Source organism: Megalops cyprinoides, chromosome 1 (assembly GCF_013368585.1).
Source record: "Megalops cyprinoides isolate fMegCyp1 chromosome 1, fMegCyp1.pri, whole genome shotgun sequence".
NCBI lineage: Eukaryota > Metazoa > Chordata > Actinopteri > Elopiformes > Megalopidae > Megalops > Megalops cyprinoides.
Genome location: NC_050583.1, coordinates 66823014 through 66892938, shown reverse-complemented (window position 1 = coordinate 66892938; position 69925 = coordinate 66823014). Strand labels below are relative to the sequence as shown.

General features: G+C 42.7%; 5 protein-coding genes across 7 annotated transcripts in view; 2 read left to right on the top strand and 3 right to left on the bottom strand.

The window, feature by feature from the left end:
• The window catches only part of LOC118793587 (son of sevenless homolog 1), a 50955-nt gene extending 27924 nt beyond the window's left edge, over positions 1 to 23031 (top strand). Inside the window, exons 9-23 of one of the 2 annotated variants that reach the window (XM_036551815.1) lie at positions 1108 to 1235; positions 2931 to 3586; positions 9656 to 9737; positions 9915 to 10037; positions 10500 to 10603; positions 10898 to 11120; positions 12168 to 12287; positions 13232 to 13394; positions 13638 to 13755; positions 14238 to 14410; positions 14670 to 14786; positions 15343 to 15613; positions 16447 to 16491; positions 18914 to 19035; positions 19381 to 23031. In XM_036551815.1, coding sequence (XP_036407708.1) covers positions 1108 to 1235; positions 2931 to 3586; positions 9656 to 9737; positions 9915 to 10037; positions 10500 to 10603; positions 10898 to 11120; positions 12168 to 12287; positions 13232 to 13394; positions 13638 to 13755; positions 14238 to 14410; positions 14670 to 14786; positions 15343 to 15613; positions 16447 to 16491; positions 18914 to 19035; positions 19381 to 19869 — 2934 coding nt within the window. In that variant the 3' untranslated portion in view covers positions 19870 to 23031. The remainder of the gene's footprint in view (positions 1 to 1107; positions 1236 to 2930; positions 3587 to 9655; positions 9738 to 9914; positions 10038 to 10499; positions 10604 to 10897; positions 11121 to 12167; positions 12288 to 13231; positions 13395 to 13637; positions 13756 to 14237; positions 14411 to 14669; positions 14787 to 15342; positions 15614 to 16446; positions 16492 to 18913; positions 19036 to 19380) is intronic. The other variant, XM_036551823.1, reaches the window with a different exon arrangement.
• A 2266-nt stretch (positions 23032 to 25297) lies between these two features.
• On the bottom strand, positions 25298 to 35001 carry LOC118794822 (rho guanine nucleotide exchange factor 33-like). The gene is made up of 13 exons (XM_036553136.1): positions 34980 to 35001; positions 33667 to 33710; positions 32747 to 32911; positions 32198 to 32319; positions 31950 to 32083; positions 31048 to 31174; positions 28699 to 28831; positions 28234 to 28341; positions 27636 to 27728; positions 27200 to 27348; positions 26013 to 26835; positions 25720 to 25865; positions 25298 to 25424 (listed from the first exon to the last, which is right to left on the bottom strand). The coding sequence occupies exons 1-13, from the start codon at positions 34999 to 35001 to the stop codon at positions 25298 to 25300; spliced, it is 2193 nt and encodes a 730-aa protein (XP_036409029.1).
• A 2192-nt stretch (positions 35002 to 37193) lies between these two features.
• Positions 37194 to 39275, bottom strand: morn2 (MORN repeat containing 2). The gene is made up of 6 exons (XM_036520623.1): positions 39144 to 39275; positions 38295 to 38330; positions 38135 to 38185; positions 37934 to 38040; positions 37514 to 37650; positions 37194 to 37407 (listed from the first exon to the last, which is right to left on the bottom strand). The coding sequence occupies exons 1-6, from the start codon at positions 39148 to 39150 to the stop codon at positions 37305 to 37307; spliced, it is 441 nt and encodes a 146-aa protein (XP_036376516.1). The 5' UTR covers positions 39151 to 39275; the 3' UTR covers positions 37194 to 37304.
• Positions 39276 to 43499: 4224 nt separating this feature from the next.
• On the bottom strand, positions 43500 to 44831 carry gemin6 (gem (nuclear organelle) associated protein 6). The gene is made up of 2 exons (XM_036550934.1): positions 44581 to 44831; positions 43500 to 44031 (listed from the first exon to the last, which is right to left on the bottom strand). Exons 1-2 carry the CDS (start codon positions 44706 to 44708, stop codon positions 43659 to 43661), a joined length of 501 nt encoding a protein of 166 aa, XP_036406827.1. The 5' UTR covers positions 44709 to 44831; the 3' UTR covers positions 43500 to 43658.
• Positions 44832 to 45078: 247 nt separating this feature from the next.
• LOC118788200 (serine/arginine-rich splicing factor 7-like) lies at positions 45079 to 60400 on the top strand. 2 transcript variants are annotated; one of them, XM_036544150.1, is made up of 9 exons: positions 45080 to 45210; positions 52015 to 52195; positions 56559 to 56735; positions 57757 to 57831; positions 58208 to 58285; positions 58389 to 58442; positions 58965 to 59009; positions 59849 to 59884; positions 59995 to 60400. In XM_036544150.1, the coding sequence occupies exons 1-9, from the start codon at positions 45183 to 45185 to the stop codon at positions 60047 to 60049; spliced, it is 729 nt and encodes a 242-aa protein (XP_036400043.1). In that variant the 5' UTR covers positions 45080 to 45182; the 3' UTR covers positions 60050 to 60400. The 2 variants fall into 2 exon arrangements, with proteins under 2 accessions (XP_036400032.1, XP_036400043.1); XM_036544139.1 differs by lacking the exons at positions 59849 to 59884; positions 59995 to 60400 and adding an exon at positions 59136 to 59235 and having other exon boundaries at positions 45079 to 45210.
• The last annotated feature ends 9525 nt before the right edge of the window (positions 60401 to 69925 follow it).

Sequence of the window (69925 nt, the reverse complement as noted above, 5' to 3'; positions counted from 1 at the left end):
TCAGCAATTTTTTTTAATATTGTGGTGGGGTGCAGATTATCAGTGTAGTGCATTTGGGTCGATGTGACAGCACTGCTGCACAACTGCGTATTGGTCTGGAGTACAAAGCCGTATTTTCGACACAAATAATTTTCCCTAATGGGAACTTTAATGGTCCATAGTGCAGTTATGCATGTAAATGAGGACGGATTACATTTATCTACTTATATGTGCATGGTTTGTGCCAGAAAATATGGATTTCAGTCCTTTTTGAGGGTAAAACTATCCTATTTATTGCCCTCTTGCTCACAGAAGAAATATGGCAGAAATATTGCTGGTATTGGACCGGTATGCCTACCGCTGTGAATAGAATCGCTAACATCTTAGTGGTATAAAGTTTAGCAGAATTCAGCCACCGTACAGTATGATGGCAGTCTCATACTCATTCCAGTGTGAAGGGGTATGCTGATACAATAGCATTTTTCAGCAGCTCCACATGCCTGTGGCACCAAGTACACATTTAACCTTTAGTTCCTGGCATGGTAGTGACATTTCTTCCACGTGGACCAGTCAGGTGAAGTACTACAATTATTGAAAATGTGGGTTTTGTCTCTTGTCGTGGGGACTTTAGCTGGCATTTTAACGCAATAATTCCATCTTGATGAAAACACCTAAATATGTTTTTTTCCAAACATTTCCCAACAAAGGTAAACAAATTCTGGCACTAAAATTATTTCATATATGTTGTGTGTGTCTGTTGTTACCCTCATAATTCAATTGTTTGACATGTTTAATGCTGTTGCTATAATAGCTTTTTAATTTTACGAGTATTGGTGCAGGGATCTTGATTAGATACTGGTTTTATGCTGGTATCAGTATGTGTAAAAGTGGTAGAGAGAGATTATGGAGAGGTGGAGAAAGAGAGGGAGAGTGTGAATGAGGGGGATGGAAAGAGAGAGAGAGAGTGAGAGAACATGCTCTCTGTTCTTGCCTTAATCTCCTTCATGAGGACGGCCTTATGCAGTGAGCCTGTGGCCGCCTCCTCCCGATACCCACCTGACTGCTGCTTTCTCCTCTACTGTTCTCCCCTCTCTCTTGTTTTTCACCCCGCCCCTTTTCCTTCCATAGCAACTAGAGGAGAAGAGCCAGGATGAGGAGGACAAGGAGTGTCTGAAGCAGGCCATCACCGCCCTGCTCAATCTGCAGAGCAGCATGGAGAGGATCTGCTCTAGGAGCCTGGCCAAGAGGAGGCTAAGGTAGGGGTCGCTGGCTGGGCCCTTCCTCTCCCCTTCCCAACCCCAACCCCAACCCAACCCAACCCATCCCGGACCTCCCTCCCCCACCTCTGACCCCCCCCCCCCCCATCCCCCATCCCTGTCCCCCTCCCGTCCTCCCTCCCTCCTACTGGCCAGTCCTGAGTTTCCCTCTGTTCCCATTGGGGGGGGGGGGGGTTGTTGGCAGTCCCGCTGTGTTGACGGAGGGAAGTTGCGTCAGGATGCAGACCGCTGTTGCCCGACGTTATTGTTCCCAGGTTTAGAATAGGGAAAAAAGAGAGAGAGAGAGAGATCGAGAGGAAAAACAGAGACGCCCTCGAGTGGCACTTTGGGAACCCATTTTCGCAGACCTGTTTTTGCTCCTCATCACCCTTTTTCTGGTTTTCTCTCCTTTTTTACATTTTTTTTTTTCTTCCTTCGGTCTTGTTCAGTTGCAGCGGTTAAAGAAGCAGAGCACCAAGCATGAGGACGTAGGGTTAAGCTCCGGTTTTCTCTTGCTGTTATTTTTTGCTATTAGTGGTATTTTTATGGGGAAAGGATGGCTTATCTTACGGTATGTTTTTGTTCCTGCGCTGGGAGGGGAAGGGGTTGACGGATGGTTCGAGTGGAGTATGCGTTGAATTGGTGTGCGTTTGGGTACCTCGGCAGGCTTAGCCGTGCGCAGTGCCTTTCCTGTGCTTCTGAAGTTCTTTGTGTGCTAGCGAGAACAATGAGCTGACCGGGAATGCTGTTGTGACCTGGCTGCTCAGCATCGATACACATACGACAGACAAGCACAACTGTTCTGCCATTCCCATTTTATTTAAGGGCATTTTTGCTCGTTAGTAATGGGAGCCTGGTAGTTTAGGGTTGTGATCATCAACGGATGAATTTGACTAATATGTGTATATATATATATATATATATATATATATATATATATACATACTGTATATGTACACAAATACTCACACAGGAAAAAAAAACATCTTGTTTAATTTGAATAGTCTTAAGAATGAGGATGTATTCCTGTGTTCAGCGATTTTTAGGTTATTTACCTGAAATGTAATTATTAAGATAGAGTTTTAGATTTGAATTCTTTTATGCAATGTTAATTGGATGCATATCCTGTACAGAGCTCAAGTTCAGTCTGTTTTACATACACAGTCCTCCTCTGTCTATGAGCAGAGATAAGTCTTGGAGATTGACAATCACGCTGTACTTTGAGGTGCTGGTATGAAGAGAAAAACGCACAAATCGGGCTTGCCTGCTGGTAGTGATCTGGAATTCTGACGAGAATTGTGTCCAAAAAGTAAGCTACTTTCCTGGTGTTTCCAAGTAGTAATGTAGAGCCTTTTTGATGTCCTTCTCTGTTAAATCCTCTGTGATTCCTTTCACTTGATCGATTGTATAACCAAAACAAATCTGGAAACTGACTGGATCTGGGAAATAGCAAACCAGTGTGGCACAGTGCTTTTCATCCTTTAGTCAGCGTTTGAAAATGAAATCATTAAACAAATAAACTACTAGCGCATACTGATCATCAGCTTGCTGTGTAATCTTCCTCAAAATCTTGATGTCAGCTTTCTCACGTGTACATTGCATCGTGATCATCCGACCCATGTCTCCCTCTTTTCTTCTCTCCCTCCCTCCTTCCCTCTCTCCCTTTCTCCCCTCCCCCCCCCGGGGGGCGTTCAGCGAGTCGGCCTGCCGCTTCTACAGCCAGCAGATGAAGGGCAAGCACCTGGCCATCAAGAAGATGAACGAGATCCAGAAGAACATCGACGGGTGGGAGGGCAAGGACATCGGCCAGTGCTGCAACGAGTTCATCATGGAGGGCACGCTGACGCGGGTGGGCGCCAAGCACGAGCGCCACATTTTCCTCTTCGACGGCCTGATGATCTGCTGCAAGTCCAACCACGGGCAGCCGCGGCTGCCGGGCGCCAGCGCCGCCGAGTACCGCCTCAAGGAGAAGTTCCTGATGCGCAAGGTGCAGATCAACGACAAGGACGACACGGGCGAGTACCGGCACGCCTTCGAGATCATCCTGAAGGACGGCAACAGCGTGGTGTTCGCCGCCAAGTCGGCGGAGGAGAAGAGCAGCTGGATGGCGGCGTTGATCTCGCTGCAGTACCGCTCCACGCTGGAGCGCATGCTGGACCTCACCATGCTGCAGGAGGAGAAGGAGGAGCAGATGCGCCTGCCTGGCCCCGAGGTCTACCGCTTCGCCGAGCCCGACTCCGAGGAGAACGTGGTCTTCGAGGAGAACGTGCAGTCCAAGTCGGGCATCCCCATCATCAAGGCCGGCACCGTGCTCAAGCTCATCGAGAGGCTCACTTACCACATGTATGCAGGTGAGAGGGGCGAAGTCGCCCGGTCGGTCGGGGGACCGGTTCGCTGTGGCTCCAAGGTTTGTTTGTGTCGGTTACGCTTTGAGGCAGCTGTTTCGGAACGTTTTGGCTTTGATTGGCTCTGGGTGGACAGAAGGGACTCTGCCAGGGCGAGTGGGTACAGAGGGGTGTGTCGCTGCGGGACGGGATGCGGTGAGAACAGGAAGTCCCCCTCGGACTCTGGGGAAGCAGCTCTCCGAGGGTGTGTCACGTTCATACCGTCTCTGTGGCGCTTAGTGCCAGAATAACACTCCCACCCAGCAACACACACACACACACAACCTGGATCATCAGCACCACTAAGGACAGAATATTCCGTCAATCCAGTGCTCGAACAAAGCACATTAACTCTATGTGATGTGAGCGTCACCTTTGATACACAAATATTCAGATATTTTGGCAAGTATAAACACTGAATGAGCATTGGCATTTAGTGCATGTCAATGCATATACAGTGTAATTCCACCAGAACTGCTGTCAGAACAGAGCGATGGAGAGCTGTAACTAAATCAGCACAAGCAGAGAGGGGATTATTCATTTTTGTACCACTGGCATGGTGGGTAAGTCAAGGGCAAACAAATGCGATGAACTAAATAGGAAGAAGCTGGGTAATGTTTCATGGTAGAAGTTGCAAAATAAAACCCAGGGAAAACCCCCTTTTGGCATACAAATACAAACCAGTCTAGTAAGTGTTATTGACTCGGTGTGTGCTTGGGACATCCACTATTTTTTCTTAAGGTCAAATAAACCTGGGGCTTCTCAAGTAGTTGCTTCCTTTTTCCATAAAACTGAAAGACTAGCTTTCAGTGCCCAGGTAGATATGCGTGATAAATGATGATTGTAAGGTAAACCACTGCAAATGTTATGGGCAGCAGGCCCCTTCCATGCCTCCGATGAGGCATTTGACCTGTTGACTCAAACATTCAAAAAGATGTTCATACACCATTTGAAAAGGTGGTACAATGTTCTGCAGTTGTCTGGATGTACCCAGAATTGCTATTTGTTATGGTCCTCGACCAAAAATATGTGTACCCCAGGAACACGGCAGCCGCAGATTGAAGAACGAGTGAAAAAAAATGTTTACTTCCTCCTGCCTCTTTGGCACGTTCGTCACTGCGGGGCTATTTAAAGCCGCTCTCGCGTACTTCGTAAATATTTGGGAAGCGTCTGAACGTCAGCACCCAGAATACGATGACCCCCTTTTGTTTTTGTGTCAGTTCGAAGACGATAGTGTGGCGGAGCGCCGATAACCCAGGCCTCGGCTAACAAAACACGCGTTCGGCACCGTCGATGGCCTGGGCCTTTCCTGCCCTCCTTTTAACTGGCTTTTCAGATGGTGACGCAGCTCTTCTATTGAAGCGAGGCAGGTTCTCATGAAACGTTAGCAGCTGGTGTAATCGCTCTGTTGCTTTGTGGACCACAGCCCTGCGCTAAACTCTTTAAACAAGGCTTAATGATCTGGCCTAAATACCAGGGCAAAGAAAGAGGGTCACTGTACAATATGCCTTAGCAGTAGAAACATTTTACCCAATCAGCTTGCTCTTGAATCCATAAGCCCTTAACAAAATAGTTAAGCTAACTTTGGGTGTAAATCACAATTCTGAAGGACCAGTTTATGTGAGCATAGAAGTCATTTTGTTAGGAAGCATAATGTTACAGATTTGGTTAAATAGCTAAGGCTTTCACGCTATGAATTCAGTACATTTTTGTGGGGGAGAAAGTAACAACCGAACCCCGTTACAGATCCATCTAAAACATGGAAAACCTGTCATCAGTTTGAAGGTTTGAAAAGATAGTCAAGCTCACTAATCCTATTTTTTTTTCCATTTTTAGTTGGTAGAATCCTAGTTTATCTAAGGGCGGAAGGTTATCCAAGACTCTTAAATGTAAATAAGTAAATGGGTGGCACAGTTGAGATTATTTTTAACACAAAGCTAGTCAATGAACTGTGCAAACACCTGTGAGGAGATCAGAAAGTTTTTGCCTCACTTTGGGACCTGTTTAAATAAACTGCATTTAACGTTTACTTTTACTCGCATAATTAGGCGCTTCCTGGACCACAGGGGGTGTTTGGGTAACTGGCCAGTTTAAAATTCTGGTGTTCATATCTCTAGATCTTCGGTATTAGGGTATCTCTCTCTCTTTCTCTCTCTCTCTCTCTCTCTCTGCAAAACAAACGAAAGGCCTACAATGTAAAACCATAAGAGCTGGAATTCCTATAGTGGGTGGCGCTGTGAGTTCCCTGCGCTCACACCCCTAAATAAACTTCCTCAAAAAATGCTGGGAATAAATATAGGCCTGTATTTTCCTTTTTAGTTTCCAGTTGCCCGTCTGTTACAGATTCCTAATAAGCCAAGGAAGCGTCCCTTTTCAGGAAAATGAATTGTGCAGTTATTTTAATTGGAAGGGGAAAAAGGTGCTTCCTGCTCGTAGCACCTCAGACGTGGACCCCCTCCAAGCAACAGTGTAGAAAGGGCAGTGTCCTCTCCCCCCCACCCAGTCAACTCCCAGTGTCCCCTTCCTGGGACGCTAATGTTAAGAACACAGAATCTATCCGTTCAGCTTTTATTCAGTTCTCTTTTTTTAAGTTTTGATTGAGATGTGTGTGTGTGTGTGTGTGTGTGTGTGTGTGAGTGTGTGTGTGTGTGAGTGAGAGTGAGAAAAATGTATGTGTATGCACATATGTGAGTATGTGCATGTGTTGATAGTTTCTCAGTCCCCAATATGAACACACAGACAGATATGGAGTGTGTGTGTGTATGTAGGCACACACATCTGTTTGTGTGGGACTTCAGAATCAGTATGTCTGCCCCTGTCTGATTGTGCTGATGAAGTGGGGAGGAAGATCTATTTTGGGCATGTGTGTGAAGTGTTGAACTGGCTGCGTGCGTCAGAACAGCGTCTGTTTCCTCCCTGAAATAATTCCAGGCTGATTGTTTGTAAATCCGCACTGAGGCGGCTATTGTTCCCCATCAGGCCCGGCAAAAGACCCCGCACAGATCCATCATGTGAACAAACAGCCCTGTTCGACCCTGCCTGCCGTACAGCCACAGCCCCTGCCCTCATGTACCCGCACACACTCTCGCACACACACTCACACACACGCGCACACGTTCGCACGCATGCATATTTCTCTCTCTCCCACATACACAGCTTCTTGCTGAGTTAGTGAATGATAGTGATAATAGTATAGGATAATGAAAATTCCATGGGCAGAGAGTTCCATCCACACTTACTTCAGTAGTGAGGAGTCGCAGGCTGAAAAGCCCTCCCCTTCATAGGCAACCTTTGTGTCACCCTGAGGAAGTTCTGGAAACAACACTCTTGCCCACATCGCTCTAGCTTCTGGATTTGCTCACCGTTGCTTCAGGATGCTTAATCTCTGAATATTAGATGTGTTTAATGGAGGGCAGACTGCTGACTACTCGTTGCTGTCCTCTGAAATATAAGCTGTAGCTCCCTTTCTAAACAGGTTTTAACATTTTCGCTCTTAATTTGAACCTTTCTGGGGGATATCGCAAAAATTAAACCCAGGATAAATGTCTAATTGCCCATCAAGCACCCACCAAGTGAAATAGCCATGCATGGCAGGGTGATGTTTCTGCTTTGTAGGTCCAGTGTACAGCTCTCCAGCTAATAAAGTTTTCACTGCTCCATGCCAAGCATCTTTTAACCGTGAAAAATGCATTTGGGCACAGAAATAGTCTGTGAGGGTACCAAAGTCCAGCGATGAAAAGTACCATTTGCTCAGATTGCTGCAGTTTCAGCCAGGCAGCCAGAATTTTCTTTCTCTGGCGTCCCCCATGCGGGTTCTCTTTATATACCACTTGCTTATGTGTCACTTAGTTCATTTTGTTTGCTTCAGAGTTCTAGGTAATATTGTATCAGAATGTTGAAAAACAAGGGGACTATGGGAAGAGGCAGTGAACCCCGGGGGCTTGAACAAGATTGTGTTGTGACTTTTTTGCTTTGTTTTTGTTTTTTAACGGGACCCCTCTTATGATGTTGAAGTGCACCATTTCTGTGATGTAGTGGTCCAGGCACTGGATGTAACCAGTCTTACCCTGCATTCATTGGAATCTCAGATTTCAGCAAGGCGCGTGTATGAGCCGTATGAGGGACCCCCAGGTTCAGTTGACCCCGGTGTGAGAGAGACCCCAGAGATGGGTGAAGCACTGGTGAGTGGGGCACCCTGGGATGGGAGAAGTACGGCAAGAGAATGCGTGAGGGACGCCATGGTGCGTGAAGCGCATGGGCGCGCTTCCCAAAGGGGAGGGCAGTGTGACGGAGTGCCGTCACTACGGTTGAGTCTGCGCTCTGACTGCCATACCAACGAGCCTGGCTCTTTGGCGTCACGGTCAAAGTCGTATGGTTGGTACCCTGTAAACCCGGGTTCGAGGCCGGGTGGGGTGACTGCTCTCGCCCTTCGCTACAGCTTTCCAAATAGATTTGGACTGGATTTTTTATTTCAGCTCTCTTTTTCAATCCAGATATTTATTCAAATTTCTGGATTGGTTGTATATATTCACTACACTTCTAAATAGTTCTGTTTGCCTATAACATCTATCTCAACAACTAAACAGTCGTGGAACATGCTTTCACTTTATTGCCATTGGCATCAGGATAGAAGTATGTGGCGACTGAACAAGCACCAAAGTGGCGGTTTTTGGGCCCCCGTGACTGTAAATATTACATTGTCCATTCATTGTTTAGCAAATTAATTTGATTTGTGGCCAAGAAGAAATTAAATAAAGATCAAATCACAGCATAGCAGTTAAAAGGCTAAGAAGTCAAAATGCTTACATGAAGAAAAGGCAGTGGAACTGTAGATCCCCATTAAAGGGTGCATGGTGCTGGTGTATGGTATGGTATCAGGGTACGGCACTGTCAAAACACAGTACCATACACTGATCTTGGAATGGTTACAGTTTCAGCATGTCAGAGGACTTGTGGCCATGGAAAAGTGCTCACTGACATCATATAGCAAAATATAGGCAATCGGAGAAAAACCTGCTGAGGACCTGGAAGCTTTTACTGTAAAAAATACATTGTCGGCCTTATCTGTTCTCTGGAACAACACCAAAACAAACTTTAGAAAATTGTGTGTAGACCAAAGCTTTGAACCCTCTTAATTCAGCCGATAACCTCAAACACAACCCACACATTTCCAAAACAACACAATTTACAAACTATTTCCTCTGCAGTACTGTGGAAAAATCTGTGTTTAATTCTATTAAACATTTGTTTAGACTTTTATTTGATGAAACAAGACGAGTAAATAACAGCATTGCTATCTGCATCGTATTATTCTGAAGATACAGGTAATTTATACTGTTGCATTCAGTTACACCAAAGATTTATGACATTGAGGTCCAAAGCCATGCAAATTATCATTTTTGATTTTTCTTTCTGTAGTACTGTACACAACTGGGAGTTGCCTTTCTGGTCATGTTTCTTCAGTAGATAAAAAGATGTTCTGATTACTGTTCAGTGGTTTAACCAAAAGTAGATGGGTTTGTAGCTATTTTGTTTTCGATAGACTGCAATACTGTTTTCTTGATTTAGTATAAACACCACAAAGAGAAAGTCACTATACATTTGTGTGTAGAACTTCAGAAGCTGAAGCGAGACAAACCTCATCAAAAATTGCTTTTTTTGACGTTAGCATTTACTGCGCAGCATCTCCATAGATGACTCTCCAGCAATGGGGAATCTCAGTGGTGTGTGTGTATCTCAGAATTTCCTAGATAATGCAAATACAGCTCTCCACTGCACTGCCAAGCAGTAAGGGCTGTAAGACTTTCAGTAATGTGAACCAATTAGACATGTTTCAGCTGTCGTCTGGATGCCTTATGCATAAGCATGTATCAAGGTGAAAAGACCTCTAAATTTAAACTTTAGGCTTCTCCCTTTTCTAAATTGTGGTTGTTTCTCCTGTGAAAAAGAAAAACTTGTACGACGGGCCCACAGCCTTGGAATTCTCCGTTGGCCTTAATTACCAGCTTGAATGAGTCTCCTGCTTGTCTTTTACAGATCCGAATTTTGTGAGGACGTTTCTGACAACATATCGGTCTTTTTGCAAGCCCCAGGAGCTGCTGGGCCTCTTGGTGGAACGGTAAGTGGCGTACTGTAGTACACTGCATTCTGGGTAACATAAAAGGGATGACATGGGATACAGAGGACAAAGGGTTGCAGGGTGTGCTTTATCCTAGAGCGTGGCAAAACAGACCCCCGGCCCCCCCAACGTCATGGAGACACAGGAGATTGTAACCCCGGTGTCATTCCCTTCCAGGTTCGAGATCCCAGAACCCAAGCCCACGGAAGCTGATCAGATGGCCATTGAGAATGGGGACCAGCCACTCAGCGCTGAGCTCAAGCGCTTCCGGAAGGAGTACGTCCAGCCGGTCCAGCTCAGGTACCGCCCCTCGCCTCCCACTTAAACTGGGGTACATCGCAGATCCCATGTGATTAATCCACACCTACATGTTTAAAACAGACAGCCTCCCCTTAGCTGTGGGCACAAGAACTGTTTTATAGACCTGTTGAAAATTAGAAGATCAAAAAACAGTGTTGCTCTACTTCAGCACGTTTTCCAGCATGCTTGAAACCACTTATACAGATCACAGAATGGGGAGTAGGTCCCATTCAGCCGCGATAAATTAGTTTAAACCAGTGGTTAAGGGCATGAATGAAAAAAGCAGCATTTTCAGAATAAAGAGGGAGTACGCTTTCTTTAGGGGGTCACTGTCCTTGTTCTAAAGTCAGGGCCATGCTGGCCTTAGTCTGCGTGCTGCCACTTATATGTCCTCCTCTGTATTCAGTAATGATCACTAGTTTACCACCGCCTCATTTCCTGACCTTCCCTGCCTCTCTGCAGAGTTCTGAACGTGTGTCGCCATTGGGTAGAGCACCACTTCTACGACTTCGAGAGAGACGCGGAGCTGCTAAGGCGGCTGGAGGAGTTCATCGGCATGGTCCGAGGTACGGCCAGCGTGTCGCCAGGATCTCAGCGGCGTGGCAGTGTTCGATGCTGCTCACCGTGCTGTTTGTGTAAAACATGTGGCAGACGCCCAAGCTGCACCAAAAACCACTGCTGAAATAGAGGTCGTATTTTCCCCGGGCGTCTGGTCAAACAGCCACAAAAAAGTATTTTTTTGTGGCTGTATCTGACAGCTCTCTGCTTTGGTTTTGCGAATACCGAGAGGTGAATGTTTGGTACGTGCCGAACTAAAAATGGCTGGCTGGTGTCCAAACTCTGTCTTTGCGCCTCCCCAGGCAAGGCCATGAGGAAGTGGGTGGAGTCCATCACCAAGATCATCCAGAGGAAGAAGCAGGTCCAGGCCAACGGGCCCAGCCACAACATCACCTTCGGGAGTTCGCCACCCCCCTTTGAGTGGCACATCAGCAAGCCGGGTCAGACTGACCAGTTTGACCTCATGACCCTTCACCCTATCGAGATTGCCCGCCAGCTAACGCTGTTGGAGTCCGATTTCTATAGGTGCGCTTGGCTGGTCCTGCCACTCTTTTCTGCCTCCAAATTTAGCTCCTTTCTTAAACTGGATTTAATCAATTGATCGATTTAGGCCCTTCTGCTTGCATCACAGCTTAGTGTTGCGTTCGGCCTCCAGTAACTATCAGTACGTTTTCACAAACCATTTTCTCAAATCTCAAAAGCGTGCATATGGAATCACAAACACTGAACTGGAAATTGTAATGCTACAATATGCCACTGAAGTTTTTTTTTGTAATCTAACATGACAAAACCCGAGGTGCTTTCTAGGAAGTCTTGTTCACTAATGCCTTTTACTTTCTTTGGTTATGATAGTTTAATGAAATAAATGCGTAAATGCTGCATGGTATGTATTGTGGTTAGAAATAGAGAAACCATATGCAACAACAAGGGTTTTCTGTATTTAAAATGAGCATTTTAACACCGTTGTAACACCCCCAGCTTATTCAGCCCTTTCACAATTTTAATTATGTATTCATTTTGCCAACTCCTATCAAGGGCAAAAACACCTGCATTTATGAATGTATGGGAAATCTCCATCTCAATCAGGGTCTTGAAATTTTCCCAGCCAACTTTGGCACCGTAGTCCTGGTTCTTGTGAGCAGTTTGTTGTTTAGCTGGCCATTGTTTATCAGGTGAAACGAAAAGGAAAATCACACACACACACACACACACACACACACACACACACACACACACACACACACACACACACATACACACACACACACACCACACACACACATACACACACATGGTGTACCACACACAGTGTTTTACCAGTGAGGGGGGTCTCAGGGACACACTTCCTCCCTCGATGACATCACACAGCCGGTGGGAACAGCCAACACAAGCTGAACCCAGGGATATCCCCTCACCTCTTTTCCCACAAGAAAGTCACATATCTCAGCACCACAGTGCAAGGTGTTAATGAATTATATTACATGGACCTATGAAGACTAGACACTGAAGCATCGAACGCAGCTCACAAAGCTGACCTTTGAACCCTACCTCTCATCCTCATCTTCCCTTCAGGGCAGTCCAGCCTTCTGAACTTGTTGGCAGCGTCTGGACAAAGGAGGACAAGGAGATGAACTCGCCCAACCTCTTGCGCATGATCCGGCACACCACCAACCTCACGCTGTGGTTCGAAAAGTAAGCATCCTCCTCCATCACCCTTCCCTGGCAGACCATGGGGGGACTGGGGTTTAGGCTTCTGATGTAACAAAATATACTTGGGGTACAAAATTTACTCAGGTCCTTTTGAGTCGACCTTCCGTTTCTGGAGCATTGTGTAAGTAAATACCAGATTAGGTAGCATTTGTAGCTAGCTAGCACTTTTGCTAACTAGAGTGGTCATATAATTTGCCCAAAGTAGCAATTCCTTGATAGTTCTGTAGCTATGCAGCTGCTTTTGCTAACTCCCCATTAATTATGCACTCTATGTAGACATAGCTGTGCTAGCTAAATTGTTAACTAATACTGTACACAAAGATAATTTTAGCTAGCTCGCTTGAGGTTTTTGTGTGTGTAGTTCAGTGAATTCATGGAGTTACATACTAACTAGCTTGTTGAACCCATTGTAAGCATAACATTTAATACTATTTTCAAAATGTGATCGATGTAAAAAAAAAAAAATCTCAGTCGGCATTCTTTTTACATTGGCAGAAAAGGATGTAAAACAGTGCTTCTTAATCTGATGTAAAATGACAGTATGCAGCAGAAGTGGAGTGGGAGTAAGAGGGACCAGTGTAAATTTTGAACCCGAAGTAAATTTCCTTGCTATACCAGCTCACCTTTGCCGCTGGACTTTTCTGAGGACGTCCCTTGTAATAATTTCCTGATGTACGAGGAGTGTATGGAGAAGGATTGGACAGACTTCAATAAAGTCACACCAAACTTTGAAACGAAAATACATTAAGGTGGAGCTGTATAAAAAAAAGAAGTTATTTAAGCTCTCGCGTGTAGGTGACTGCAGACTCGGTAAAGTGTGTTGTTCTTTGTCACAGAAGTCTTGAGTTATAGCCGATTGCCTCGTGTGCTGGAGAGATTCGGGGCAAGATTGTGGCCTCAGAGTTGTGTTCTCTCGGGCCCTCCAGGTGCATCGTGGAGACGGAGAACCTGGAGGAGAGGGCGGCTGTGGTGGCACGCATCATTGAGATCCTGCAGGTTTTCCAGGAGCTCAACAACTTCAACGGCGTGCTGGAGGTGGTCAGCGCCATGAACTCCTCCCCCGTCTACAGGCTGGACCACACCTTCGAGGTATGACGCGTCGCTGGCCCACCCAGCCGATAATGGGCTTTCGGACAGCGCGTTTTCAGTAGTATTCTAGGCTTGAGGTTAACGGGTTAACTGCGATAAGGTGGTAAACTGGATAAGGGTATTCACGTTTTTAGATAACTAAATGAAAGGACGGTTGAACATATAGCAGTTCCGAGTGTTAAGTTCCGTTATTAAAGACCTCCAGCTTGCGCTGAATCTGTGCCCGTATGCTGTCACCTTCAGCAAATCCCCAGCAGACAGAGGAAGATCCTGGAAGAGGCCCATGAGCTGAGCGAGGACCACTATAAGAAGTATCTGGCGAAACTCAGGTCTATCAACCCACCATGTGTGCCTTTCTTTGGTACGTGCCATCTTTCCCCAACAGGCGTACGGTGTCACCTCATTAATATGTTACAGCTGTGATTGTGAACATTCTTCAGCAAAGCTAAGCAGCCTGGGTCAATTCCATTTCAATTCACTCATTTCAGTAAATAAATTGAAGTTCAGTTCCGTAATTGAAAAATGGAAACTGATGGGCGTTTTTCAGTTCCATGATTTGAATTTCAGTTCATTCCCAGAATTGACTGCATTGAAACAAGTGGTTACTTTGCAGCATGACACAAACTATGCACATGAAAACAAAGGCAAGCGATGTTTTAGCACCATCTAAGAAAAGATATGCATGAGTAGGACTACTTGGGGTACTTACTTCAGCGAATGAGGTGAGAATCACCGTTCCGCAGTCAGAAGTCATCACACCCAGCACCTGAGGCAGTACTGCATGTGTTCTTTAATTTTCTTCTTTCATCGTCTTTATTCACTTTCATGTTTTCTCCCTCCCAGGAATTTACTTAACGAACATCCTGAAAACGGAGGAGGGCAATCCGGACTTTCTGAAGAGACACGGAAAGGAGCTGATCAATTTCAGCAAGAGGAGGAAAGTGGCGGAGATCACCGGGGAGATCCAGCAGTACCAGAACCAGCCGTACTGCTTACGGGTCGAGGGCGACATCAGAGTAAGTGTCGGTCGGCCGGCAGATGCCAGAGCACTCTGCCCTCGTAGAAGACTGCTAGGCTGACACTAAAAGCCTATTTGCTGCAGAAAGACCCAGGCTTCCCCTTTAGACCTTGCTGATTTCTCTGATGTATCTGTTGTCAGAGTCACAAACGATTTACATCCCTTAGGATGAACTGGGACACTGGGCCAAAGTGCTCTTTTTGCCCCTCCCTGTGTCTTTCTCATTCTCTTCTCTCTCTCCCTGTTTTGCTACAAAGAAATTCTTTGAGAACCTAAATCCCATGGAGGACAAAACGGAGAAAGAGTTCGCTGACTACTTGTTCAACAAGTCCCTGGAGATCGAGCCCCGCAATGCCAGGTCCCTGCCCCGATTTGTAAGTAACTGTTCTCACCTTTTTTTTTTTCCATTTTGGTTGGGGGAGGATAGTCTTAAAAAAGGCAGACAATTCTTTTTCTTCTTAATCAAGCAATTTTTTGTGTTCACTCTGAAATATCACATGAAGCAGAACAGCACACATAATAAAGGAGAGAGGCTTCGGTTGCTCTGTGCTCAGTCACAGACAGCGAGAGCAACCGTATATTGCAGTGTTCATTGAATAAGCGCCTTGACATGGTGCTCAAATGAACAGAACAGTTCTATTTTTACTTACAAGGCCACAGTGCACTTTAACGCTGAAAAGAATCCTTCCAGTGTGTTCCTGGAATGTCTGCTGGATGCTGTAGAATAAGTCAGCAGAACTCGGTGTAATATTGAATGGCTACACTGAAGGCTTAAGGGTTTGCTCTGACCTTGAGAAGTGTCTGAGTCTGCATGTGGAAGAGGAATAAGGCAGCCTGTAGTTTTGGGTGGGAAAGGGGCGGGGTAAGGTTCCAGTGGGGCTAGCAGCTGTGCGTGTCTAACCCCATGTGCTGCTGTCTCCTCCACCACAGCCCAAGAAGTACAGCTGTCCCCTGAAGTCCCCGGGCGTGCGCCCGTCCACCATCCGCCCGGGCACCATGCGGCACCCAACGCCTCTGCAGAACGAGCCGCGCAAGATTAGCTACAGCCGCATCCCTGACAGCGAGACGGAGAGCACGGCGTCCGCCCCCAACTCGCCCCGCACGCCGCTCACGCCACCGCCTGCCTCCGGGGCGTCCAGCACCACGGACGTCTGCAGCGTCTTCGACTCCCCTCAGGGGCCCTCCAGCCCCTTCCACTCAAGTAGGTCCTGGGCCCCCACCAGCACTTCATGCTTCCAGCCCCCCGATCGCCCCCCCTCACGCTGGTCCTCAGGGACAGCAGCCACCCGCTCAAAATCTCCCTGGAGTGCTAACAACCCTCTGCTCATCATACCCTGCATCACTGTACTGCCTAAAAGCACTAATCCCGACTAACCCATTTAATGCTCCTCTGAGGATTTGCACTGGTCTTACGCAATCGCACTGATTTTTTTTTTTCAGTGCTTACAAAAGGCCATTTGTCTTCAGAATTTTAAACAAGCTGTAACAAGTGGCTGCTTTAGAAACAGGGCATAAAACAGTGTGGCCTAAAAGCTGCCTCTTAGAAATGAGGGAATCCTTAGCACACCTTGTTTTGCTTATATTGTAACATTAAATATATTAGCCATTGTAGATATTTACCAGGCCATGCTTGATTAGAACTAACCTACTTAGTTGCTTCGCTGGTGCTATGATCCTATGCTGCTGCTCCCACTTTTTCAGCGTTATTTTTAGCTTTTTCAGAGTTACGTTCTTAACTGGCTACTCTTGAAACAGAAATAAGTTCTGGTTTATATTTGCCTAAGTCAGTCAAAAAAGATATAGCTGTTAAAATTGACTGTAAAAGACATGCCACCAACCAGTTCAGTCAAACACCATTCCGAAGCTGTGGCCTGGTGACGGGGCTTTAGGAGGGAGGGTGTGTCTGCAGACCACCCCCCCCCTCCCCTCCCCTCGCATCGTTTTGGGTGCAGGACAGTCCCACCCACTGCCCCCAGTCCCCCCGCCCCAACCTCTCAGCCTCCCCTCTCAGGTGTTCTCTTCTCTCCTCTGCAGACAGTGACAGCATCTTTGCCCCGGTGTCACTGCCCCACGGCCCACGTTAGTATCTTCTTCATTCCTCCGCCCATTCCCCTGCCCCCGCCACGTTTGCACCGTATCATCCTGCCGCATGCACCCCGCCTCCCTTCCCATTGGGACCGCCCCACCTTTCACCACTCCATCTTTAACCGCACCCGCCGGTCTCCACGTCACGTCCTGGTCGTTTCTGTCCTGCTCCTCCCACTGTGCTGTCCCAGTGACGAACTCTGAGACGTTTACATCCCCTTACGCAAATTGTTTTTCCCACTTTGTTGCCCGAACTTCAAAGCCAATCACCGTCTGTGAGCCTTCTTTTACTGACACGAGTGATTATCGAGGCAGTTGCTCACGAAGTTCCCCATAAGTGTTGATCTAGGGAATCTCCAAATTCTGTTCTAACCCTAACCATTAGCTCAGGCAAGCTCAAGCGCAAAACCATATATCAACACTTCCAGCCAACTTCCATCAGGAGCCATTATCTCTATAGCATCTCACATTATTGTCAGTCCTGACAGAAAATGGTTCCAAAAAGACTTTGAACATATGTATGAATGCTGTAGATATTTTCTTGTGTATTTACATAGCAAATGTTCCTGTTCAGAATTACTAACAAGGCCATCAAGCCAAGGCACTTTAAATGCATATTCAACAAAACTATAGCCACAGATAGTGATTGAGTGTCAAGCTGAAACACAGTGCTTCATATAAGCATACAGTTGGAGCACACAAAGCCCCAACAAATATACCTACTTCATGCTGGCATTCACACAGAACCTAGCCGTGATCTCCAAGACTAGCGTGACATGTCAGTGGATTCACACAGTGCTGAACAGTGATCAGTAAGAGCAACATAATCTTGCATTGTACTAACCTACTTTCAGCAGCTAATGATGATACATGTATGAGAGACTGTTGACCATTGGGAGTCAAGAATTGTTCCGTGGTGCATCAGCATATGGGTAGTTGTGGTTCGGCACACATACACACACTAACACGTGGCTGGTGGAAGCAGTGCATGTTGGTGTCTTGAGGTCTTTAGCCAGGTGTTGACTTGTCAGCTCCCAGATTCTCTGTCACTCAGATACACTGTATGGACAAAAGTATATAGCTGTAACAGCTTCCACTCTTCTTGGAAGGCTTTCCACAAGATTTTGGAGTGTTTCTGTGGGGATTTGGGCCCATTCATTCTGTAGAGCGTTTGTGAGGTCAGGCACTGATGTTGGATGAGAAGGCCTGGCTTGCAATCTCCCTTCCAGTTCCCATCCCAAAGGTGCTCGATGGGGTTGAGGTCAGGGCTCTGTGCGGGCCAGTCAAGTTCTTCCACACCGAACTCATCAAACCATGTCTTTATAGTCCTTGCTTTGTGCACTGGGGCACAGTCAAGTTGGAATAGTAAAGGGCCTTCCCCAAACTGTTGCCACAAAGTTGGAAGCATAGCATTGTCCAAAATGTCTTGGTATGCTGAAGCATTAAGATTGCCCTTCACTGGAGATAAGGGCCAAACCCTGAAAAATAGGTGTGGCCAAATACTTTTGACCATATAGTGTATTTGTGGAAGTGGTTGTCTGAATACAGCAAAATCCTACAATAAATCGAAATGTGGAGGAGCTCCTGCTGGTGGCTGAACTGGATGTTGGTCTCAGGGCGAGATGGTGCAGATGGCTTTATCTGTTCCTGTTGATGATAAGCCAGTCTATTTATTGAAAAACGCCTGTTTGGCTCAAGCCTTGAGCCGCAACAGCCATTTCTTTTACCTTTGTTTCCCTTAAAGATAAGTCAGCCCATTAATAGAGTAACATCTTTGTGGCCCCACTCATGAGCCATTGGCTGTTACGTCCATTTCTGTGTACTGAAAACCGCTCTGTGGGAGCTGACAAGTCTGCATGTGGTTAACAAAACAACATATCCCATCAGTCATACCCAGCAGCTAAAAGCCGTCTTGTATTGACACCCATTGAGCTGCAGTGTACGTGCTTCGTCCAGTTGCACTCTCTGAACAGCGCCCCCATCGTGGTTCCTGATCATAATTTCACCAAGTGAATGGTATGAGTGAATATGCAGATTTATGGAAGGGATATAGCAATATGAGTCATTGACTTTAATTGTGTGGAGGTAGACACAAGACACAAGCTTTCTGTGTAAGGTATGTCTGATATGTGTTATAAGAACAGGATTATTTCTAAATGATGCGTGTGATCAGCTAAAGGGAATTAATCAGCTCTGTTAGCAGAGTAGCTTTTTTTTAAACAGATTTCTGTAATAAAGCTTATCTCTCTTTTTGCACTGTTACGAGATGTGCAATGTGCAGCATTTGTATGTGGTCTGACTGAATGTAGGTTTTTTGAATGATATGACAGTGATGTGTTTGATTGGGGTAGGGGGGAATGTTACAAAAATGCATCGCACAGGGGTCTGTGGAAGTAAGCATCTTCCTCTTTCCCAGGGTCCTCGTCCGTGTCCTCCATAATGAGCTTCAACAGAAGCACAGAGGATGTCCCTGTCCCCCCGCCAGTGCCGCCCCGCCGACGGCCAGAGTCTGCACCCGCCGAATCCTCGCCCTCTAAGGTAATGCTATGTAGGCCCATTTGGGAGCGAGTGAAGTCCTCTTTGGCTCGGTCGGCTTTGGCTCGGTCAACTTCCACCATTTTAGTTCAAATTATCCGTCTTTTTTAACCAACCACCATTCTAACATTCGGAATGACTTTTAAACGTAGCGGTTATAGTGTTGTGTGTGTCAAATTCAACCTCACACTTTGACTTTTTTCCCTTTCTTTGTTTGACATGTTGTGAATTTTGGTGCAAAATGAGGTTTAGTCATCCCGAATGAAGGCCACCAGTTATTCTTTCCAATGTGCAGAGGTCTCTCCTGCTCACTCTTTCTCATTCTCGTTCTTTCCCTTTCTCGCCCAGATGATGTCAAAGCACTTGGACAGCCCTCCTGCCATCCCGCCCCGGCAGCCCACCTCAAAGGTATACTCCCCAAGGTACCTGTCGGAGCGAGGCTCTGTTTCGGAGCCCCCTGACAGCCCGCCCACCCTGCCACCCCGTGAGCCCGTGAGAACGCCGGACGTCTTCTCCAGCTCCCCCCTGCACCTCCAGCCTCCGCCCCAGGGCCGGAGGAATGAACTGAATCAGACCTTCTTCCCTCCGTCCCCGTTCAGCCCTCTCCCACCCCAGACCCCCTCCCCGCTCGGGCCCCGCAAGCACCTGCCCTCCCCGCCGTTGATACCCCAGGACTGTGACCCCGCGCTTGGCGCCACTGGGCCCCCCGTCCCGCCCCGGCAGAGCACCTCCCAGGCCATCCCCAAACTGCCTCCCAAAACGTACAAAAGGGAGCCCGCGCACCCGTCCATACACCGGGACGGCCCACCTCTGCTGGAAAACGCCAACTCCTCCTAGACTGTGCGTGGGGAGGGGCAGGGGTTAAGTGGGGGCACAGGCCAGACATGCTAACACTAAAGACAGCAAAAGGAAGACCACAAGAAAAAAAAAAAAAAAAAAAAAGCCAGTCTGGATTTAACCCCCAAACGCCTCCCTAACCCGCCAATGCAATGGTTGTCTTTTTTATTCCAGTACAAACAAAGGAGATTGCCTAACCTGGTTTGGGGATTCCGTTCTGTGGTGTCTTTTTCCCGTTTTTGTCATCATCCATTGTTTTGTTTTACTTTACTTTTAGTAAACTCATTTCAGCAAAGCAATCTCTGACCATTACATGCCAATCCCACAGCTGGTGAACAAGGCCAGGACTAAACTGTGCTCTGCAAAAGCAAGGACAACTGGCCCAATCGAGCAGGCTCCCTTTTCAACACAGTGAAAGAGACGAAAAACAAACTATTTTTCTTATTAAAAAAGTGAATGGGCACTAAGACATTGCTTTAAAAGAACTAAGAGACTAGAGCAAATGGAGGCGTGGAATTTGACAACCTTGTAAACCGCAACAGGTTTGGGAAACCTGATTGGACTCCCTTGGTATGTCTTTGCTTCCCCACACCTGCTCATCCAGACAAAAAAAAGGGACACAGGAATCACATTTGTTATGGTGTTTGGACTTTGTTTTAATTCAAGGTGAGTGATTTGTGCCAGTAGTATCAGAGTACCAAGATTTAAGGTACCCTCCACACCAAAGAGGTACTTTCATGAATTCAGAAACACAAGAAGTGATTATTCTTTTTTTTTTAGTTTTTTTTGATTGATTTCTTTTGCCAAGAAGTATGTAATACAATTGCCTTCTTTAAAACAAGGGAATAAAAGTGTTTTTACCACTGTATGTTACAGCTTGGCAATGAGGAAACAATTCATGCTGTCAAACCCTGACCTAAATGTAACAAAATGGAAGGGGCTTCCTTCTGCAAGTCCAGTCAACCTTGTTGCCAGCTGCTCTCGTAGGAGATTGATAATTCACTCTGACAAAAAAGTGTTGCATTTCAAATTGGTTGTGCCTTTTATGTTTCATGTGCGATTTCACAATATACACTGAATGTCATTGGATGCTACCAACATCATTGTGGGGGAGGGGAGACTTCTTAGCCAATGGATTTGTCGGAATGTCCAATCTTCTCACCCGCCTCCATAAAGAAAATTTCCAGCTTCCCCGTCTGTAGTCTTTAATCTCCTCTCTCTTCTGCCTTAAAGGAATCGATTGTGGTGTTCCATTCAGTTAGGACTTAGATTGTTGGTATTCCTCAACCCCCTCTACACAAACACCAGCCTTCCCTCACATGTCTGCTAAACACAAGCTGCCTTGTCTTCAACCCTGCCTCTTTTTTTTTTGTTCATCTTCGTCCTGCATGTCTGTTGCACAGCCAGATCTGTGTTGTATGGATGGTACTGCCACACCTAGCAGATGGGCATTGAAGCACTTTCTCAGATCATTTTTCCATCTGACATATCTGAAAGTGTCTTTGCGGGTTTTGTGGTGGCGTTACGGATAATTGGGTTTAAAAGCGACCAAGATGAGATGGCTTGTTGTTTAGCTGCTTTGGTTTGCTGATTGGTTTAGGTGAAAATGACTCAAGGTCTTATTGGAGGCTGTCTGTAAAACTAAGAAGCACTCTAACAAAAAGTTGGTTTCATCCCTGTGCTACTTGATTTTCTTCTGAGTTGTCTTAAATGCGCTCAGTATTGTAGCCAAGGTTTCTGTCCAAAAAGCAGACTCGAGAATCCTTCTGCAGATGCAAATGGAAACGGTTGTCACAGTTGCAAGTTGCCAATGGCTGTCCACATGGAAGAGAGGTCAAAGGTGACAGGCAGTGCCGTGTGCTCTTGAGATGAAACTGACATTTTACAGCAGAGTGACAGTATAGCCAGACAAGTTCATTTTTCCTATGATTCCTAATATCAAGTTGAGTCCTGACTGCTCTACAACAGCTTTATCAGACAAATTTGTAAGTGAATTATCTGTGAGTCACGATGGTCCTCCTGTTTTTAAAATGCTAAAGAAATGGTGTCTTAGGCCTTCTTCTATGTCAATTTACAACTGCAACTTTGTACTTCAGAAGAGAAAAGTCACTTGTGTAAGTCACACATTTAAGCCCCTTGCAGGCCAATGTGAAAACTTCATTATAATTCTGTAATCCCTTTGCCCTGTGCTCTGGAATGGGAATGGTGAGGTGTGAAAGGCCAAAGTCCTGCAAGTCACCACAGAATTTTTTCTCCAACTTTTTTGCCATTCATGCGATACGGGTTAAAGAATTGTATTATCAGGCGGTCGCCAAGTGGTGCTAATTGTTGATGTGTGTATTGACAATTACATAACTTTCAAACAACCAGTAAGTTGAGAAGAGAGCAGTGCCATTGTTGGGGAATAATTACCCTGAACCCATAGCAGAGCTTAAATTTAATGAGCAGATTTTTGGGAAAGCCTTGATATTGGGCATTGTGATTTGCAGAAACCCAAAAAGTATTGAGTGAGACAGTGTGCCTAGGTGTAGCTGGAGGTAGGGTTTGAGTGCTGCTTGCTTTTCTTGTGTCAGTGTTTTTCCACTGCTAATTGGTAAAATTGAGGAGTGATTGATAACGTTGCATAGTCAAAATGAAAGAACCTTCTTGCGAATGTTTTGTGTTTGTTTCTGAAATTAGCTGCCTGACTGCTTCAAGGCCAGCCCCCCATCTCTGCACGTTTTTGCTTTTCTTTCCCAGCGACACAAGTCACAGAAGTGAGTCGTGCAACAAAACGTGATTCTTGTAGGTATGCATTATAGATTTTTACACTAAATGAAATCTGGTTTTGGTAGTTTTCCTTTCGAATAGAGCTGGTGTACAAAATATCCACAAAGAGTTTGCTAGGTGGAATTGGATAGCATTGTTATCAAGAAAAGCAAGAAGATGAATTGAACAGCATGGACTAGAGTTTAAGAACCATGGAGCAGATGGAGAAGAAATTAAATATGGACACTTTCAAGTGGAAAAAATTGCTCTACCGATGTCATATTTCAGTTCTGTTACAACGTACTGTTATACCAGTGTGGTAAAACCGAAACTGTCAGTCAGCAGATTTAAAACATCTACTGTCCATGATTTTGTTTCTCCATCCTAGAATCATGCTCCAGATTGCTGTTTCCTCCCCGATAAGAATCAAGAAATTATATGTCTGTCACAAAGAGGAAGTTTGGCACTTACATTACTTACTCAAAAGAATTAGTTTCAAACATAGATTCAAAGACAGTCTAATTTTGATTTTGCTGTTTATTTTAAAACAAAACTGACTCTGGGTCAAGTAAACACCTGGAACCTTCACTAAAGAGATAAGAAGTGGGTAGAGAAGAACCTAAAACAACATCTCAGTGTGTATAATAAATCACATCTCAATTGCCTACAAAAGTATTTTGCAGTTGAACAGACAGGGGAGCTTGTGTGAAACATAAACAGATGATTTGGGAACTTTACATATATTAACCCTATGGATAAGTAGAAGATAAAGACTTCAATTTCTTGAAGATTTCAAAATGTCGTATTACAAGTATAGAAATTATTGCAGCTGTCATGCGAGTAATTGTATGCACATACTGTGGAATGTACAAAATGTTCACATTTTCCAGTTCTTACAAAATCCTGTGAAATTACATTTTCTGCAAAAATTAATTTTGTAATGGGACACACATTTTGACAGATATGTTCATTAAGTCTGCATTTCACAATTTAAAATACACAACTGTTCGTAAGAGCTGGTGAGAGAAAAGGCCCTCTAATGTGCAGGTTCCTTGCCTCCTAAGACTTTCCGGGTAAAATAGTCTGCCTTCTCTTGAAATGTTGTAGGTTACCATAAAGTGCTTTAAGTTGTACTGCCTTGAAAAGGAAGCAGTGCTTTACGCAATGGAGTTGGATGAGCTAAATTTATTTTATCAATATTTGAGCAGTAAGACAGCTCCTTTACTGGGGCAGAAAACAAGGTGCGTGGACACGGGTTGTTTTTGGTAAATTCAGACTTCCTTTTTTTTCAGAGAGGGGGCAACAACTCCTTTCCTCCCTCCCATTCAGTAATGGGATGAAAGATGATTTGCATTTCTCCCGTGACACCAAGATATGGCTAACCAAATCTTTATAAAGAATGTAGGGGAAAAGGTTTTCACAGGACAACTCTCACAAGGTGCTCATGTCTGGTAACTCATCCCACATCGCCCAGCATATGGTCTTTTTCTGCATGTGTCTGTAGTTTGGGTCCCAGTATGACCCTATGCCAAACATTTATCCGGTTCACTTGCTACCAATATGTGCCTTTTTCAGCATGTTTTATTTAACTCTTTGACTCTCCACGCTCTGTGCTCATAGAAGGCTGTGTGTTGGGGTGCGAGGAAGGCTTTGGGAATCTGAAATTATCCCCTGGGTCCCTAGGCCTTGCAGGGAGTAAGGCAACATTATGTCAGAATTATTTTCAAATGTCCCAAGGAATATGTTTTTTTTTTTTTTGAGAAGCACTGGTATGATAGGACTGTAGATAATTTATTTTGATTGTGTGTATATATGCATTGCCTTTGTTTATTGGCATGATTTGCTTCCTGGATTAACTGTACAAGCTGTGAGAGGTGGTAATGACTGGCTTTGTGCCCTTTGACCTCTATATCCCATCCCCCCCCCCCCCCCCCCCCCACCAAAATGACTCTGTTCAGTGTTAGTAACTGTATGCACTCCTGATTGGAGGATAATAGAAACGTCACTGTCACCATGGTTTCGAGACAGTCTAAACAACGATGACAGCAGCTAAACAACGAAAGCAAGACAGTAAAAATGAAAGATATCCTCAGCTTGCTAAACTGTGAGCTACTTGAACTGTACAAATCCAACAAAATCCCATGATTGTATTTTCATGCTTTTAAATCTGCAATTAAAAAATGTTTTAGTGCAACCTGAAGACAAGATCTTAGCTTGTGACCTTATGAGTGGATTCTCTTTTCTTTTCACATTAGGTTAAGGTCAGAAGGTACAATACTCAAAAAATCTTTTTCTTTGGGTGAAATTATAAGGAAATATACAAAACAAATATAATACAAAACTAATTCAGATTGTAAAAGCATCAATGAAATGCTGGAATGTTAACTGTAATATCAACCTGTAAAAAATGAAGAACCATTGAGCATGATTTAATTTCTTTCTCTGGATTATGTAATGATGAAGATTGCTTATTTACCTGAAAATGGTTTGTATCCTATCATTAATTTTTCCAAATTAAGTAAATCCAAGTAAATGATCCAACTTGTCACCAAAGGGCACTCAAAGAGAGCATTTACATTTTTACAACATTTGCACTTCAGTGAACAGTACGGTTCTTCTGCTGTAAAGCAGTGTTTTATACAGTAGAGCCTTCTTTTCTCCTGTAGAGGGCACTGTGGGTTTACACTGCTGTTCCCCTGTCAACATCAGCAAGTCGAGCCACCTGAGGAGTCTTAATAGGCTCATGGTCAGTGTATGCCTGGGACTCAGTCTTTTCATTGATCTTGTCCTTACTCTCTCCGCCTGACCTGAAAGGAGAGCCAGAGAACACCTTAATGACACGAGTATTGTCACTTTGTTGAGAAGCAGTGATGTCAACTGAGGCATTTTCATTCTGAAGCACCTAAGCGCACCCAAGCTGAACTACGGTATTTTCCGGTGTGTTGAAGGCAGCCTGTGACAAGAATAAACTAATTTTAAAAATTTATTCAACCAGATATGACAGTAAAGCAAGATTTAGAACAGCAGGGGACATCCAGTCCATTAAGAAGATGCTGAAGGTGCTGCTTAGAGGAAGTATGCAGATGACAAGAGGACACCTACTTCTTCTTGAAGAGTTTTTTGAAAGAGCTTCTGAAGCCCCCTTTCTGGTCCTGTTTCCGGCTCCTCTCGCTGAAGAAGGCCTGTCCATTCTCCTCTGAGCCTCGTCTCCATCTAGAGTCGTCCATCCAAGACTGGCCTCCACAGTCCTGTAGGGCAAGAACAGGTCAGCTTTTTACTTGACACAGTCTTCATTAAACCTCAATATGTAACCTGTTCTGTATCACAGGACACGGCACTTGTAATGTTTACAGTTGAAAAGCTGAAATTCCTCTAGTATGTATCTTTTGACTCACAACAGGGTTGGTTAGCTGAAGTTTAGCGATGGTGGCCTGGGATGAGAGAGAGGGGGAGGGCGACGCCACCTTGTGGTGGTCTCTCTGGAGCTCCTCGGTGGCAGTACGCCCATCGGCATCCAGCTTCTGCGGGGGGCTGATGCTCCTTTGTGCCTTGTGGCCAGCGGAGCCCCTGCTGGACTGCCTCTCCAGCCTGGCATGCTGCCCTCTGTGGGGGCCTTTGGAGTTCATCTCAAAGTCCACAGGGCCGTTATCGTTGTTGAGCGGACTGTCCAGCTGCAGGCCATTCAGGGATTTGCTTTTGCGCTGCACGGCCTGCAGAGGGCGATGCCGTGTCAGCCCAATTTCGTCCGGCGACACGCAGCCCCGGCCAGGGAACCTGCCCTGGCCCCCGCCGAAGGGTTCCCTACCGTGGCTCTTGGGACAACGTACAAATGCAATGTCAATGCTGGAGTCAGAGGAGGCGGTGGAGCAGTTCTCAAAGAGCAAGACGTTGCGGAGGGAATCCCCATCCTCATAGAGCCCCTCCGAGTCTGGGGCCTCCGCGGGCAGCAGGAACTCCCCCCTTGCGTCGGCCAGCGCGGTGCCCGGGGGAGGGCGCTTGCAAGAGCTCCGCTCAGCCGAGGCCTCCCTCTCCTTCTCCGGGATGCTCTGCAGCGCAGGGGATACGCGGCGCGGGTCTGCGTCAGCAGGGAAGAAGGCCCTCTGCGGCCCATCCGCGGAGTCGCAGCGCCGTGACTCAGCCTCCCAGTCCTGGAGGCGCTCGCACCGCATCTGCTCCAGCAGCCTCTGCTTGCTCCTCTTCACCTGGTTCGTATGTTGTCTTCGGGTTGAAGGAAGGCAGAGCCACACAAAAATGGACAGACGTGAATGGGTGTGATAAGCAAACAAGTAACAAGACACACAGTAAGGCTCCGATGGAGTTGAGGGGGAACCCTGGCTGATCGGCCTGTATGCCACAGTCAGTCAGCTTAATAAAGTACTGTGTTCTAGATCTGATGTAGAAGACGACATTCTGCACAAGGTGACACTGGTGAGCACATGAGCACAGATGGCATGACACTCCATTTTATCCAGTAATTCAATGCTGCCTAGGTAGGTTGGCACATTAATACTGTTACAGTCCATAACCACAGTGTGACCATGTGCAAGTAAGTAAACTCAGTAACTGCTGCCTCAGGCCTCACCTTCTGAGCTCTCTCCTGTTCTGCAGCAGCAGGTCTTCATTGTGCTGGAGGAGGTGGCTGTACTGACCAGTGAAGGCCCTGAACTGCTGGATGCAGATCAGCAGCAGGAAGTAATCTGGGTGCTCGGTGTCCGTCTGCTTCAACAAGTTCTACAACCAAGCAAGACTGTCTTAGTCAGAGGGGGATTGGAGTGACAAATGCCCATGGTCTGCTACACCATCACCGTTGACTTGTCTCAACTATCCAAAATAAGTCATTGTCATCGTCATCAGCGTACAGAATGACAATACGTATACTATGCCATGAGCAGGTGTTTTTTTTCCTCCAAAACCAAATTGAGTCTCCTCCTTTAATTTCTGCTGAGGCTCTGTCAGTATCATCCCTAGCACAGCAAGTTAAGACAGAGGCTAGGTGTTTGTATGCCAAGGCACATCACCTGGAGAAGCAGAAGGTATTCCGGGATGCGCTGCACTGGTTGGAGGAGTAGAGTGTGGAGGGGAGGTCCATTCTCATCTCCAATGACATCACCCTGAAATGGCAAATTGAAGCTATTTGATTGGATTAATGTCATTAAAGTACCAGTTTGGCATAACACAAAGAGCTAGGTTGTAACCTGAAGTTGCAGTTCAGTTCCCCGGTGGTCCACTGCCATTGTCCCCATGAGCAAAGTTCTTACTCTTAAATTGAATTACTTCAGTACATGTATTGCAGTATAAATTGATACTTTGTAAAAATGTAAGCCACATGATAAGGTTGTCTGCTAAGCAAATAAATAATAGAATGAGACGCTAAGGATGGGCAGAACCTTAGTAGCTGCCAGATGCGCTACACATGATTGAACAAAGTTTAGTTGATTTTGCATTATTAAGCATTGATAAGATCATATGAAAGGTGCCCAGTTCAAAGAACAAAGGTCAATGATATAAAACCTTGAATCATTTGCTCTCAAGAACAAGCACTGCTTAAAGCATCTCTGGTGAAGAGAAGATGATACGTGCAGGCTCCCTTTCACTGCACATACACACAACCTTTACCTCAAACAGACCAGCTGCTTCAAGAGAGGTGGCGCTGTACATATTGACCACAGACAGGCACTCAGGCAGTTCCTTCAGGTACGCTACATAGTAGTCAAGAAAATCGCTCTGTAATGGAAAAAAGAAGACCATTTGCAAAAAAAAAAAAAGCAACCATGAGGAAAAAACGTGAGGTGGAAACATATATGCACATCACCTCCATGTGCAGCAGAATAACTGATCAGGTAGTCTCTCCATTGATCCTGTCTCCCTCTGACTGACTGCCCTCTATCCTCTCACAAGCCTTAATTTGCAGTTGATAACCTAAATGAATCTTCCCCTGTCAATCCACTGCAGCAGGAAAACAATCTGAATCACTCAACGATCATCAGGGAAGTGATTCGTTTGCTGTTCAGTTGAGTTCCTTCGCTGTTCTCGCGTCACTTTTCCCTGCGACTGCCCCCGGCGCCGGCTCTGTTACGGTACCTCTTTACTGGTTAGCCTCATGAAGACATCTCCCATGATGCCTTGCCACTGGCGCCTGAGCACACGCTCCTGTAGGGTGTGGAGGAGCTCCAGGTGCTGCTGGATGAGGAAACGCAGGGAGCTAGGGAAGGGCCTGCAAGGCGAAAACACAGAAAAGCTCTAAACGGCGCACCGCCGTGGACAAGTGGCATCACGTCTACGATCGCCATCCCATCTCTGCTGAGGCCCTCACTGGATGGGCTGCGGGTAACCGTGGGGACAGTTAAGTAATGTGGACTCGCCGGACACATGGAGCCAGGCCCACGGGTTGTAGAGGAGCTGCTGATGGGCAGATACGACCCTGCACATGGTCCCGTCATGTGCTCCGGGTCAGGACGTGTGCATGACTTCCCACCGTCACACGCTGCTCAGATGCCTCCCCAAGCACATGGATGCACTTTAGAACAAAAGAGCCAGTCAGCAGGAGAGGATGTGCCATATGAGCAAGTCAAAACAGGTACGTCAGCCAAAAGGCCCAATGACGTGGCTTCTGCCCAACAAATGCTGCCAGGGTCAGTGGTTCCTATGATCTCAACAAGCTGACCTCAAAGCAACCCCCCCCCCTCTGACATTTACCAGGAAGAAACATTCTCCTCTCAGGGATTTGCAAGGTTCTGCAGCACCAATGAATCCAAAGTTTGTGAACTATTCGCAACTCCACCAGTTGCGAAAGCTGAAATGCCTTGTCAAACGTGTTATCATTCAGTTAACTATATTTGCTTAAGCAATTTACAACTGTTTGCTGCTGATGTCAGAACATTCACACATACTTCACACAGAAAACAAGTACATCCAAATATATAATTATTCTGAGTAAAAAACAAAAACAAATTTAACAAAGCTTAGAACATTTACATGTATGCACATCTAGATGAATAAGGCTAAATATATAAAAGTGTATCACATTTTTTTTGAACAGTCAGTTGCTACCATCACAAACAAAAACAGATAAGCTACATCTTAGAATTATTTCTTTAATGCATTTCTTCCTTAGCTTTTAAACACTGTCTCATTGTAAGATGTAAAACCTGTCTCAATGGTAACTCTAAGTGATGCATCCTCTGAGCAGAGCAGTATTTAATAGAATAATTTCCTGTGCCTCACTATTTTTTGTCTCCCCTGAGTGTAATCTAATAAACTATAGACCCCTGAATTAGCGTTGGCTCGGTGGTGGTTTGAAAAAGCTTGTGTGAGATGCATTTACACAGCCTCAGTTACTAACAAGCCAAGCCAAAATTCAATTTGTCAGAATGTTTGTTGAGGCCTGTAGTCATCATACTATACCAACTAGTGATAAGACTAATGTTTTTTTTCCTACTATCAGAGCACCTACAAACATGTGCTGTATGTTTGCTGAACATACATACAAACATGTATGTATGTTCAGCTACATATACATTTGACCCTGTATGTCATGCTCTCCCATTGTAGCACTGTTAATAGGAGCTATAACTGTTGTTGTAAGGGGTACACAGAATATCTTCTAACAGTTTATAAGACAAATGGGAGTCACAATGTCATACTGCAGTAATTACTTGTCATATTCAGAATATAATGATGGGAGCATTTTTTTATTCAGTGTACACTATATGGACAAAAATATTTGGCCACACCTGTTTTTCAGGGTTTGGGCTAGGCCGCTTAACTCCAGTGAAGGGCAATCTTAATGCTTCAGCATACCAAGACATTTTGAACAATGCTATGCTTCCAAACTTTGTGGCAACAGTTTGGGGAAGGCCCTTTTCTATTCCAACATGACTGTGCCCCAGTGCACAAAGCAAGGACTATAAAGACATGGTTTGATGAGTTCGGTGTGGAAGAACTTGACTGGCCTGCACAGAGCCCTGACCTCAACCCCATCGAGCACCTTTGGGATGAACTGGAACGGAGATTGCGTGCCAGGCCTTCTCGTCCAACCTCATAACCTCATAAATGCTCTACAGAATGAATGGGCACAAATTCCCACAGAAACACTCCAAAATCTTGTGGAAAGCCTTCCAAGAAGAGTGGAAACTATTATAGCTGCAAAAGGGGGACCAACTCCATATTAAAGTATATGTATTTGAATACAATGTCATTACAATGTAATGGTCAGGCGTACGAATACTTTTGTCCATATAGTGTATATAATATTCTGTAAGTGTACACCTGAGATTCTTCTCTAGAATTTTCTACCATACAATGTAATTCTGAGGATTACAAAGCTACAGAAGACCAACTGTTTAGTTTAAATGAATTTAAATAGCTATGCAGTTGTTAACCTTTTGTAAAATAACCTTTACATTGGCTGCATAAGACCAAATCAGTTACCTCTTGTCCTTGTGGTGAATGGCTTCAGATCCATTGAAGGTGATGTTGGCCTTGAGGAGTAGGGACAGGTAAGACACGTACACTCTCTCAGATTCCAACAGTTCCAGGGCTGCAGTCTGTCTCTTGTCTTCTCACAAATGGGACAGGACAGGATATGTCAGGGAGGGCCGTTCAGCAAGTGGATGCTCAATACACACAAAACAATTAAAAAATATCATGGTTTTATTGCACAATGAACTTCTGAACCCAGGTCTGCACCAGTATTTGTTCTGTAGTAGTGGACAGGTGCTCAACTCTGGCAAGTCTGTACTATGAGACAGCTGTGTCACTTACTTTTGTCCTGACACATTTGTCCCTCAGGGGCGTTCTTCTGTTCTATCCAGACAGGGCACTTGGGCAGGCCTTGCTGGTAACAATTGACATCCTGCTCCAAATTTGTGGCTGAAGAGTGGAAAAAATAGAATCCAAACATGATCACTAAATGCTTCCTCCTCCTGGATTGACAGCGAGCTGTCACATGGTGTCTTATTATGTAAAGACCCATCCTCTGGCCCTCCTCTGGCTCAGTAATGGGCAGACCTGCATTAAAGTGAAACCTAGGCCTGAAGCAAATGTGGCTTAAAGAGGCATATGCTGAGACATGGGCTATGTCTCTTAGTAGGTATGTGAACACAAACAAGACATTTTATTTCTATAGAAAGCATTTACTTTGTAAAGGGAGAAGTTCAGTGACCCTGTACATCAGTTGGTTCTCCATGTTCCCCCAGAAACAAAAAGGGTAGTGTTCTCTTTGCCAGCTTCTAAAGAGCAAATATTTTTTCATGTTTATTTTTGTGAATGAACATACTGTTGCTAGGCAAGACTAACATGTGTGTTGTATGCTGCCTCACTCCAGTATTTACTTTGTATGGAGGCTGCACTCTGCTGGGGTGAGCTGTTTGTCAGACTTGCAAAATAGTGCTGGATGACGTTGTGCTCTGTCTCACTGGAGAAACTCCGCTGGCTATCAGGAAAAACGTCCTCCTTTGAGCTTTTCCTGTGAAAGGAAAAAAAAAACAACAACTAAAGAGACGTTTACAACTGACGTCAGTGAAATCAGGGGTTTGTAGATTGTATTAAGAGGGTAAGTAAGCTGTGGCCTCTTCCCTACCTTCGCTGGCAAGATAGAAGCTGCCTTCCCACCTCTGCTTGGTAGAGCTCCAGGCCCCGCTGCATCTCTGTGTGCTTGCTGTTGACCTCTTTGATCTGGGACAGTGTGGCACTCAGATCCTCCTGTTTACAACATGGAGCTATTGCTGTTATTGGTGTGGGGGCCAACACCTGCACCGTCACATTGTATGGCAGGCATCATGTTTTCATGTGGCTATGAAAAGTAGTTAAATGAAATGACATTGCAAGGACACAACTGGGATAAGAGCAGCAAAAGGCTGAGCCTCAGTGAAAATGCTGGAAACCCACCTTTGGGTAAAGAAGCCTTACCGCAAGATCTGCAATGTTATATGTTGTTGATTTAAAAACGCCCGAGGTAAACCCATGACTTACATCCCATAAAGCATTTCACTAGAGCTGTATTGGAAGGGTACCACAAAAATGTCCTCAGAGGTACCATATAATTCAACAAAATGACAGACAGCCATTTACTATTGACACCAGTTAACCATCAAGACCTTGATTCAGCAATATAGGAAAAAAAAAGTACCTTGAAGGTGTTGAGGGAGTTTTTTATGCCCAGTATTTTCTCCTCTGTGTCCTTCTGGTACCCTCTCATTCTCTCCTCCAGGCTGCTGCCCCTTTGCTTTAGCACGGAGAGATCCTGCATTGCTCCCATTAGACCTCCCTTCAGCTCCACTGCCATGGCTTGCAGCTGCGCGCAAGGTCAAAGGTCAGAGGGGAGAGCGTGTCAGGGTAGGAAGGCGAAAAAGGGGAGAGGAAACAGGGCAAGGCCACAATGGAAGAAGTGAAAGTATGAAGATGAGAGAATAACAGCAGAGGCAGTGGTGTGACTTTGGCAGCTGGTCTTCATTAATTGACTTAAGTAGGAATGGCAGTATCCTGGACTTTCCCATACATCACGCATCCAGCTGCCACATTCCAGTCGCAAGCCACACATGTCTTCTAAGGCATCGGTCAAGCACCGTTTGAGGGTAATGCAATTACGTGACAGGAGAGTCGGGGATAATTTTTGCGGAGGAATCGTTTCCGGAACACACAGAAATTCACGGCGGAGCTGCCTCGATCATCTCTCTTGTTGTTGTTCCAGTGTCCCAGTTCCTGCGGCTACTTTTTGCTGAGATACTCACACTGAGTCTTGTTTTTTTTTTTGTGAAGCTGTAGTTCTGAGGTAATTATTCAATTTAAACAGAAGAGATAAGTGAATAAGCTCATGTGAAAAGGGTCTGATTCAGAATGCCTGCTCTGCTCTGCTTCTCTCAAGACCTAGTCATGTGAAAGCTATCTTGCTGCTCCAACTTTAAATTTAATGCTACAAATGCCCTATTTTACAGCTCATGCTGAGGCACATTCAGCAACAGACATGAAGATGCAGTTATGACTGGGAAAGCACTGCAAATGATCTTTGGTTGTCATCATGTACATTGAAGACAGTTTGTATCCATCTACCTGAGCAATCTGCAAGTTCAACTCATCCATGTCTTTATCTTGGTCTAAAAGTAAAAACAGGCTTCAGTTAGAGCTCAGTGAGAATTATAAAAAATAGTGTCATAAAAATAGTAAGTATCTCTAGGAGACAAATGACAGAAAGGACTAGGGCTACGCACCATGCTGTGCAACTTAGTTTCCAATTTCACAGCCTTGACTAAATTGAAAGGGTAATGGTTAATTAAAGTATTAACAATATTCATTTCATAACCTTTTGAATCCCTACTGCTTTCATGTTTTCTACTTGTCTTTCTTTTTTTAAAATTGTGTTTCATAAACATGTTTTGCATAATTGTTTGCATATTTCTTTTCAGAGGAACTTGAAATGAATTGTTATTATTATTATAGAAATGATTGATTACTCAGACTTCAATAAAAAAATGCACATTTTTCTGTGAAAATCACAAAATGCTATGTGTATGATGTATCTTTTTAAAAAGGTATTTGATGCGTTTACTCATTTATATAATTCCAAGATAAGAACAAAAATCACTTAAACAGCATACAAAAATTACACCACAGACAAATAATTAGAAAAACAGAAAAAACTTATTTGTACACATCATTTGAGAAATAGTCTTAAAACGGATTAACTAATACTACATGTACTTGCAATAAAATAGATTTTTGAAACAGCTCAGACAACTAATGCCCAGACAAATAATGGCTGTGAAGAAATTTGTTACTCTTCATACACTATTTCATGACAGTGTCCCACGATCTTTTAAATTATAGGTTGTTAAATGTAACAGATATGACCGTAACTTCATTGACATTGCAAATATACTACTATTTAAGTTTTTGTTTAAACAGAAGCTAACACGAGGCTAACACAAATAAAAAAGACTAAATTCATCATGAAACAGGCATAGTTTTCTAACTTGGATTATGCTGGGATCAGATGAATAGATTAAAAACAGCAATTATGAAGTTGCGTTTTGTGACTTGGCGGAAGAAAGTATGTTTCAAATGTGCATTAGCATTTCCACTTACCACAGATGTGTAACATCAACAGAGCTCAAGTTATGTGTTCTTTTTTTTTAAATATTACTCTAAAAAACAATAAACTGAGACAACATGCTATTCTGTACCTTGAAGAAAACGCATGAGAAAATAGGCACCAGCCTTTTCTGTTTATGAGATAACAGGGCCAAAAAATGAATTACTTTGGCAATATTACTTTGAACTCAAGACAGCCATGGATCCCACGCAAAAGTAAACTGTAAACGAGAGAAATTTCCCTAGTATACCCAGTTTGCCATGAGAATATTTACCTTTTGGTTTGCCGTTTTCCATGGTGTCACAGTCCAGCCACCTCTGGGTCTCTGTGCAAGGCTTTAGTTCCGCCGGCGCTGTGTTCACGGTCCAGACTCAGAGCGCATCTCTGCACATCTCTAGCTTACCATGTGAGTTTGATGATGCCTCGCACAAACAGACTCCTTGTTGTACAGTACACAGAGGTCTGGGGGGTGGGGGGTCGAGAGGGCACCGGAGAGGATCTGTCATCCGTTCTCCATGAAGAAAGAAACTATTAGAGGGTCTTTTCAATTTCCTCTTTAACCTAAGGCCCACTTTAGCAAACAGGAGAAGGACGACAATGACTCCAGTCATACAGCACAAGCAGCAGAGAGGTAACATTTTATTTCATGTCATAAGTTGTTTTGCTCATTACAAATGATTCGCTAACTGTCATTGTTGCATACAGTATTCAGGCATGCAGACTGACATCTGCTGTGTGAATACTGAATGCAACATTTCTGTCCTTACAAAGTTATCCTTAGAAAGGATTAATAATTGTGCATGTTTGTGGGTGATGTCTGAACATCTTCGAGGATTTTTGTCTCTTGCAGTGCATTCTTAACTTGCAGACGCCTGCACCTTCAAGCTTTCGATTTCATGTTTTGTTCATCATAGTGATAATAATTAAGGTAAAAAAAAATAAGTTAAAACAGTTTTTCACATTGGCTCTGTCTCGTAATTGCTATTTAATTAGACTGGAAAATTACATATTGTAATATGTGAGGCTTATGACCCACTGACTTAAAAATGCATTTTTTTCCCTCCAAATACAGAATGTCTCCTACAGTAAACTGGAGTAATCTCTCTACCTTTGTTGAATGTCCTCCAAAACAGGACGCTATCTTATGCTGCCACTTTTGTAATTGATTTCTTATTACCAGTGTCACAAGTTTGAGCCTTGTGCCCAGTCTGCAGCAACAGTGGGGCATCGCGGATGAAAGGCTGGTTCAAACCTGAACAAAAGATTTGTGTTTTACTGAAGGTCACACCGTTCCCACAAATCAAGGCCCCTCTGTGAACAAAGTCCTGATTCTTGGAAGCTGCGCGTGGATCGTCCCGTTTGCTTGAAGCTCACAGTTCATTAAAGGCTTTTGGATCTTTATCAACACATTGAACCAGATGGAAAGGGAGGTTTTTGCACCTCCCCAGTGAGACCATGAATGTCAGACACAGGCCATGCAGCATTTAATACTGCTACCTCCAGAACGAGGTGCCGGAGGGCAGGGGGAGTCACGTCTCTTGGGAGGTAGAGCCTGACTTGCGTGTCTCAAAGGCCTGCGAGACCCAATGTTCTGAGTGTCACCTGACCTCCAAGTTGTTTTTGTTGGGAGGCCGGGCAACTGCACAACAAAGTAATTGATTTGCAGGGCAAAGCAGATCTCAAGAGATCATAATGCATTTGGAATGGTTGCCAGAGGAGATGTATACTCCTCATGCATACATCTCAGGAATGTTCCTTGTTTCACGTGACACAACTGAAGCAAAATGCAAAATGATCAGATAGGTCATTCAGAAAACAAATTCCCTGCAACAGAGAGTAGTAACTTCGATGGACTTCAACCGGATGACTGCATTTGTGGCTTTGAAGAAATGGCTAAAACATATCCAAAAACTGCAAGCACTTGGAGCATATACTAATTTTAATACTTAAAAATAACTGTCAATTGCATAGCGCGCTCTGATAAAGGCAATTAAAAGCTGTTGGTCTATTGTTGTTAGTCCTTGCTGCCTGTATAAAGGGCAAAAGAACAGCACTACATGCCGGCAGAAAGATTCATGGGTAGTACTACCAATTTCACAGCTCAGCACACATGTTCCACAAACAGACACATCCAAGACCACTAAAGGTTCAAATGGGCCTTAGATATACAACATGGACTGAACACCTACTGCATCACACACAGACAGTGTATTCAGGATAGGAAATTCCACTGTTGTGGGCCACAACTGACTGGTAACTTACATCTCAGGCCAGATATACCATTTAAGTATTGTATATTTTATTCCTCTTTAAATCCCTCCAGTAATACCTTTAATTGTTTACCACAGGAAGCAGCAATTTATCAGAATAAAGTGGAGTAAGGAGCTTCTACAAGAAAACTTGTAGTTATGTTGAAGCGGCACATTTTAGGTTTTCAGCAAGCAGTGATCATTTAGATCATTTAGGTTTCATGTACAGTGTAGCCGTCTCTTTCCTCGTTGTTTTGTGGATTCTAATGCAACTGCATTCCTGTCTAGTGCCCTATTATGCAATGACAGGTGATACTAGAAGAATGTGCTAATGTCAAACTCTTCATTATTTACATGTTGACTTTCAATTTCAGGTCTGACACAGATCTGTCATGAAAACTTCCTACCCACACAAGCCCCTGAGTGTCTGTGTATTCTCCTTCGCCGTCTAACCTACAATGCAAAAGGGGAACAATTACATAAACATAGGTGAAACAAACTCAGTACTTATGCCGCATAATCACGTTATCAACCTACAGAAACCGCATGTTTCACCCACTTGTTCTTGTTAAAGCTGCCGGTGATTTTGGACCCGTTCAGGAACGTGTATGTCCCCTTGCCGTGGAACATGTTATCCTTGAGCTCCCCTTCGTAAACCGCCCCAGAGGGATATTCCAGTCTCCCACTGCCATTCATCTGGGAATCCAGGGCAAAATAAGAAGCACAATAAAGCAGACAACACACAACTATTACTACTGATTAAACTACTCATTCTGTCACTGGAGGGTAAATCATAGACCACTAACTCTTAGCTTCAGTCTGGAGTCTTGGTTAAGGAACCAGGGGGTTGCAAGTAAAATATGCAGCTATATGAGCAGATAATATGTGAACCGCAGGTCACCTTGGGATACAGGATTCTGATAAAACAAAAAAAATAACAATGTGATTTAATGATCGGCATGACACCCCTTGATTGTACCTTGTCATCCTTCCACTCCCCAGTGTAAATGAGCCCCTTTGCTGATGTGTGGATGCCTGTGCCACCCCTCTTCACAGTCCCCTCAGATGATTTACTGCATTCTCCAGCTGAAAATGAAAAATTCACAATTATCCTCAGACAAAACAACCTATATTGACCATTGAAGAAACCCATCAATCTGTTTATAAAACAAGTATTTACCATATCTGTCACCATTAGGAAAAATATAGGACACCACCAAACCTGCAGATTCTAAAACACACAAAAAGACATAAACTCACGGTTTTTACAAACAAAATATACATATTATTTAATGGAATTGTAATCAGCTTTAGAATAGATAACTAGCATGCCCCTTTACCTTTTGGTTGCACATCATCCTCTATATTTTCCTGCTCTGAAAAAAAAAAGAGATGAATATTTGTCACCATTACCACCAACACGTGTGTATATAACACATCCCTAGCAGGTATTCTACCTGTACAGTAGGTATTTTGACTCAGAAAGAATCAGTAATATTTTATTTGCCTTGCCTCAAATCACTCTTATGGATATTACCTTCTTCATCAGTACATACACAGTTTGATCTCAAATCCATATGACCATTGCTTTATGGTGTTTTCCTATACAAAGAATTGTTTTTTGTTTGTTTGTTTTAGCTCAGTCAAAATATGTAAATTATTGCCCTTTATGTATACTGCAATATGTTTTTGCTATGTACCATAGTTTGCTGTATATTCTTGGTGTATATAGAAAACCTTAAACATCCTGAGTTTACTCAATCGAGTATACGAGATTTGTCTATTTAACGTAAGCTTGCTGGTATTCTAGCGAGCGCTAACTGGCTAGACCTAATTAACCAACGTCAACGGTTTGAATATCATTTGCTAGCAAGCTAGCAGCATCAGGGGTTAGCGATATGAATTTGATTTAAGACTTTTTCAAACTGTTCATTTCTACATTTCTATAGTTTGTATCATCTAGTCAGCTGCTAGATAATTTCAAAATTTACCGTGCTTATGCTTTGCGTGTTAGTTAGTCAGCTAATCTTATGTTAAGTCTTATTTATAGGCCTGCCATACTCTACTAAATCTAATTTATAATAATACAAGTTAACATTGATGAGAATCATATGAGGTTAGCTAGTTTAGCTAACTAACCGGTATCAATTTCGCCAGCTAGCTAGCTGTGTTGCCAAAAGTACACTTACCGGACATAGCAATCTTATGTATTATGACTAAGTCAACCTTAAACTTCTTTTTTATCTTGCTAGATTCAGTGATTATTAGTAGCTAATTTTTGGATTCTTGCTAACGTTAGGGAAGTTTAGTTAGAATGTAGCGCTAACATCACCATAGCAACTATATATGACCAGTTCCCACAGCAAAACTCTTCTGGTTTACGAGCGACTTTGAAGCCGCTTTGAGGCTCTCTGCTCATGCGCAGAAACATCTCGGTATTTAATTATTTATGACAGTCTTTATTCTACCCTGCCACAACAACATAATAGTAACAAGAGTAATGTAAAACACGGAGAATAATTCTTGATCAGTTAGCCAATGGCACAAAAGTAGTCGACGATTCTGAGTTTTTTGCGAGGGCTCATGCGGGGCACAGATGACAGCTCGAGAGGAGTTTGGGACAAGGGAGAAAAAGTGACGGACGAAGCAGTAGGTGTTGTTGGTAGGGGGTTGCCCAAATCGTTCCATAGTGTGAGACCCACACATTCCAAGACACGAGGGCAGGCTCAACGTCAAGTCTTCATCCAGATCAGATGTAACCCAGATGACTATGCAGAAAGTTCACATGACAGCAGAGAACTACGCCGGGGTGGAAGAACTTCTGTTGAAGCTACAAGTACAAGACTCGGATGATCTGAACACAGGGACCAAGGGCAATTGAGGGGCCAGATAATGATTTACATGATGCTGCCTTCAGGCCAGACACTCCTTTGAGACATACATGTGTGTTCATATATGTGTGTTCATGTATGATTGTTAAAGTCTTCGACCAATAGACAGCCACTGGCCTGACAGTGTGAAGGCTCCTCTTGCTGTTCCTGACCTCACTAAACTGTCTGCAAAACTTTGCATTCTCTTGCTGCAGTCTCTCTGCCCTTCTTCACCACAGGTGCCACTGGTATATCCCATGGAAGGTTCTCGGAGCTGCTGCAATGGTCCCGCATGGTTCTGTAAAGCATGATACTTGGTTTAACATTTAGATAACTGACTGCATAAAAGTTTGTTTAACTATTTCCTGAACAAATATTGACCACAATCATAAAATATGAGCATTTTCAAGTAATTTTTTTCTTTCTTTGTTTAATTTGACGTCTTATAGCTCCCCCTACTGGTGACATAACTTTATTTCACTAACCCTCTACTTGAGTTTGTGGTTATTGTTGAAGAAAACATCAACTGCAGGATTTGGGTACCCTGAATGCCAAAGAGCCTGCCTGTCCCTGGACTTGGCCATTGGTAATATCATGCTATTCTGGGTCATCATCTTGTGCGTGGACATAACCCTAACCATCAGTGCCAGCAGCTCTCATTCAATTTTCCACCGAATGCTAAACTTCAGCCACTAAAAATGCTGTCTCTCAACAAATTAAATCACCAACAAAACTATACATCCAGATAAAGTCAAATCCAGACAATTTTTGTAAACTGTAACAGAAAGCAAGTGCACACATTTTTGAAAGACTTTTGTAGGTTAACACCCATACACACGTGCGCATACACTCATATATAATTTGATTAATCATTTGAGGGTTTCTTATCTGTGCAATGTTGTTCAGCAATGTGAATGAATAGTTGAAAAAATTATGAAAAAATGATGATTTTATGAAAAAATTATGAAGAATAGTTAGAGAGTCTCATCTATGACTCCATTATTTGTAATGAATGTTGTCATTGCATCAACAGCCCACTGTTGCACAGGACACATCAAATCATGTATGTCTTTCTTTGAGGAAAAGGGATAAATAAAACCTCCTTTTAGTTTAATTATTCATGCTTATCCCCGCTAAGCTGCCCTCAATCTGCTATGAACAGTGTTCTCTCCCTCGTGGATCCAGGTCTCTCAATGAGAGAAGTGGGAGGAAGCCAATGTGAAGAAGCAGAGCTTTGCTCTGGCCAACACTGACCATCTGGCTCTGGTGCAGTCAAACAGTGTACTGTATATCACAGTCTGTTTCGCATCCAATAGGAGTCATTCTCTGAGTCACACAGAAAATGCCTTCTGCATCATTATCAGCCCATATGCACCAAGCAGACAATGCAGTGACAGCAAAGTAACAAGAGAAATGTTACATTACTGTAATTTCTGTCCCTCAGAGAGAGACCTTTATGTGCAGTTTGCATGCTAACTGGTTTAAAGAAAGCTTACAAGGTAGTTGTGGAAATAGGATCTACGGAGTTACACAATGCGAACTGATTGAAAGAAGAGTGATAATGACAAATGGAAGGGGTGAGTGGATTCACTTCTGTGTTTGGACCCCATTCACTCACTCTGTGCATTCTGTCAACTTGTCAAAATAATGCCACTATTATGGATTTTGTAGAATGCAGACAAGATCAGTTGGATTTAGCAAGAGAATATCCATACCAATGTATCTAGCATACACATAGCTTTGTTATCCTCAGAATTACATTGTATGGTAGAAAATTCTAGAGAAGAATCTCAGGTATACACTTACAGAATAGAATATACACCATATGGACAAAAGTATTCGGATGCCTGACCATTACACCAACAGGGACTGTAATGACATTCTATTCAAATACATACTGTATACTTTAATATGGAGTTGGTCCCCCTTTTGCAGCTATAACAGCTTCCACTCTTCTTGGAAGGCTTTCCACAAGATTTTGGAGTGTTTCTGTGGGAATTTGTGTCCATTCATTCTGTAGAGCATTTATGAGGTCAGGCACTGATGTTGGACGAGACGTCCTGGCTCGCAATCTCTGTTCCAGTTCATCCCAAAGGATGGGGTTGAGGTCAGGGCTCTGTGCGGGCCAGTCAGGTTCTTCCACACCGAACTCATCAAACCATGTCTTTATAGTCCTTGCTTTGTGCACTGGGGCACAGTCATGTTGGAATAGAAAAGGGCCTTCCCCAAACTGTTGCTACAAAGTTGGAAGCATGGCATTGTCTAAAATGTCTTGGTATGCTGTAGCATTAAGATTGCCCTACACTGGAGATAAGCCCAAACTCTGAAAAACAGGTGTGGCCAAATACTTTTGTCCATATTGTGTATATGTATGTATGTACAGAATTGTGTACCTGTACATACAGATTAATGTTTTCTTTCATCAAATATCATTGCAAGTGAAAACACAATGAAATGTTCCTATTAGTTTAGATGCTGGTAGGCTGTTAGCTAGATGTGCGGGGGATTTCTCTTTTTTTCGGCTTTTTAACAAGATTCAGATGAATTCAGACAAATTATGGATTTTCAGGCAGTGGAAGAATTTATTCACTATAGCATCTGATACAAAGGAATATAGATATCTATTTTTTCACCTGTTTTCTCATTTAGACACACATCTTATTTGGTCTATAAAGAACCACTGATTTTATTTTTTTTAACCTGTTTAACCTGTATTGTTGCGCTGCCTTCTTATTTTGCCATAACCATCCTTTTTGTATGCATATATCACATTATCATTTGTCTCCCTCCTCGGTATATCCCATGTATGATCCTTTTCATAATTACAATAACTGAAAGCATTTAACTTCTTGTAGTTTTTTCAGTGCACTATGTTACAAACTCACTGTGTAAGTTAATCAGTATTCTTGATAAAATGTGACTGAGTTCAGTTATAATCAAACAGTATTCTAATATGGAAACAAAGCTAGCCGATGTAGAACAGTGTGCACAGTTTCCCCTTTTACTTTGTCTAGCCAGCACATCTTGCACATCTGTGCTGTGAGCCGCTACAGGACTGCCCCAGAATAGACCTGAGCTGCCACCCAATCAATGTCATGTCATCATCATCAAGGGCCACCAGTCTCATCCCCACCCCCTTTCTTTACCTTGGTTTTATCAAGCACAGTAGTAGTGTGCACAGAATACATGCTCTGCTGCCCACATTTGGACATCTATAATTTTCAAAAGTCATGACATGTTTATCCTTTTGAGCAGTGCAATTTCTACAGCTGCACAGCTCCAAAGGACAACCATGGGTAGGAGCAAACATGTATTTTTTTTTCTGGGTCCCACGGGAAGAAATGTTTTCAACAGTGTAATGATGTGCACAAATCGCATTATACATATATTTAAATCCATGTTAGGTGTTCTTACTGAAAATGAGAGACCATAACCACCCAGAATTGCATTTGGATTTTCATATAAAAACATGTTCAACCACATGGAAATGCTACCTTTCAAGACTATTTTGCTTAGGGCTGAGGTTATTTAGCCATACTATTAGGCAAAATAAGGATTCATGAAGCCTATTTGACTAGGAAACATTGCGATCCAAACAATCAATTTGTTGTATGCCTTTTATATTTTATTAGAGAAGTGTTTCATTAACTGAAATAGGAAAAATATAATTGTGGCTTCAAGAACAATACATTTTGGTCACAAAAACTATATATCACATTACAGAAAAATCAAACCTGTACTTGGGTGTATACCAAATTTGCACAAAATAACGTACATAACATCTGTGTAATGGAAGTAACAAGTGCTGTTCTCTCGCATAAAAGGTCGGATGCATCATTGCTTGTGTTCGGGCCCAGGATTACTCTCCAAAAGACTCTGCACTCTAGACAAAATAATTTCATTGGAACTACTGCAGTCCTGTGGCCCGTACGGGGGATTAACCGTTAATACTCCAGCAACACACAGCATCTCGCCCTCCTCAGTAACTGGGATCCGGTTTTTCTCCAGCCATGCGCGCACGCATTCTTTCTTGCACTGCAACTCCTCTTTCGTGAGAACTTTACTTCGCTCTGGCATGAATACAGAGTTCAATCGCCCCACCATTGCATCGTCTCCTTCTCTCAGGATCTTGACTTCTTCCACTGCATGACCCATCACAGCCGTGACAGAAGCCTTCCCGGTCTCCTTAAAATTCACCAGGACGATACTACAAGAAATATTGGGAAATGTGGACACTGTAACAAGCACAGCACAGTAGAAATTCCAGAAATGCCGTGTTTTTATGTACGGCCATACTCAACACACACATCAACACACGTATGTTTGGCCACCTGCACGCTGTTAAGTGCCCAAGCCACTCAGAATGCTGTACAACCTTTTTGACAATTGATTGATTTGACAATTGATTTTTTTTACGACCAATCATTGCATGACATTACCCAGCTTAATAAACAATTCGTTCCAATACTACATAATAGTGACTTACCGTAACTAGCTCGGCGGCAACATTTGAGTATTTGACTGCGGTCTTAATCGCTGAGCAGCCAGTTTCCAAGCAGGCTAAGTAAAACATGGACCCGTTTGGCTGAGAGCACTGTATTCAATCAACTAATCAAGGTTTAGTAAGACTAAAATTTTGGCATTTACATTCAATGCTCGCAACCATACACGTATCTAGCCAGTATAGTAATACACTTACATAACCAACAACATGTCACCAGAATTTAAACTTATAAGAAAAATGAAAGTTAGCTACCTTGCAGAGACTGGGTCCACGGTAAAAACCCATCCTTGATACTGTTGTTTTTCGTCTGCTGTCACCATCACTTCTTTGTTAACGTATTTATACCACTCTAGTGGTTTTTTCTGACGCCACTCGTTCATGACTACAGCAATCACTAGAGAATACAATGCAGTTGTCAAATTGTATAATTAACTATCTAACGATCTTTTCAAGAAGGTGGCATGACTTCAACAAAACATAACACGATCGTTGGTACCATTTCCCAGTGCACCATGCGCTACTATTTAAAAGTGCAACACTTAAATATACCGAATGGAAACAAGCACGGCAGTTTAATTAGTCCGGAAGGGACAGGCAGAATATTTGACTTGTTTCATGGAAACGATTTTTAATTAATTTAAATGTATAGCATTTTCATCAGCAGCATATCCACCTTTTATTTTTTTTAATTTAATTTTTAACTTTGCATTCGAGATCGTTGCCATAGTAATATAGTAACGTCCCCATTGGTGTCGTGAAGAAATAGGCGCTAATGGGCACGCGCAGAAAGGTTTTATCCAGCTTTGGCCTTGGTGTCAAAGAAGCGGTTGTTGTGCAGCCGGAGTCGAAGTCTAATGTCTAGATACGGACGATACGGAGGAGGTAAGTCGTTAGCGAGCTCATATACTAACCATTTATAACAGTATTAAATTGTAGAAGTGTACGTAGTTTTCACAGCGCAAGATGTTTTCTGTCCAAATTCATACTGCGGTCAAGCTGCACACTAGCTAGTCAACCGTAATGGCGGGTAGGTAACTGGCAACCTAGCTAGCTCGGTTGCACGCGTGAAACAATGTCTCTCTCGTCACAGCAGCCAAGAGAGCGTGGGACGGCACAGTTTATATGTATTAGAATTTATGGGGAATGTTAACGTTAGCGAAGTGGGGGGAAAGACATATAAAATTAGTGTCACGGCGCTAGTTTGGAATCTGGTTGTTGCTAACATGTTATGTAGCACCAACGCAGAGGTAGCTGGCGTTAGCTTTATTATCAACATGGCACCCCCACGGTTAGCTGCCTAGCTAGATAGTACCCTCAAATCAGCAATGCATAAAAACCAGACGAGCAGTAGCAAGCAGGCAGCTTGTTAGGTTTCGCTGACTCATCCGTCATCATCATCGATTCTTTTATCGCAAATTGTGGTGCTTGTAGCCATTTAGCAAACTACTACCCTTTAGAGAAAAGGTAAGGGTAACCTACTAGTTGTCCGTCGACGGAGGTACTACCTGGCTGACTAGCTAGTAGGACTTGGGGGCACGGGTGGTTTTGATTGAGCTAACTGCCTGTTTTCACAACGGGGTATAGAGGGTCTGGGTCTATGCTTTCCTCGTATTTTTTTCGTTTTCTTTTGATACATAGTTGGCTAGTTAGCGATATCTGCTAGCTAAATTTGAGGCAGGCATATGCTAAGAAATAAGCAGATTACCACCTGGCAGGGTAAGTGACATTATCTGGTATTGTCAGCATTGTCTGTACGGTTGCTTCAGTTTCTGTTTATGAGTTTACATCATGAGCATTTTGGAGGAGAGTTCAAAATAATTTTCGATTTTGCCTGGGCCTCAGTGTTTTTCAACGGCACGTTTTCAATATTTCTGTGAGTGTGTAGAAAGTAATTTTTAGTGTCAATCTATCAAGTAAGCCCACAAAGTAAACGATATAACCTGAAATTTGAAATGGCACCAGCGTCTTCAGATATTCAGTTTTCCAGTATAGCCTTATTCATTTATTCCCAAACAGCGAATAAGTATATATCAGATTTAACAGCAGTACTAATACCAAATTAGGTCCTCTATTTGTTTTCATGAAATTCATCTCTTTAAAGTCAACGAGTTTCTTAACTTATGGACGGAGATCCACATATCTGTATTTGGTGAACTCATAAACCAGGGAGGAAAAAAGAGAGTAGCTCGGTATAAGATGCTGAAATTTATTAAAATATGTAATTTTTATGGGCAGCAGAAGTCATTATCAGAAGGTCATGGACGTTTAAATTAATAGCTGTATCACCGTTCATTTTGAGCAGCGTTTCCCAAACCTCTCCTGGAGGACCCCTTGTCCTGCTTGTTTTAGATCTTAAATGATCAGCTTGTTATTAAGCAGCTTCCAAAGTTCATAACTAGTTGATCATTTGAACCAGCTGTGTTTGAGCAGGGAGAGATCTAAAACATGCAGGACAAGGAGAGGTTTGGGAAACGCTGATTGAGTGTTTCGACTGCTCCTACTGGGTTTTACATGCCAGTTGGTTTACGGGCACACATTATATGCGCCTAGATGGGCATTTTTGCATTTTTTTTTAACTTTTTTTACGAGCAGAGCGGTTAGCCAGGAATAATTCGAACCCCGCTAATATCATATAGTTTTTCAAAAGTCCCTAATAAGAACCGGAATATATAAACTATGCGAAAATGTAAAATCTAAATCGGAGTTGGAAAGGTATGCTGCTTAATTAAACCGAAGTCCGTCACAGCATGCGAGTTTTCAGTATGTCACTTTGAAAGAGAAGGTAGTGACGCATTAATGGCGTTTGCTTTTGGTACTGTATTCTTCGTTAGACGCGTGGCAACTGAGAAAAGGGCAAAAGTGAAACAAGTTTTTTTTTTTTTTTCGTTGTTGTTCGCAAAGGCTTCATTAACAAATAAATGAACAATACAAGCTTAGTGATTTTACCAGACATAATTCCTGTTTACGTAATTGTTAGAAAACGAACACCTTGTCTTTAAGAGCCGATTTATCTTTTCTGTAATTCTGCTTTTTATGTAAGCGCAGAGGATTATGTGGAAAAATGTCTGTCAGTTAGCCGTTACGGAACACCACTCGACCAGTTTTTCCAGGCAGTGGGTTCTGTTTGTAAAACGGGTTAAACGGCAAACTCATGAAGCTGATGGCAAATGCTTTATAAATTTTTGTTTTCCGTTGAAACTTCTTTGAAAAATACATTGAATATTTTATCAAGAATGATTTTTTTCCCCTTCTTTATAGATTATATTAAGTCTGTTTATTCAGTAATTGTGAGCAGATGGATCACCCCTTTGTTTGATTGTTGATTGTCTTGATTGTTGTAGTGTTGGGCCCGCAGTAGCTGATATACTAGACCCAAGTTCTTAGTGCTTAGTCTGCAGATGCGACTAATTTCTGCATGATGGTACTGTAGCTGTGAATCTCTTTTTAATATATATGAGGTTTTTTTTTTTTTTTTTACCAGCCTTTATAAACACTACTCAGGTGTGCAGATGCCACTTTGATGGTCCACAGTAGCTACAAAAATAAATCTGCACATTATCCCTGTGTGTGTGTGAGTTTATTGCATGGTCAGAACAATCTACAGTCTGAAGCAAACTGGTGAATTCTTAAGGTGAATTTCACTCTAGATTTGAATTTGACTGCTTTCTAGCCAGTCTGCAGTTATTTCTAAATTTTTCCCTGCAAGTTCAACTTTAATATCCTCCCCATGATATGGAATTTCATAAACCTTTGATGCAACCATTATGTTTCTGTTTTTATTTGTTTTTCATATTGGTCGAACTTCCTCTGGGTTGAATTCTTAGCAGGTTTAACAAACAATGCACAGAAAGCACATCCTCTGAAATGAATACACAGTGGCATGATACAGCATCATGATAGCTAGAAGAGTGCAATAGAGTGTGTATGTTTTGTTCCAAGCTTGGGCTCTGGAGGGATACTGTCAGGTTTTGATAGAACACATTTTAACATCTTCTGTTAGGTCTGTTGGAGTGTTTGTAGGAAAAGGGAAAAATGTTAAGATGACATGACCAACAAAATCCTGCTGTCCAGCAACAGTTAAACTGTAAGATATATAGTAGTTTAGGACTTAACTAGTAGGTCCCACATTTTCTTAATTCTGGCCATTTTTTTCCATTTACAGAATAAATACAGAGCAAGGGAAAACTACACTTAGCAGAAGTACTTCTAGTACAAGTTAAATTGATTATGCAATATGCAAGTATTATGGAAAACTGCAGTACTGTTGTGATAACATTTCATTGGTTGATTCAGTCGAATATTTCTGTTGAAAAGGTCTTGTGGATGTGGCCAGTAGTGATTCTGCATTTAAGTTGGTTGGTTAAATTGAATATATATTATGGTCAAAATGCCTAAGTATTTTTTTTTTGTTGCATCTGCCATTACATTAACTCCAAATTTCCTGTGTGGATATTAATGTTAACACAAAAGTGTTTCTTCTATAGGCTATATATCTATATATATCTATATAGTAAGGTAATGGTAGGCTAGAATCACTGCAAGCAAGAAGTGTCAATATGGGTCATAACTTGGTGCACTGCTCAGTAGACCTGAACAAGGTAAGGCATTACACAAACCAAGGCTAACAGACGTCAGTGGTCTGAAAGTTGGGGAAGGCCTATTATATAGTTCAAATCAGCTCACGATAACCTTTATCCTGTAGCTTAGTCTTAAATCAACTGTAAAAGTTTACCTCCAGTCTATTTGAGACTGTGTCAGGTTTTACACTTTGGTTTTTGCCATTCCATTTTAAATGTAGCCTAAGGGTGTGTTTTCAGTTTGAAGTAATTTTTTTTTTTCTTATGTTGCTCTCGGTGTCATTGGAAATTAGACATTTAGAGCTGTTCTTTTATGTTCTTGGGTTTGCTTTTGGACATAGCACTTGAAATCCTATTCAGATCTGACAAAGCAGCGGGGAGTTCTGTTACAAATGTTTGGCACATTTGAACAGAATCTCAGGTGCCATGTGAGTAGTCCGGCATGCTTCAATTTTGGAGATAATGGAGGTACAAAGTGTCAACTTTTATAACCGTAATTTATAGATCGCTTATAATTCAAAGAGCAAATTACCGGTGTAATTGTCTGGAAACCCCTGCAAACGCGGGTCTAACCCTGTGAACATTTTTAGATGAGTTCAACTGACTTAAATGGGAAAAACCTGAGAGATGCTTTGAGAACATTTGAAAAGAGAGAGATGTCTTATGTAAAACATGTTAAACATGAGGACTTGATGTGGCATGAAGTATTTGCAGCCTTCCTGATTTCCTCTTTTATTGCATGTTTCTCTCACTGAATGGTTTCATATCATCAGAAATTATTAGACAAGGGAAACCTGAGAAAATGCAAAACATAGTTTTTTAAATTATTTCATTCATGTAATAGAAAAAGTCACCAATTACCCGTATATCCCCTGTGAAAAAGTAATTGTCCTCTTAGTTCTGAAACAAAGAAATCAACAAAATTTTAGTTAACATTTAGATTCAGGTAACTGAACACAGCCAGGCTTGATTGCAACCAGCCCTGTTGAGTTTAAATGGCATATATATTGAACCTTACCATCAGAGAGAAGCAGTCACCACAAAGCTTCTACAGGCACACAATGCCACGATAAAAGGAAATTTCAGAACAGCTGAGAAAACAGTTGTTGAAATATGTCAGTCTGGAAAGGGTTACAAAGCCTTTTCTGAGGTTGTCGGACTCCACTGAACCACAGTGCAAGCCATTATCTCCAAATGGAGAAGACATGGAGTAGTGGTGAATATTCCCAGGAGGAGCTGACCTGCCAAAATTTCTCCAAGGGCACAGCAACACCTCATCCAGGAAGTCGAAAAAGATCCCAGTAAAACTTCCAAAGAACTGCAGGCTTCTCTAGCATCAGCTAAGGTTAGTGTTCATGACTCAACAGTAAGAAAGAGACTGCAACAATGGGCATCATAGAAGAGAAGCAAGGTGGAAGCCACTGCTCACCAAGGAAAACATCAAAGCTTGTCTAACGTTTGCTAAAAAGCACCTGGATGATCCCCAAGAATTCTGGGATAATATTGTATGAACAGATGAGTCAAAAGTGGAATATTTTAGAGGGTGCAAGTCTTCCTATGTCTGGCGTAACGCGAATATAGAATTCCACTGTAAGAACATCATACCTACAGTGAAACATGTTGGTGGCAGTGTGGTGGTATGGGGATGTTTTGCTGCCTCGAAACCTGAATGACTCGCTATCATCGAAGGAAGCATGACTTCTGTGTACCGGGAAATTCTTAAGGAGAATGTCCGGCCATCTGTGTGTGAGCTGAAGCTAAAGTGCAATTGGGTGATACAGCAGGACAAGGATCTAAACCAGCGTTTCCCAACCCTGCTCCTGAAGGCACACCGTCCTGCATATCTTCTATCTATCCCTGCTCTACCTACCTGACTGAACTCATCAGTGGCACTTTTGATTAGCTGAGCACACCTGATTTAGTCAAGCAGGAAGGATACATAGAAGATATGCAGGACAGTGTGCCTCCAGGAGCAGGGTTGGGAAACACAGATCTAAACCACAGTGGCAAGTCACCTGAATGGCTGAAAAGAAGCAAAATTAAAGTTTTAGAGTGGCCTACTCAAAGTCCCAACTTGAATCCAATAGAAATGATGCGGCAGGACCTGAAAAGAGCAGTTCATGGTCGAAGACCTACCAGTCTGTCAGAGTTAAAGCAGTTCTGCAAAGAAGACTGGGCCAAGGTTGCTCCACAGAGATGTGCAAGGTTCCTATCAAATCACAGGAATCATTTAATTGCAATTATTGCTGCTAAGGGTGGTCCAAACAAACATTAGGTTTAAGGGGATGTTTACTTTTTCACATGGGTGATATGGGTATATGTTAACTATTTTCTCTGAAGGAATAAAATACTGCATTTTGTATTTGCTCAGGTTCTCTTTGTGCAATATTACATTTTAATACTTTTTCATGCCACTGTATACTGTACATGTATGTATGTATGTATGTATGTTTTACACACACACACAAATATATATATTTAATATAATTAGTATATTTTATATATTAGAATATTTAACACATATAATATATACACACATGTGCAGGGATATATAGATGTGGTAAAAAGATACTGATTGTTTTATCTGTTGTTTTTCTTATCTGGTAGTGATGACAACTCTAATTGCTTAATGCACTTACTCTCACGCATTTAAGTGTGACCTGTGCTCATCGTTAGTACTCAAGGTTGGGCTGAACCTAGAAGCGTATGCGTTTTGAGTTTTTAATCATGATGTAATGGGATATACAAAACGCACTGTTTTAGACAGTTACAGTTTGCATTTAGAAATGGAAGTCTTGTTGTCCCGTTGCAGTGCCCTGATGCATAAATTAATTTAACCCCACGGCATGTAGTGCCAAAGGGCAGTAATATGCTAATCAGTTTGCTGACCTCGAAAGGATTGCCCCAAAGATGCTGAAATGTAAGGCAGATAAACGCTGGTTAATTTAACCCAGATTTCAACCCTAACTTGACTTCTGTTTGCAATTACTGTCAGGAGACATTCATGCAGAGCAAAGAATGAAAAGCAAGTCTATGGTGATGGATCTGAATTAGTCTCCAAATACACAGAACTGGAGTTGCAGTGCCACCTCTTTATTTTTCCTTCCAGAGACTAAGGTTTACGTGGGTAACCTTGGCACGGGTGCGGGGAAAGGAGAACTAGAGCGAGCGTTTGGTTATTATGGACCGTTGAGAACAGTGTGGATTGCTAGGAATCCTCCAGGGTTTGCCTTTGTGGAGTTTGAAGACCCCAGAGACGCAGAAGATGCTGTCCGCGGCCTGGATGGCAAGTAAGTGAATGGCACTGAGACCCTGTTGTGGCTCTAGTCCAGACCTCAGGGACCTGGAAGAGAGCCCAGCGCCTAATACTTAAACCCTCTTGCACAGGACTACTCATTTGAAGTGCCCTGTGAGCTGAAAGTGTTCAGGGGGTTTCTGATTGACGTTTGCAAATCAGTGATGTACAGTAATTTGCTCTTTTGAAATATAGAAGCGTTACCTTTAGGTTAATCCTTTTTAAATACTTCAAGTGCAAACATAAGTGATACCTTTGTATTAATATGATAAGGCCCTGACTGTAATTGTTCCAGACGGAGTATGCTTCTTCAGTGAATTTCCAACTGAATTGGTTTTAAGCCAGTACTCAGTGAAAATTACTTAAATGCTAGGGATGCACCGATATATCGGCCATACATCGGTAGCGGCCGATATTCGGCCTATAGGCAAATAAGATGACATTCACCAATGGCAGTAGCCGATGTTTATGTGTCGCATCAATTTTGCGCTGGCTAAATGTTGTGTTAGTTATTTTCGGTCCGACTCGGACAACAGTAGACTACCCAGCTGCATTTTCGGAGAAGATCCAGTAGGTGATACTATAATTAGCCTTATTCACATAGCAGTCATTTTGCGCTTGCGTCATGCTCAGGGTGGGAGCAGGGTAACTCTTCAGTCAGCATCTATGGCAAAGTGGACCATAAATTTGACGTGTCTGTATCTACCTTTTGAAGAAATAAAATAAAAATGGCCAGATGGGTCAGCAAAGATCCCTTAAAGAATTCAAAAGAGATACAGTTGCTGGATTTAAAAGTTATATCCACTAATGAATGAATGACCTGGCGCACTTAATGCTAGCTAGTTAGCTAGCTAACGGTAAGTTACTAGCTTGCTAGTAAACGGTACTTAAGATCAGAAGTCAATACCTTGGCTTGTGGTACAAATGTTAAAATTAAGTATTTGTTCATAAGAGACATGATGAAGCTGTATTGGTATAAGTAGCAAAGTGTGAAAGTCAAATTAGCTAGCTAGCTAGCTAGCTACTTCCACATTCAGCTGAAAAGTACAAATACCACCTTACAAAGACAAGTCTAGCTAGCTAGCGAGCTACGATACAAACAAAAAAATAAATTAACTAGCTAGTTACTATCACATTCTGTTGACAAATACCAATATCACCTTGCAAACAAACATATTGCTAGCTAGCTACAGTAAAAACAACGTAGAAAAGTAGCTTGCTAGCTAATTTGGCTTTCATGCGCTTTGCTCAGCTGTCATATTACTAAGAGCTAGCTAGCTGTCAAACTAATAAAGTCTCATCACGTCTCTTCTGACGAAATAGTAAATTTTACCACACACACTTCAAGCAATTTGTTCTGACAACTTTAGTACTGTTAGCTAGCTAGCTACCAAATTAACATTATAGTTGGGTAGCTAGTTAGCTAAGTGTGCCAGGTCTTTCTTTAAACATTGGTATCGGCATCAGCTATTGGCCAAATTGTTATTTTAAACATCGGTATCGGCCCAGAATTTCACAATCGGTGCATCCCTATTAAATGCTGCTCGGTTAAAGGCTAAGTTCAAGGGGAACCGGATGAAATGCTTTGTAGGGTTGTATCCTTTCAACTAAACATAGTGATGACTAATTGCAAAAATATTTGAACATAACCACGGTGGTGGCCAGTGAATAGGGACAGGGTTACTCATTAATACCCCTTTTCCACTGGTGGAACTGTGCTGAGTCAAGTCAGCCACACTGGAATCTTGCTGGTCAACAGAGTTGGTTTTCCATTGTAGTACCTGAAGTGTATTGCATCATAGATTTCAAAAGGAGACGTGCTATCATTGAGTGGTATTCTACAGAGGAAAAAGTTTCCAGAGCACTCATTTCCCATAGCCAACAAACATGAAAAAATACTTTTATTTTATATTACATCATCTTTGAGTGTCTAGCCTATGGCCTCATTTTAAATAAGCCTTAGCCAGACCTACATAAGCTGCAGAGCCCAGCTGATGTGTCCAGTTCTTGGTAGGAACGGGCATTTTGAATACCTTTAGTATTACAGTTCTCAAAAGTGAATGAAACCAGGTAATTTTTAATTAAAAAAAAAAAAAAAAAAAAAAAGCTGAACAGCAATATCAGCCAAGACTGGTAAAATGTTTTTTTTGTCTCATTGTTCTTCTGGCTTTCTCCATTAGTTGTTGTACTTGGTTACTCTTGAATATTTTAGTTGGATAGTCTTATTTAATATGGCTCCCCTTATATGTTAACATTTAGTATTTAGCAATGTTAAAAATAACATGTCTTAACTTGAACAGTAAGTTGTGCTTTTATTAAAATAGAAAGTAAATATTTCTCAGTAAAATGCCTTCCGTGCTTGTCAAATGTCAGGTAGAGAAAAATCACTTTAAAAATACGCTGCAGATGTCCAAACCTAAACCGGAAAGACTGTCCACAGCACGTAAAGGAGATTGTCTTAGGATTGACTTGTACAGTATAGCTATTGGTGCTAATATTTAAAATGTAGCTAATTCCAGTGCATGGGCATTCAGGGGATTACTGCAGTAACAACAGTAAAGTGATGTATTTTATGTTTTACATGGCTGTATACTGTAGGATGCAAGTTCACAGACAATATCAACCCTCCTTAATAGCTTGCAGGTCTAAAATGAAAGTGCAGTTGCTTGCAGGCGTATTTAGAGCTGGCTTTACTAATACACAGTTTAAAGTTCACTTTTTATTCAGTTGTCCAATTTCAAAAATGATGGGCCTTTGTCTGCTCACCTTCTTTTCATGGTTACATTTGAGATGCCCAAACTGATGTTAGCTTGTTAGCTACAACAGTACTGAATGATGCATCAAGATAGATGACATGTAAAGCCAGCTTGCTAGCTGTCATAGTGAAAATGGACAAGTCAGAGAATGCCCAATTGTTAACTGTTATTTCATTAAAATCTAGCTAGCTATTAATGCATGTTAACTTGGTATTGGTTGTAAAAATGAGAATTTGCATGCTATTGCTTCTTCCTTGCAGATGTTAGTAATATCAGTACATATGTGTTGTTTTCATGAACAACAAAGACCCTCCCTAACTCAGGCAGCAATCACACGACACTGATGTGGTGTAGGTGTTCTGTGCCCATAGCTACTGATCTTGGATTAGAATCCAGATTTTGCTCTGAATAGTTGAAGTTGGGGTTTGGAGAGGGCAAGATGATCCTGGATCTGTTGTCTAAGGCAGAAAGTAGCTGACTATTACAGTCCAGTGAAAGTTTGACAAGAGGGTGTGAACAGCATGATATATGAAATGGCCAACGGAAAATAAAACCATGATGTGATTAACGATGTTACTTACTTAGCTATTATGCAATATCTGGTGTGTAAATGGTATTTTCGGTCATCTGAACAACAGAAAGATTATGGAAAACCACCTGGAACTTTAACTGAGTCTGCCTGGTTCCAGCTTTTCAGTGGAAAAGGAGTATTAGTTTTTATATTCTGTTTTATATGACAGAAGTACTTTTTGCGGTTCATCACTCAGTACACAGATGAGTGTAATTATTCATTCGGATGAATCTGGAAAACATCTGAATGGATTCATGGAAGGGTTAGGTCTTTGCTCAGAACTGATGAAAATCAAAACATTCACCTCTGAGACAATGTAGGTCTGTTGTACACTCCATACGCAAGTTTTAGTCTTGATTATTGGGTTTAAATGTAAAATTTTTTTTTAATAAATCTTGAGTTTTTCATTTGTATATATACCGACAATTTTTTGAAAGATGTAGCAGACGTATTATTTTTGGTGAGGTTTATGTGTGGCCATAATTCTTTTTTTGTGCCAGACCTCATGTGTTGGAATAACGGCAGTTTTTTGTCTTGCTGCAACACTTTGACAGAAATGCTTGTTCCTCATCTGTCAGTTGGAGCATTGTCAGCTGCACTTGGGAGACCCATGTGGGCTGACAGGCCTCTGTTTCAGATGCCTGTCTTATGCAGACGCCTCATTAGGAAGAGCTTCCACTCCTCCTCAGATAAGACTGAGATGTGGAAGAATCCTCTTTCAGTAGCGTCAGTATGTATACCTTCAGCATTTTAAGTTGTTTTTCTGTCAAAATTCACACAATTCCTTGAGCCACCTCAAAGCTGAAAAACTTCAGTCAAGATGAGTGAAGGAAGCTGGGTTACAATGGAAAAAATGCAGTTTGTGTGTCCTGCAGAATAATATTGATGGAGCATATGCTGTTTGTGCTGTAGGAAACTCATGTCACAGGGTCCCAGATTTTGACAATATGCCTGTCTGTTTAAATTTTATTTTTTTTTTAATTCGCAAAGTACTCTTAATATTTAGACTTCTCTGGCACTGTTTATTTCAGGGTAATCTGTGGCTCCCGAGTTCGAGTTGAGTTGTCTACCGGAATGCCGAGACGCTCTCGCTACGACCGCCCCCCCACCCGTCGACCTTTCGACCCCAACGACAGGTGCTACGAATGCGGTGAGAAGGGGCACTATGCCTACGACTGCCACCGCTACAGTAGGCGCCGGCGGAGTAGGTAAGTACACCATTAGAACGTGCCGCTCTTCAAGATCTATCGGTCTTTCTGTTCATTGTCGATTTAAAGTAAATGTGGAAAAAAAAAAGTAAATATAAAAGTGACATGGCTGTATGTTGACATGAATGTATAAATCTGTTATTATTACTGTTGCTTTATTGTTGACTTTGACTTATTTTCTTTTCAAGTATTACAATTCTTTTGTAATGTTGTTGCGATATTAATAATCCACCTGGTCAAAACCTTACAGGTTTCTTCGTTTGATTCAGAGTGTCACGAGCCTTTACCATTTCATGAGGCATCTAGCAAATTCGACACTTACGATCCTTCTAGACCTTGAGGTGATCCGCATAAGAGGCCAGACCCCTCGAGCGCCTGCCACTCCTAGCTGCACCTTAAGATTTCATAGGGGGCAGAAAAAGTGCCAGATGATCGCCAATCCGATAAATTTGGCTATGAATTGGGCCACGGTTTATAAAGAGGAACGACCCGGTTGACCGCAGTCCCGTCTAGAAAAGCCTCCTCGCACCTATCAAGCCTCAATGAAGCGATTTGGCTGTCAGTACGATCATCGTTAGATCGAAGAACACGACTAGATGCAGAGATCGGCTGATAGATACTTCTAGATCGCCTAGATCTGCTAGACCTTGGTCCAAAGAGGGTCGACCTGCAAACTTGCAAGGTTTATTTCAAGTACCAATTAATGTGTTTTCATTTTCTTTGAATATTAAAAATAATGTAATGTACTGCTTTTTTTTTATTTTATGAGACTGAAATGCCTGCTTTATGCAGACTGTATGTATGTATAGACTGAAGTAACATGTAAAGACTCTTTACCTTTTTGTACTGTGTACGTGTAATACTATTTCTGTTGTACTGTTATGTGTTTTGAGACAGCAACAGTATAGTGCTAGCGTGATGTTTTAGTTTTTAAGTGGAGCAGAGGCAGATAGCGGACAATGTGCTGCTCTCCAGCCATACGCTGGCATGCGCTGATCGGACTCTTCCTGAATGTGGTCAGGTCCCGCTCTCGGTCGCATTCCCGTTCCCGGGGGAGGAGGTACTCTCGCTCACGCAGTCGCAGCCGCAGCAGGAGGTGAGCCCGTCGCTGACCCGCGTCCGTCCCACGCTCCCCGCTGACCACTTCTCTTAGTAGCCATCCGAAAGTATTAACGTTGCTGTGCTGCAGTAGCACAATTTTAATTTATTTGTTAGCAAATTTCCAATTTGCTTTCCTTGTGCAGGGGTTGCTTAGAACGGTCACAAACTTTTAAGCCAGTCTGTCTGGCTGTAGTTTTGAGGTGTATGACTGGAGTGTTCAAGCTGGCATATGAAGCTTACCTTAAGGTCCAGAGGATACAGATCCAGCAGAAGAATTTTCATTGTTGTATTTCACACATGGTCGTGAAAGTAAGTGTTTGTGTCTGAAGCACATATCTTCCATTAATCATTTCCTGATCACTGGGTTTCAGGTCAAGATCCTTTTCTCCTCGTAGATCTCGGTCCAATTCTCCAAGGAGATCTCGGTCAGTAACACCCAAGAGGTCCAGGTGAGTTCACTTGTACAATAAGCGATGGTTACGGTGACAGACACGATTGAATTGTAGTATTTTTTAATTTTGATCCTTTCTTTTTCTATTTTCTCTTTGTCAGGTCTAGATCAAGGTCTAGATCAAGGTCCCGATCAGTTTCTCGCCCAAGGAGCAGGTAAATGATTTTTCATCTGATTTCTTATTTCACTCACTGCTCCAGTAGTTTGGTGTATATCATGAATATCTCTATCACACATCTCATTTTAGCAGCGGTATTATCATCCATTTATTATTGCAGTAACATGTGCTTTCCACTGCTGACCACACCTTATTCGTATTTATAAAACAATGATAATGTCTCTGTCAGCATACAGTCTGTCATTATAATATTGAAGTTATCATTGTCAGAACTGTCATATTAGAGACAAGACAAAGCTGTTATAATGTACTCCTAGGGTTGCTCTAAAGATTAGCTGCACGTTGAATTTAATGTTTTCTTATGAAGGTCAATTATTTTAAAGTGAACCCAAGGGAAAATGTGTGATAGTGAAAATTGTGATAGGACTGGCAGTGTCATTATGATGTCTGCGTTTTCCATCCAACCATCCCTTGCAGTTGTTTTCATGTACACGTGTTCCCTGTACCTTTTTAGTCCTAAATGAATGAGAGAACCAACTTGTGCTAACATGTTTCCCAGGTCTGGCTCTGTTGGCAGGTCCAAGTCTGGGTCTCCAGACAGGAGGTAAGCCAACTATTTAATCACTACGACTCTTTTCTGCTGCTGTCCTGGTATCTGTGTGCTTCCCATCAATTTACATTCTTCTCTTATTGACAAATAGGAGTTTTTTTTTTTTTTTTTTAACCACAGACAGAAAACCATGAAACTGGCTCCCGATTGTATCAGTCGGTCAAGTTATGTTGATTTCACTTTGTACTTCTCAGTGTGCACTATTTTTCGTGACTGAATGTGTCATTATAATACAAATTAGACATTTATGCAATATTAAAATTTACAATATACAAATGGGGCAGCCACTTAAGTAAAAATACAAATTTGGGGGGAAAAGATCATTTTTGTGGTTTCCATTTTGCGCTTCAAAAAAAGAAAATCTGTAGGATGGAAATGCACAGAGGTCCTAGCTGTCAGTAATACCCAGTCTGGGGGGTGCATGACACCATTTAATGCATGCTTGGTAACAGTTCAGTGCTCATTGTGAGTGTAAGCGCTCATCCATTGTGTGTGTCAATGATGCCCGTCTTGCAAGTGTTGAGATGAAGGACAGATGAGTAAATTTGCTTTAAAAAGTTACTTTGATATGGGAGCTTGTGTTCTCTGACTTGTTCAGACACTTCACATACTTAATTTGCGTGCCAGCCATATGAATGTTGCTCATTTTAACTTGCATTAGCAATTTGACGTAATATATGTCAAATATAAGGTAGTGGCAGTGATTTGAGTGCCCAGTTTTAGCTTCTAAAATTCTGCCTGAATGTACACCAGACGCATGGCAGTGCATGCAGTTGACCAGCAGGTTGCCACTTACTTTAATATGACTAATATGAATTTCTGTTTTTCCCCAGCCGGTCAAAATCTAGATCATCACCTCAGAAACGAAGGTATGTTGTTCTGTAGGAAAAGGGGTGTAAGAGAAGCACCTCTTGACGCAGACACCGCTCAAACAAGAAGCCGAAGTGAAATTAACCCCATTTTCTCTTCTTCATTTCAGTCGCTCCCCTTCAGGAAGTCCTCGCAGGAGTGAGAGCTCAGACAGAGACGACTAAACCTTTTTTTTTTGTGTGTTTTTTTTTTTTTTTTTTTAAGTCAAAGCACCTCTTTTAGAAAACAAGCTTTGTTTACGCAGTTGTATGGGATTCTCTCCCTCTCTCTCTTTCTGTCTATCTTTGAAATTCCATTTGAAAATGTGTTGACTTGTGTTCCTCTCGGTTCATATTTCACCCCCCCCCGTTCAAAACAAAAGCTCAAAATAGGAACAAAATGCGACCCAGTTTGGAGGAATTTTTTTGGTTTGTTAGGGAAACAGTCGGTTTCATTTTTACATGTGGTTTTTGTGGTGCTGTAGAAACCATATAGAGACTGACTGGTTGTTTTTGTATGGGCACATTAAATTAAATTTTGACTCTCAAGTGGTGTCTGAGTAATGAATCTGTATGTGATAATTGTGAACATATTGCTACACACATTCACACTGCCACCTGTAGAGGGAGCTGTTGTTCTGAGATTATTTGGTCAAGTGCTGTGTACCGCTTCATATTTTTGTAATGAGTATTGAATTTAATAAATCTAGTATTCAGAAGCAGGTTAAGAGAATGTAACGTAGGTGTTGTAGCAGCTATTGTGGTCATTGTTGACCTTTTTTGCTGCTTATTACCTCTTCATACGTTTAATTTGAATATTGCAGATTGTGCTCTGTGCTGCATGAACATTTTATACTATGACATGATTGGTACCTCTGTTTAGCAGGCTTTCAGTTTTTTGACATTAACTTATTTGCATCATGTTTTAAACAGTTCATGCATACAACTGTTCTGCTTTATTTTCGATCTTCTTAAAAGCAATTATTCTTAAAGAATATACTTCAAATTGAGTGGTTGGCATCAAAAAGCTATTTGCATAATGGTACCCCAGCAGGTGAGCGGCAGTTCTGCGGACAGAAACGCCTTGTTGATGAGAGAGGTCAAAGGAGAATGGCCAGACTGGTTCGAGCTGACAGAAAGGCTACAGTAACTCAGATAACCACACGATACAATTGTGGTGAGCAGAAGAGCATCTCACCCTGCGCTCACGCCGGCAGCGACTGCGAGCGTCAAAGCAGCCAGAAGTCATTCATTTCCAATGGTCACTGAGTGACAAGGCACATCACGTCACCTGGTGACGCGATCGCTGCGACTTGGCGACAAAAAAAAAAGGTAAGCAAAGTTCAACTTTATGCAAATGAGCAGCGACAGAGTCGAGCGACGGCCAATCAGGGCAGATGCGTTCCTCATATTCTTTCACTATGAAACGTTTTCTTAAACTTTAGTTCCTATATTAGCATTTTAGTTCCCACAGCGGCGATTTCGAATGCTACTTTGCGGTCCATGGTGAAACGGTAGTGTTTGAAGCAAGCTCACACTTCACAGGAAAATAAGTTCCCTCCAAAACATTTTTTTCAGCGGGAATGCACCTGATCTGTGGGTTCATGCTTATAGTGGGCGATATATTAATAGGCCTGCCTTTAAGGAAATATAAACATATAACTCCTTGATGAATATAACAAAGACAATGTAAATATAACATTTAAATAAATATACAATTTAATATATATATTTATTAGTATATACATTTTTTTTTTATTTGAAAATTGATGCATCTCCTGTCAATACATTTGTAGCCCACCTTCTCAAATCTACGTTAGCAATGCCCCCAAGCTGGTGACAGCAACACAGCGAGTAGCTGCAGCCAGCGACAGTGACTTGGCGACATACAGCGATAAAAGTCACTGCCGGTGTGAGCACAGGGTCAGAATGCACATGTCGAACCTTGAGCCGGATGGGCTACTAACAGCAGAATACCACATTGGGTTCCGCTTCTGTCAGCCAAGAACAGAAAGCTGAGGCTGCAGTGGGCACAGGCTCACCAAAACTAGACCGTTGAAGACTGGAAAAACGTAGCCTGGTCTGATGAATCTCGATTTCTGCTGAGGCACACAGATGGTAGGGTCAGAATTTGGCGCCAGCAGCATGAATCCATGAAACCAACCTGCCTTTTGTCAACAGTCCAGGCTGGTGGTGGTGGTGTAGTGGTGTGGGGATTGTTTTCTTGGCACACTCTGGGCCCGTTAATACCAATCAATCATCGCTTGAAGGCCACAGCCTATTTGAGTATTGCTGCTGACCATGTGCATCCCTTCATGGCCACCATTTACCCATCTTCTAATGGCTACTTCCAGCGTGATAATGCACCATGTCACAAAGCAAAAGTCGTTTCAAACTGGTTTCATGAACATGACAATGAGTTCAATGGTCTTCAGTGGCATTCACCGGATCTGAATCCAATAGAACACCTTTGGGATGTGGTTGAACGGGAGATTCGCGGCATGAATGTGCAGCTGACAAATCTGCAGAAATTGCGTGATGCCAACATGGACCAGAATCTCAGAGGAATGTTTCCAACATCTTGTGGAATCCATGCCACGAAGAAATGAGGCTGTTTTAAGAGCAAAGGGAGGCCCTACCCAGTATTAGTATAGTGTTCCTAATCAAGTGCTTTATATGTGTATGTAGGCTCATTAACTGCAGTTTCCATTCTTGTTTCATGTGGAGGATGTCATTTCCTTTTACTGTTCCTTTCCATATGTTTTTACCTTCGTGCTGGAGCTGAAAGTCACTGGTTACTATTATGATGACAGATAAATGTCTTCTCTGTTAATCAGTTAACACAATCCACATTTCTCAGTTTGAGCAAAAATGTGTAAACTGGTTGAAAATGAATCACTTTGAGTACACGGGAGGTGAATGTGTATGAATTCAACAAACCGAAGAACTGCAGTTTAAAAAAAGCTTTTTTTCGTGTGCCTCCACAATATAATTCAATAAAATGAATAAAGCAAGCTCAATAAAGCATCTCCAGTGGCTTTTCTCTGATAAGTGGACATTTTTATGAGGGTGAATATGGTAGATTTCTGTGACCTTGTCAAGGTGCCGTCTAAAGAAAGCATGGCAACCATTTGGTCCTGAACTCATCAATGAGAAACAAAAACACAAATATGTTGAAATAGTAGTAATACTGTGCTAAAAATAAACAATTTAAAAATAACCTGCAATTTCAGCTTAGCTGAAAGGCTGGCTGTTGAAAGTAAGTTGACCAGTTTGTTTTGATGTGTTCTCAGAGGACAGCATTTTCTCCGGTGTTTATCAGATACCTACACATCAGTGTTCAACAGCTGCTCAGCTAATGAAGACAAGAAATGGTTTATTTAAACAGCAGAGAGTGCCGCAGGGGGAAGGGGGCTGAATACAGCTGTTTACTTTGGTTTTCCTCAGAGCTGGCTCTACCGTCTCGTCACAGAGGGGCCAAAGACACTTCTTTCAAGCTGCTCATGTCTTTTAATAGCCTCATTAGCCCACAGCACAGAGTCTCCTACCTGCAAGTGACCTTCAGCTTGGCCTGGGAGGATGTGAACATAAATTAGATGAGACATTTCTGTTGTTATAGGGGTCAGTGACAGGAATAGCAGATACACTTGTGTGTATGGAAACAAAAAAGCATCATTGCATCAAAGCATCATCCTTTTAGCTAATTATTAAAAACATCAGTCCTTCATCTGCTGGATATGTGTTTGCTTGTCAGATTGATCTTTAAGGTCCTTCGTAATAAAAGTGTTTCAAGCCTCAAAAAAATGACATGTCAGACTGTATTTCATCATTTATGCATATCAATCTTAATCTCCTCTGAATGTGGATACTGCATCAGTTTCCAAGAAACTCAACATTGTCAATTCTGGGTTTCTCATAAAAAAAAAAAAAAGTAGACTGTGCCTCTGAAAAAAGGAATTCGTACAAGATGAGCTGTCATCTCAGAACCGAGGCATCAGTGAAGAAAAAAAAACTTTAGTCATGCATAAATCCTTATGACCTTCATCGCGCATTGAGTGAACTATCTTTTCGCAGTTTAGTATTCAGTCCTGGATTAAACCTGACCAAGGTATTTGAAATGAAACACCATCTAATATAACTTATTAACAGTAAAAAAAGATGACTGATTTCTTTTAAACCAATGATTGCTTGTCTGTTTTTTCCCCCACTGGTGATCATGACATACTGTATATGTCCTTTAGTCGCAGCAGTAGACTTGGGAGCTGGTGCTGTCGCACGATGTTGGAAGACTGGTATCGTCAGGGAGGGTCCGCTCCCTGGCATGAAAGCGGGATAAGTGGGAGGACACAATGTAGCCCGCGGCTGTGGGTGGCTGTTTTTCATTACAGCCTGTATTAGGCACTGGGCCGTGGCACTAAATGCATTATGCAATGCCGGCAGAAATTCTGCAGAAGGGCCTGTTCTATTCTGGCAATGTGGAGCAGAAGCGTAGTATCAGGTTCGCAGTGCTGCAAGGTCACTGCTCTGGATCGCGGCCAGGCAGCCTACCGGTATTTGTCCCCCTTCCATCCTTTGAATAGAAGCATTTAAAGAAAATCTATATCTGGGCCTTCACACTGAATGCAGTGCATAGCCTGCTGATTTTATCAAGAGATGAATATGTTTGTGATGGTTGGCTGGTGTTCTCAGTAATCCTGAGGTTAAGTATACCTTTGCACCATTTTAAAAGCAGCTCTTTTCATTTTTATTAACTTTTCATGCGCATGGCAATCGGTGGGAATGAGACGACGAACTTTCTGTTCAATCCTGCCTTTGAAAGGAAGATGCATTACCCCCTTCCTAGATGATTGGGACGACACCCAGAATGAACGTGGCTTTACAACTGCCCCTTATTTGAGTTTAATTCGCAGGCTTGACATGTTGCTCGAAGACCCCCTATGCAGAAGCATGCAATGTGGCACACAGCACCCCCCCCCCCCCCCCCCCCCCCCCACACACGATCACGCATCCCACGCTTGTTGCTAAGGAGCCAGATCTGACATTCTGGCTGCCTGTAAAAAGGTTGTATACAATGGAGCCTGAGGTGGTTGCTAGGAATAGGCACTCTCTGAGGTTGTTGCTAGGGTACTGAGTGTAGTCTGAGTGGGTAGTGAGTGGAGGTGACATGGCCTTCAGCATCACATGATCAAGACAGCCATCACCTACTGAGAGGCCCTGCATGTCAGAAAGTGCTTAGGTATGGCTCTGTCTGCAGTCCTAGCACACCGCCCATGGGCTATTTTTCCCTCTTCAATTTAACAGCAAGCACAGAAGTGCCTGTAGCTCTGAACACACTGGCACCTCTAGAAGCCACCTCTAATTATTCCCTCTTTCTCCCCATGGAAGAAAATTGAATAGGCTGTGCTGCAGTCAGTCTACTGTCTTGCACTCATTGGATTGTTTGTTTTTGCCCCACTATATAAATAATAAAGGTAGGCTTGCTGCTGGCTGGTGGTATGGAACTGCAAAAATGGCAGAGGGGGCTAGCCTGCAATGGCATACAGTCCTATGTAAGAAGAAGTGAACTGAGTGTGCTGCTTTCGGATCACTCCCCTCTTTCCACTGTGCTGCTTCCTGCTGCTGAATTTCTCCGCAAAGTTACAAGCCACCCCAAATCTTGCTAATGATCCTACGGGATAACAGACGCGCTGTTGTACGCTCAAAAGGAGTTGCACATGCACGTGCAAACCATGTACAAATTTATGGACGGGGTTTTTCAAGTTATGTTGTATAATCGTTCTGAGACTGGAATTCATCTGCATGCAGGAATAATATTGCATCAGTTTTATGGTTATTCCAGGTCAAACATCTATTTCATTAATGTAGATGAGCCATCAAATAGCCTATCTATTCTAACAATGTTTCATGAAATAAAATATTTGTTATAACACAACCTGTAGGCAGCACAGAGGAAGAACAGAAGACTTTGTCCTAATAGTTTTATTATATGGAAACAATTTGGAACATGAAAATACCATCAAGAACATCAAAGAACCATCAAGCGTTAGTCAGACTAATTACCTAAAACTGAGAAGTTTCTGTTGACTGTGAGACACAAACATATCACTGAAGTGAATGCAGAGATGATACATACTTTTAAACATCTTGCTGTTGTTTTATGCAAGGAGATTTATTGTTTTATGTTACCCCTCACAACTATGGGTGCTTTGTTTCAGAATGAACATGAGCTTTTAACTTCTTCATCTTATTTATGTTTGAATGGCGTTTGGCATGTGGAAATGTGGGCAAATGGGTGTGTCCTGGAGGATATTCCCATGCTGGCACAGAGCGGGACCTGCACAGACAGCCCACACTTGGCCTACGCTGAGCTCTGGTGAGTCAAGCCAGGCCCACACCCACAATCACTGTACAGTTGCCTCAGGCAGCCCACACCAGACCCCCATTTGATGTGAGAAGTCAATCTGAGTCCCATGTGGCCCACATTGCAACAGAAGTGCGTATGGCTGCATTGATATTTTAGCAAAACAAGCCCGCGCCATGGTTTCTCCACCACTTCAAGTCTACATTAGCTGACTGAGATATAGGTGATGGCAAGGATAGAATATTTGTTGCACCTGTCATTTAGTCCAGTAGGTCAAATATGAGCCAAAGTATTTCGTATTTCTTCAGCTGCTGAAAATCTAAGTCAAGTGTAACAAAAATATTAAATGTCACACCCAACTTGAGCTAGGGATGGGGCTAGGGCTAGGGTTAAGGTTAGGGTTAGGGCTAGGGCTAGGGCTAGATTAGGTTAGGGTTTGGGTTAGAGGTTAGTGGTTAAGGGCTAGGGCTAGGGGTAGATCTAGGGTTAGGGTTAGGGCTAGGGCAAGGGTGTTGCCTAGGGTTAGGGTTAGCACTAGGGTTAGGGTTAGGGGTGAAGGATGAGGGCTAGGGCTAAGGCTAGGGTTAAGGTTAACGTTATGGTTAGGGGTTAGGGGTTAAGGGTAGGACTAGGGTAAGTGTTAGGGTTAGGGCTAGGGCTATGGCTAGGGCTTGTGCTAGGGCTTTTCTAACAACACATGTATAAGTTCCTTACCTGAGCTTTAATGCTGAACTTTAATTTGACCCACACAAATCTCTCAGTTATGAAAGAATTCATCCTGCTCATAGTCCAGTAATAATGCTCATACAAAACGTAGCTATAATGAAGGCTATCCCTAAACATGACATTTGTGTTTTGACAGCAAAACGTGCTTATTTATGAGTTCAGCGAGCTGTACCCCGACTGGGCTACACTGGTCCAAGCGTGCCAGCGTGCCAGCAGAGAGGGGCTTCTCTTTGCAGAATCGAATTAAGACGGCGCTGCGAAGTCGTCTGGAGGAGGAGAGAGTGACGCGGCTTAAACACATTGCAAGCTGCAAAGACACATTAGACACGTTTGATTTCAAGTCAGCAGCAGAGGACTTTGCTGCAATGAAAAAAAGGAGAAAATAAAATGTTACCTGGTAGCCTATAGGCTACGTTTGATGCCATGTAGGCCTAGCCTTTTTTTAAACAGGCTACAGATGTTACAGGTTACGGATGTTTTGTAATAGCCTACATTTTAGCGGCTAATGTTGAGGTTTTGCTCAATCATCACTGTTCGTTTTGCTTAATCATTACTGTTCATTAAATAGTCAAACTGATTTCAGGTCGTTGTCATTCTTTCACCAACCTAGGTGTAAATTATATTTGCATTTGTAACATAGATTGTTATTGAAAAGTGACCGGTAAGTTTCAAATTTGTCTGGTAAAATAAATTCTTTCCGGACTGGCAAGAAAAAATCCTAGCGGAAACCCTGATTTGATGGTGACATTATTTAATTCTGAAGCTATTCTGGCATATTGTTTTAGATTTTGTTTAGGTAAATCTGTACATTCATTTTCAATAGAGTTGACACAGTTTCCATGCTGGCCCAGGGTAGGCCTAGCAAAAATGAGTCCTTTTAGGGGCCCTGTGGTAGTACCAAACAAAGGGCCCACTGTAGACCCACTGTGGGTTTATCATGGGTCAGTGTCATGTCAGCCTTCAATGGGAGTGTATGGGTGTTTGCTGGGTTAGTCACACTGATAACAACATTGACTTACTTTGCATTACTACCAGCTTGCTACAGTAATACGTAATAACTATTGAGCTATCCATAGCACCTTCTTCAGAAACAATGCAATACCTTTCTATAATAGCCCTTCGTTGAGCGTTTACAGTGCGTCTTTACACTTTAGAATCTTTCAGCTGTGGTTATGCATGTGCACACTGAAATGCATCTCCATCTTACATCTGAAGTGACGGAATCTTTTGACATTTCTGCTCGCGTTGTTCTCGAGCGTGATTCTACTGCACGTGGGCTTTTTCAGCTGAAGCTCTGACCACTGCTGCTCAGAATGTGGCCCTAATAACCCAGGCGGACATTCAACGGCTGTGATTACCTGGTTGCAAATTGTCAGTCACCAACGCAGTACAAGTAAAAATCATGCTCTATTAAGTTGCCAAAGAAAAGCCACCTACAGTATCAATGAATCAAGCAGCATTGTTTCCCTAAGCTTTCACAACCCCTGCATGAATGTAAAATGGGCGACAGAGACTGTCCCCTCATTGTCGTTAAGGTCATACTTAGCCGCTAATCATTTTGTGCCGTTTGCTTGTCTATTGGGTTTTAATGGCCCTGGCGTTCACAGAATTGAAATTAATGTCTGACAACCAAGCCTGTGCTCGCACAAAGGAACTGAAGCGTGAAGGTCATACTTCGGCACTGGTGCTGTTTGAAAAATTGCCGTCATTGTGATGCCCACATCTCAGAGCTCCGAAGACAGACTGCGGTCTCACTCAACTCATGGACACAGCTGTAGTGGTCCTTACGCATTCATTTGGATTGAGACGATTAATATTCCTCTCCATCTGGTTGGCGTTGAGGTCAGACGAATGATTCCGATAGATACTGATTTAATACTTGAATGTGGCAACCGCAGCCAACATTTAAGGGCACCAGAGGTTGATCTATGGGAGAATAAATTTGAATAAACCAAACATTAATAAATTTACCAAACATTTATAAATCTGCATTGTAGTGCCCACCCATTGACACCCCTAATAACAGACTTCACAGGAGTTGTTTGCAAATACTAACCTACCTTTTCCAGTAACACTGAAGTTCATTTAAAATTTGAATACACTTTCAGTGCAAGTTCATGTTTAAATTAAATGATAAAGTAAATTAAATTAGATTAGATATTATATCAAGATTAAGGTTCTTGATATTAATTCACATATTGTTCACATATTTCTACAATGTCCATCATACCTTGTCTTTGAGTTTCATCAGCATTTCAGCATACTCCATTGTCAAAATCTCATTCAATTCAGGATGAAAGCAGAATTTTAGTGATACTCTGATCAAGTAAATGTAGAAAACTGAGATCCTTATGCCACATTTAATTCAAGTTTCACATATTACGTAAATGTTTGAGCGAGTGCTTCCAGCTGTCAAACAGCATCACTGCCTCTTTAAACATATCTGCTATTGTTTTAATGTCTGGAGAGAGTTAATGCTCTGCCTTAAAAATACATAACCACATTGTGAGTCAGCTCAGATCAAACCCTGAGAGTGCCTGGCTGACTCTTTCCCGGTCAGAACGCTTACCGCCCCCACACACTCCAGTTCTAAGAGAGCAGCGAGGGGGACGCCCTCCCCCCGCAACCTCTGCCCATTATAGCTGTGTTCCGCTCTCAGATGCGCCCCCCCTCCCCCCACTCACCCACCTCCTGCTGCTCCAGGAGAGGAGAGAGACACTTAGCTTAATTATCCGCTCTATCTCCATCCGTGTGGCCCCATAGGTGCCTGCACCGACAAACACTCACATACATACATGAGCATGCCGCTGCTAACAGGGCCACAAAAAGGGAGGATCCCTGGTGCATGCCTCGGGCCATTGTGTGTCTGAGGAATCACAGCTGTGTGTATGTGTGTGTGTGTGTCTGTGTGTGTGCAGTCTTGTTACTGACCACCTCTGTAGTCAAAAATGAGGATTGGGGAGGGACCATAGGTG

Excerpts from the sequence above, each read along its gene's own strand:
- LOC118794822 (XM_036553136.1), bottom strand. The coding sequence starts at position 35,001 with ATGGAAAACGGCAAACCAAAAG. Across the intron at positions 32,084-32,197 it reads CTTCTATCTTGCCAGCGAAG|GAAAAGCTCAAAGGAGGACG; the intron begins GTAGGGAAGAGG and ends TTCCTTTCACAG. Across the intron at positions 28,342-28,698 it reads TGAGGCTAACCAGTAAAGAG|AGCGATTTTCTTGACTACTA; the intron begins GTACCGTAACAG and ends TTTCCATTACAG.
- morn2 (XM_036520623.1), bottom strand. Across the intron at positions 38,041-38,134 it reads TCCTAATGGTGACAGATATG|CTGGAGAATGCAGTAAATCA; the intron begins GTAAATACTTGT and ends TTTCATTTTCAG. Across the intron at positions 37,408-37,513 it reads GGCAGCTTTAACAAGAACAA|GTTAGACGGCGAAGGAGAAT; the intron begins GTGGGTGAAACA and ends TTTGCATTGTAG.
- gemin6 (XM_036550934.1), bottom strand. The coding sequence starts at position 44,708 with ATGAACGAGTGGCGTCAGAAAAAACCACTAGAGTGGTATAAATACGTT. Across the intron at positions 44,032-44,580 it reads GTGGACCCAGTCTCTGCAAG|TATCGTCCTGGTGAATTTTA; the intron begins GTAGCTAACTTT and ends TATTTCTTGTAG.
- LOC118788200 (XM_036544139.1), top strand. The coding sequence starts at position 45,183 with ATGTCTAGATACGGACGATACGGAGGAG. Across the intron at positions 56,736-57,756 it reads AGTAGGCGCCGGCGGAGTAG|GTCCCGCTCTCGGTCGCATT; the intron begins GTAAGTACACCA and ends GAATGTGGTCAG. Across the intron at positions 58,443-58,964 it reads GTTTCTCGCCCAAGGAGCAG|GTCTGGCTCTGTTGGCAGGT; the intron begins GTAAATGATTTT and ends CATGTTTCCCAG.